Genomic DNA, 72,089 nt, shown 5'->3' with positions numbered 1-72,089 from the left:
GGCTCAATCCACCAGAGGTATGGCTACAACATAGGCATTGTTCAAAGGCATCTCTGTTCAAGAGATCTGTAATGCAGCATGTTGTGGTGATATACCTTCATGAGGTTCTACTGACTGGACATCACTACACATACGGTGAGTAGAGTGGGGACCTCTGAGGGATGATCCTGTCTAGACTTGGCATCGGAGAGTATATGAGCTCTATGGTAGTTGACTATATCCCCGAAGTGGAGTCATCTGCTATTAGCTGTTGCTTGACAGACGTTGTTTGATTGGATCTCCCTAGACTCCGCCCCTAACGAGGCTTATAATATCATAGAACAGGGGTTATGTTAGGTAACCTTAAGTTACATGTCCTACTATGCTAATTTCTCTGTATTAAATGGCCCATAACTTTAACACTAGCAGAGATCCTGAAACTAACATACCCTTAAAGTATATTATGTTCAACAATATATATAAAAAATCGAAACATTTATATTTTCAATATTTATATTTTCTATATTAATAAATTCATGTAAGAAATGTATGAATGAAATCAAAATACAAATCAAATCAAATTAAGTGTCGACCTTACAGTGGAATGCTTACTTACAAGCCCTTAACCAACAATGCAGTTTTAAGAAAAATAAGTGTTAAGTATAAAATACAAATAAATAATATTAAAGAGCAGCAGTAAAATAACAGTAGCGAGGCTGTATACAGGTATTACTGGTACAGAGTCAATGTGGAGGCTATACACAGGGGGTACCGGTACAGAGTCAATGTGGAGGCTATATACAGGTATTACCGGGACAGAGTCAATGTGGAGGCTGTATACAGGGGGTACCGGTACAGAGTCAATGTGGAGGCTGTATACAGGTATTACCGGTACAGTGTCAATGTGGAGGCTGTATACAGGAGGTACCGGTACACAGTCAATGTGGAGGCTGTATACAGGAGGTACCGGTACAGAGTCAACGTGCGGGGGCTGTATACAGGAGGTACCGGTACAGAGTCAATGTGGAGGCTATACACAGGAGGCACTGGTACAGAGTCAATGTGCGGGGACACAGGTGATTCGAGGAAAAATTCTACTCCTATTACAGAGCAAGTGGTAAAGCTTCATATGACACCCATTGTTGGAGGACTGTAGCATCTAATGATGAAACATGTAGCATCTCCACAGAGGAGCTCTGTCATGATTGTAGCAGGTTTACTAACGCGTTACTTATATTAGCAGTGTTGACTATGACGTTACTTTAGCTAATATGGCGACAACGAGGCGTGTGTAGCAGTTATGAAATGGTTTGGTTTGGAAAGTTTTTTTCTCCTGGTCACCTACAGCTGATGTGTTGTGCATTGACGTCCACAAGCGAAGGGAAAAGGTGAGCGAATTGACTTGAGAGGAAATACAACGTGGCAGTTGTGAAAGTGAACTGTGTTTACGCGTCATCAGGGGTGAATTCATTCAGCCGATTCTGTTGACAAACGTTTCTTAAACGGAACAAAACCGGGATAATCATACCTGAATTTGTCCAATAGAATCTCTATTTCAGCTAGATGCAGGCGAGACTGTGCAAGGCAGTATTGAAAATGTCTGTCCATGTGTCACTGTCTGTCACCTCAAATGTTTCTCTCGACCAGTGTGCACCTATATTCTAAACTTTCATTCATAGGCCAGGTTGTAGCAACCTTATGATGGGTATAGGGGAAATGTTAGTATCATCTAGTAGCCTAAACCTATCGCTGTTACATTGAACAGGGTGAATGGAATATGAATGACAGTCATCTAATATGCTGTAATAGAAATAAGGCCATAAATAAACAAATCGTCCTGCCTCATCTTAAACGGCACTGACCGCCACTGTTTGGATGGTGGACCATTTTTGGGAAACTGTTGAGCTGGAAAAACCCAGCAACTTTGCAGTTCTTGACACAAACCGATGAGCCTGGCACGTACTACCATACCCCGTTCAAAGACACTTAAATATGTTGTCTTCCCCATTCACCCTCTGAATGGCACACATGCACAATCCATGTCTCATGTCTCAAGGCTTAAAATTCCTTATTTAACCTGACTCCTCCCCTTCATCTACACTGATTGAAGTGGATTTAACTAGTGACATCAATAAGGGATCATAGCTTTAGCCTGGATTCACCTGGTCAGTCTAAGTCATGGAAGGAGCAGGTGTTCTTAATGTTTTGTATACTCAGTGTTTAGCACTACAGATAATCAAGTGCTATTTGCATGTGATGCATTTGCTCTATTGTTTACAGTATGATTTGTATCTTATACAGCGTGACTTTAAGGGAAAAGTAGCGTCACATCTAGATAAAAACGAATGTGAAAATAAACAGAGCAAATCTGTATTAAAACACTACCTATTCATAGATGTATTTATTCATCATCTACATATTCATATTAAGCTTCTACGTCTGTGTACAGGAACGTATTATTTGTAAGACGTAAGAGAAAATATAGCAGCTAATTGTTAAATTATTATGACGTTCTTTCCAATACAAAAGTGTAGTAACTATTGTTTCCAAACTGCGTTACCCACTCCAGCCAGCAGATGGCGATATGCATCTTTCAGGTGACGCTTCTTGCGTGACGTATAATGGACTGGACGGGACGCTTCTTCAGGAATAACAAGGCATCTACTTTTTCAACCACCTCGGTAGCTTGCTAGCCAACATAAAACTGAAAGATTGACGCGTTACACCGTGTTTGTGTACATTAGCTAATCTCAGTGTTTTAAACACATTTCTGTTGATTTATCAACTGATGACCTTTAGCCTAATTTGCTTGTTCAATTTGCAAACTTGTTTAAGATTGATACTGAGCCTAGCACTAGGCTAGTCGCTAATGCTAACTAACTAGCTAACATCCCCGACCATGAGTTCACTAAACTACTTATCCCCTGCTAAAGAAGAGGAGGTCTGCTGTATGGAGAAAGAAGCTCTGGGACTGAACAATGTCGTGGAAGATGAGGCTGTTACAGTGAAAGAAGAGGAGGCTGTTATAGTGAAAGAAGAGGAGGCTGTTATAGTGAACGAAGAGGAGGCTGTTATAGTGAAAGAAGAGGAGTCTGTTATAGTGAAAGAAGAGGAGGCTGTTACAGTGAAAGAAGAGAAGGCTGTTACAGTGAAAGAAGAGGAGGCTGTTATAGTGAAAGAAGAGGAGGCTGTTATAGTGAAAGAAGAGGAGGCTGTTATAGTGAAAGAAGAGGAGGCTGTTACAGTGAAAGAAGAGAAGGCTGTTACAGTGAAAGAAGAGGAGGCTGTTACAGTGAAAGAAGAGGAGGCTGTTATAGTGAAAGAAGAGGAGGCTGTTACAGTGAAAGAAGAGGAGGCTGTTACAGTGAAAGAAGAGGAGGGTGTTACAGTGAAAGAAGAGGAGGCTGTTACAGTGAAAGAAGAGGAGGGTGTTATAGTGAAAGAAGAGGAGGCTGTTACAGTGAAAGAAGAGGAGGCTGTTACAGTGAAAGAAGAGGAGGCTGTTACAGTGAAAGAAGAGGAGGCTGTTACAGTGAAAGAAGAGATAGAAACTTTTAGAGAGGAAGAGGATGCTATCTCAATAAAGGTGAAGGAGGAAGACGTTTTGGGAGTGAAAGAGGAGGAGACAGAATATCAGATTAACACCAGTGAGTACTGTCTTAAACAGGGGCACAAACTGTTGTTGAACTAATGTGTGGTTTTAAAGGGGCATTCTACTGAAGTTCTACACTTGAATATGTTGTTCTGTACTGTAGGAATTGTTTCAGGGGCCATCTGCTGTTGGTACATATATTTTTGGGACTTTTAAATTAGATTAATCGAATTCTCCATGTGGTCGACATTAAAGTGCACCTCATCTAATATAGCAGGCTTTTCAAATTCAATTGTTGTACCCTTTCACATTTGCAACACAAACATTATTTTATAAAATCATGATGAAGTGGCCATTTTAGGCCCTTTTTAGACATATTCATGCCTCTTGTAAGACCCTATGATTGCAATAGAAGATCATAAGTTTACAATCGGTTTGATGTTCTCGTTCACACAGGAGAGAGACGTGACTATCGTGGATCCTCTGGGGAGCCTCAACAACATCCTGATGCTGACGAGGCAGAGAAGAGTCTCTCCAGATCAGAACACCAGATGGTACAGCCTAGTCTGGTCTAGCATACAGCTTTCTGCATCTGGGCTGGGTTTCTGTAAAGCACTTCATAACAACAGTGACATCAGCATCCATAATGATGTTTCTGTGTCCCCTCTTTATGGTTACCAGGACAACGCTAGCCCTTCCTCCCTCCCGGAGTCCCCGTGTCATGCCTCTCCCGGTAGCACCTTACTGCTGGGTATGAAGAGGTTGTCTGTGCTGCTGGTGGACTGCAGGAAAACAACGGGGCTGAGTGGAACTGTGAGAGGAGGAGAAGAGAAGAAAGGATCAGATTTGACACATAAAAGTAAGTGCTGTAGTTTAGTTTGAACAAATACAATAGGTCTGCCCACTGGTATCTGTTACCAGGACAACCAGCAGAGTTCTGTTAGTTGACAGGAAGATGGACTGGTATCTGTTACCAGGACAACCAGCAGAGTTCTGTTAGTTGACAGGAAGATGGACTGGTATCTGTTACCAGGACAACCAGCAGAGGTCTGTTAGTTGACAGGAAGATAGACTGGTGGATATGGATGTTATGAATATCATAACACTGAAAAGGATTCTGCCAATTAAAAGAGAGAAACCAATAGACCATATAAAACCTTGATGAACGTTAGCTTTAGAGAGAAAGTTCTAAGATGATCCAATGTAAGGTGCTCGTTTTTCAAAAACATTTTCTCAAAACATTATGGATGTTACATTGTCTGTCCCAGTCAACCCCCCCTATCTTTACAAGACAGTAGAACAGGAAAACTAAACTCCAGACACTGGTCATTAATTAACTAATACTGGAGGAAAGCTGTGATCAGGCTGCCCACTCAAGAGAAAGCTTCAAACTTACCAGTGCCTACAACCTGGTTCAGGTTATCAATCAACCTACCAGGGTAGTTACAGACAGTAGAGGAATGAAATCATCAACATGTTTTGATCATATCTTTACTAATGCTGCAGAAATGTGTTTGAAAGCAGTATCCAGATCCATCAGATGTAGTGATCACAATATAGTAGCCATGTCTAGGAAAACCACAGTTCCAAAGGCTGGGCCTAATATAATAGAAACAAAGATAAATGACATGAAGAATGATTGTAAAAATCTTTGGAGCACCTTCAATTCAATTGTACCTTTATTTAACTAGGCAAGTCAGTTAAGAGCAAATTCTTATTTTCAATGACGGCCTAGGAACAGTGGGTTAACTGCCTTGTTCAGGGGCAGAACAACAGAGTTTTACCTTGTCAGCTCGGGGATTCGATCCAGCAACCTTTTGGTTACTGGCCTAGCGCTCTAACCACTAGGCTACCTGCCGCCCCAGAGCTACCTGTCTAACAGAACACAGAGAGTGTTCTTTAATGGAAGCCTGTACAACAAAATCAAGGTAGAATCAGGAATTCCCCAGGGCAGCTGTTTGGCACCTGCTTGTTTCAATCTTTAATCTTTACCAACAACATGCCAATGACATTTGAGTTAAGCCAGTGTGTCTATGTATGCGGATGACTCAACACTGTACACGTCAGCTACCACGGCAACTGAAATGACAGCAACACTGAACATAGAGCTGCAGTGAGTTTCAGAATGGGTGGCAAGGAATAGTTAGTTAGTCCTAAATATTTCAGATTACCTTAAATTACATGGCCTACTATGCTAATTCTGTAGCGGTATTGTTAGAGGGGGGTAAAGATAAAGATTTTGTTGGGGCGCCAGGCAGGTATTAACCCTAGTTATTAAAGTTAGTTATTACCTATTATAACATTATTATTATTATTAAATATTATTAAAACCAAAAGGATGAGAGTAGAATAGATAGAGTAGCGCTTCCAGACACATTCTAAACATGATGGCGTCTTAAAGGAGGACTGTAGCATCTAATGATGAAACATTATGGAGTCATAAAGGAGGACTGTAGCATCTAATGATGAAACATGATGGAGTCTTAAAGGAGGACTGTAGCATCTAATGATGAATTACTATGGAGTCTGATGCTTTAAAGGAGAAGTTTACCCAAAATCCAGAAACTCCTAAGTGATTCCATACTATGAAACTAGTCCAGTGGAGTTTGCCCTCTCCCCCTCTCTCTCCCTGTAGTGCTGTACTGAAACAGCTGCAAAAACGTGACTCGTGACGTTGCTGGATGCGGGCCTCGCTCTGCTGCTTTGCCAGTTAATTTGTTATTTTATTACAGCTTTGGCCTTTGTCTTTCACCTGGAGTTGTTCATTTATGTCTGAGAAAAAAACACTTTTCAACCCATAAAACATATACAAATCAACTCAGCAAAAAGATGTACGTATCTTTTTCAGGACCCTGTTTTACAAAGATTATTCATAAAAATACAAATAACGTCACAGATCTTCATTGTAAAGGGTTTAAACACTGTTTCCCATGCTTGTTCAATGAACCATGAACAATTAATGAACATGCACCTGTGGAACGGTCGTTAAGACACAAACAGCTTACAGACGGTAGGCAATTAAGGTCACAGTTATGAAAACTTAGGACTCGAAAGAGGCCTTTCTACTGACTCTGGAAAAACACAAAAAGAAAGATGCCCAGGGTCCCTGCTCATCTGCGTGAACGTGCCTTAGGCATGCTGCAAGGAGGCATGAGGTCTGCAGATGTGTCCAGGGCAATAAATTGCAATATCCGTACTGTGACACGCCTAAGACAGCGCTACAGGGAAACAGGTCGGACAGCTTATCGTCCTCGCAGTGGCAGACCACTTGTAACAACACCTGCACAGGATCGGTACATCCGAACATCACACCTACAGGTACCTACAGGATGGCAACAACAACTGCCCAAGTTACACCAGGAACGCACAATCCCTCCATCGGTGCTCAGACTGTCCACAATAGGCTGAGAGAGGCTGGACTGGTGGCTTGTAGGCCTGTTGAAAGGCAGGTCCTCACCAGACATCACCGGCAACAACGTCGCCTCTGGGCACAAACCCACCGTCACTGGACCAGACAAGACCGGCAAAAAGTGCTCTTCACTGACAAGTCGTGGTTTTGTCTCCAGGGGTGATGGTCGGATTCGCGTTTATCGTCGAAGGAATGAGTGTTACACCAAGGCCTGTACTCTGGAGCGGAATCGATTTGGAGGTGGAGGGGCCGTCATGGTCTGGGGCGGTGTGTCCCAGAATCATCTTACTGAGCTTGTTGTCATTGAAGGCAAACTCAACGCTGTGCATTACAGAGAAGACATCCTCCTCCCTGATGTGGTACCCTTCCTGCAGGCTCATCTTGACATGACCCTCCAGCATGATAATGCCACCAGCCATACTGCTCGTTCTGTGCATGATTTCCTGCAAGACAGGAATGTTAGTGTTCTGCCATGGCCAGCGAAGAGCCCGGATCTCAATCCCATTGAGCACGTCTGGGACCTGTTGGATCGGAGGGTGAGAGCTAGGGCCATTCCCCCCAGAAATGTCTGGGAACTTGCAGGTGCCTTGGTGGAAGAGTGGGGTAACATCTCATAGCAAAAACTGGCAAATCTGGTGTAGTCCATGAGGAGGAGATGCACTGCAGTACTTAATGCAGCTGGTGACCACACCAGATACTGACTGTTGATTTGGACCCCCCCCCCCCTTTGTTCAAGGACACATAATTCCATTTCTGTTAGTCACGTGTGTGGAACTTGTTCAGTTTATGTATGTTGTTGAATCTTGTTATGTTCATACAAATATTTACACATGTTAAGTTTGCTGAAAATAAACACAGTTGACAGTGAGAGGACGTTTCTTTTTTTTGCTGAGTTTAGATTGACAAGGGGGAAAAAACAATTTAATCAATTTTAGAATAATCCTGAAAAGTAACAACATTTGGAAAAGGACAAGGGGTCTGAATACTTAACGAATGCACTGTGTGTGTGTGTGTGTGTGTGTGTGTGTGTGTGTGTGTGTGTGTGTGTGTGTGTGTGTGCTGAACCAAAATATAAACAACAAAATATAAACAACAATTTCAACGATTTACAGTTCATATAAGTCAGTCATTGTAAATAAATAAATTAGGCCCTAATCTTTGGACTTCACATGACTGGGCAGGGGCGCAGCCATTGGTGGGCCCTGGAGGGCATACGCCCACCCATTGCGGAGCCAGGCCCAGCCAATCAGAATTTGTTTTTCCCCACAAAAGGGCTTCATTACAAAGAGAAATACAACTCGGGTGGCTGGTCTCAGACAATGTGGAGGTCCTGGGCTGGCGTCGTTATATGTGGTCTGTGGTTGTGAGGCCAGTTGGATGTACTGCCAAATTCTCTAAAATGACGTTGGAGGCGGCTTCTGGTAGAGATTTTAACATTCAATTATCTGATAACAGCTCCAGTGGATATTCCTGCAGTCAGCAAGGCAATTGCACGCTCCCTCAAAACTTGAGACATCTGTGGCATTGTGTTGTGTGACAAAACTGAACATTTTAATGGCCTTTTATTGTCCCCAGCACTAGGTGCACCTGTGTAATAATCATGCTGTTCAATCAGCTTCTTGATATGCCACACCTGTCAGGTGGATGGATTATCTTGGCAAAGAATAAATGTTAACTAACAGGGATGTAAAAAATTCTGCAATCTTTTTTTTCAGCTCATGAAACATCCAACACTTTACATGTTAAGTTTATATTTTTGTTTATTGTAGTTACTCTCAGTTTTAGGAACATCTACCCAAATATTTCACTTTATTTTTTTACTTTACCCAAAATATGACCTCAGCGATAGTCAAAATGTTGAAAATCTGTGAAGGTCTAAATAACAAATTGGTCCATTTAAACCGCATGTGTCGAACCCTTTCAACAACGGGGAGATTTTACTGATGTGCTTTGTGTCTTCGACGTAAAAACAAGTTTTAGACTTCCACACAAAATTACTTCTTTACTTATTTTATGTTTAAGGAAGTGTGTAGGTCGCATTCTGTATCATACAGCTATGAAAGTTATATTTTTAGAACCACCTGCTCGATTGGAATCCAGCGACGTCTGTGTTCTAGTGTCCTAGAACTGTTTAGTTTTTTGTGTTCTGACTTGTAAAATAAGTAATGTAAACATATCAGTAATTACCAGGATGCTCTACATTTATTTTAAAATCACACTAAGATTGTTAAAACTGGCCTCAGGTTATTGAGGGGTCTGATTAGGATTTGCCCTCATAGCAAGGTTGATTTATCATGTGGAGGTTTCATTCGGGTCTCTATTTTTAAAAACCACACTGTCTTTGGCAGGAGAAAGACCAGACTCAGAGGAACCAGAACCAGAGCCAGGGACGTCCAAACCAGCAAGAAGACACCACTGCTCCCAGTGTGGAAAGAGTTTTACCACCTTTCGTAACCTGAAAACACACGGGAGAATACACACAGGGGAGAAGCCTTACCACTGCTCCCAGTGTGGAAAGGGTTGTACCCGATTGTGCGAGCTGAAACAACACGAGAGTATACACACAGGGGAGAAGCCTTACCATTGCTCCCAGTGTGGAAATAGTTTTAACCACTTAAGAAACCTAACAAGACATGAGAGAATGCACACAGGGGAGAAGCCTTACCACTGCTCCCAGTGTGGAAAGGGTTTTAATCAGTCAGGGGACCTGGAACGACATGAGAGAATACACACAGGGGAGAAGCCTTACCACTGCTCCCAGTGTGGAAAGGGTTGTAGCCGATTATGCTGGCTGAAAGAACACGAGAGAATACACACAGGGGAGAAGCCTTACCACTGCCCCCGGTGTGAAAAGAGTTTTAGCTGTAAAAGCTCCCTGAAAAAACATGAGAGAATTCACACAGGGGAGAAGCCTTACCACTGCTCCCAGTGTGGAAAGAGGTTTAATCAGTCAGGGGACCTGGAACGACATGAGAGAATACATACAGGGGAGAAGCCTTACCACTGCTCCCAGTGTGGAAAGAGTTTTACCACCTTACGTAACCTGAAAACACACGGGAGAATACACACAGGGGAGAAGGCTTACCACTGCCCCCAGTGTGAAAAGAGTTTTAGCCGTAAAAGCTCCCTGAAAAAACATGAGAGAATTCACACAGGGGAGAAGCCTTAACACTGCTCCCAGTGTGGAAAGAGTTTTACCCAGTTAGGAAGTTTGAAAGAACACATGGGACTGCACACAGGGGAAAAGCCTTACAAATTCTCAAACTGTGGGAAGACATATGACTCATCACAGTCACTTAACCATCATGTGCGAATCCACACAGGAGAGAATAATTACTTCTCCTTGTGTGTATATTGCTATTTCACATCACATTAACTGACAATTCGTCATGGTCTTATAATGTTGACTGAGAATGTGTTTACTTGTTTATACCATATGAAATTTAATTGTACAAAGTATACTCAAACATATGTTTTTATTAAGAAACATGAATTGAATATTGAGTATGTTAGTTTGAATACATTTTTAAATCAGATTCTGTGTGTTTAAATTGTCATTTTTTAAAAACTCTGTGTGTGTTTATCTGGGTGTCATTCCTCCAGCACTACAGATAATCAAGTGATATTTGGATGTGATGCATTTGTTCCGTTGTTTACATTTGCATTGTTGGCCCACTGATGATTTAATGAAATGAAAATGTTCACAGACTCTGTAATGGAAAATGGTAATTGTATGTGTCCACATAACTGAGTATGTGACTAACCTTGTGAAACTGTCCTATTATAATCTCCTGTTCCTGGGAGTATCATCCAGTGTTGCAAACCAGCTGCACCTGTGCCCTTGTATGAATAAAGTCCCTCCCAGGAACAGGAAACTATAAAGATATGTGCTCATCACCCAATGCTTCAGGAATTCAGACTGTCTACACTGCGCTGTGTAATTCTGTTATTCTCTCTGAGCTCAGAAATAAAGAATCTTGGTTTGACTTGGACTCCAGCAGATCCTTATTTTATAATATCCACCACAACTCTCCCACGGATTGCTGTTTCATCATTGTCTCAATGAAGAGTTCCTCGTTCCACTTTCCTGGGGTCATTTACAAGCCTCCCACTGGTTGAATAAACGTTGTTTCCACGTCATTTCAACAAAACAAATCCATGTGATGTTAGATCAATGTGAAAAACGGATTGGATTTGTAAAAATCCATCATAAGGTATTTTCATGTTGAATTAACTTTAGTTGACGACTGAAAGACATGTAAATAGAAACTAGATGCTGAACTGACCAGTGGGCTGGCTTCCGGGATTAGCGTGCATTGTGTCAAGAAGCAGTGCGGCTTGGCTGGGTCGTGTTTCGGGCTCTCGACCTTCGCCTCTACCGAGTCTGTACGTGAGATGCAGCCATGGGACAAGACTGTAACTGCCAAAATAAACTTTTGCTGTTAAATTCCCACCGAATGAAAAATAGAAGTTAAATGGATTTCCATTACATGTTCAAATCTACTATGGTTTATTTTTTTAACATTATATAGAAAACTGCACTGTAGTCAGCAGCTCACAGATACAGTGCTGGTAGGCTACCTACATGATGAGATTATTATGGATAAGAGCAATATTATTTTATTTGTCAAATGGCAACCAAGCATCAATCATCATGTCACCAGAAGAAGACCATCAAAATGTATTGGAAAGGAGCATCAAGCTCATCACATGCAGTTTCACCACCCTGTGAAGTTCATAACTTATTTCATCTGTAGCCTAATAAACTGCATGGGTTCCCAAGTCGTAGAGGGAGGACCACACAACACATCATCACGTGACTCCAAGTTAACTAAGATGTGATGGTTATTATATAAATATTTGCGCATAAAGGAGTTTCCACCTCCATTTCTCATTTATACATTTTTACTGACACAAAAAGACCCCACCATGTCAAACGAACTAACAAATCGTCTGTCTGCATTAATGCAATTGTAAAGGCATATCCTGTTTCCGTCAGCCTGGTCATTACTCTTGAAATGGTTGGATCAATATCCACCTTCATGATATGGATGAAGCCTGATTTGGAATGTCTGAGTAGTTCTATCTGATGTCATAATACCCCTCTGATAATCAAGTGATATTTGGAATGTCTGAGTAGTTCTATCTGATGTCATAATACCCCTCTGATAATCAAGTGATATTTGGAATGTCTGAGTAGTTCTATATGATGTCATAATACACCCCTCTGATAGTGATGCATTTGCTCCATTGTTTCCGTTTCAGTTGGTTTCCCACTGATGATTTATATCTAACAGAGGGGCTTTAAAGGAATAGTATGGTGACATCTTAGGGTGGCTTTAATTAAATAAATAGGATTATTAATCATAAACTTCTACAGATACAATACCCTGCAGCTTTGACGTCAAGAAGAGAATGGTCTGATGGGTGGTGGTGCTACTCTATAGGTAAGGCTGTCCAATATGAATGTTCAATACACACAATAGGTTGATCAGTAGCCAGTTAGCTAGCTGCTCCATCTTAACACAGCTAGTAAGTCTGTACAGTCCAATGAATGTTCAATTCTCACAATAGGTTGACTATGGAGGTGATGTACCACAGTCAAAGTCCTGCAATAAAAGCTAAGACGCTAATATTTGTGTAAACTATACATAGTTGTGTTCTGTGGTTGTCACTGAGGTGGCTGATGCCCCTTTTCATGGGGTCACTCCATAGTTAAGGCTGAACAGTGTTCTGTGGTTGTCACTGAGTTGGCTGATATCCCATTTCATGGGGTCACTCCATAGTTAAAGCTGAACAGTGTTCTGTGGTTGTCACTGAGTTGGCTGATGTCCCATTTCATGGGGTCACTCCAGTTAAAGCTGAACAGTGACTATAGAACATCTACACGCCTTTTAACTTTTTGACACATTTTGCTCCTTAAAATTAAATCTATAAAGGGATTAAATTAGATTTAATAGAAAATGTTGAACAATTTTTTTGTTTACATCATAATTGGATAAGTCCGTCCCCCGTCCAAGTTAATACTTGGTGGAAGCCATTACAGTTTCATTAAGATTCCACCAACTTTGTGCAAAATACATCCATAGTTTTTGTTAAAACTGCTCATTGGTGGACAGCGATATTTAAACCAGATGGGTTTTTTCAGTACATTTAAGTCAGGACTGAGATCAGACCACTTAGGAACACTCAACAAGTCTCGCCATTCTGGTGTGTTTTTTGCATAAGAAATGGTGTAATTGCAGAAACATAAAGCCCTCCAGGCCTGGTGGTGGCAGCAGTGTAAACATATGTGTAATTGTCCTTCAGAAAAATTAAACAATGTGGCAGGGTTTCAGAAGACTGAGGTGGGTTTTAACTTTTTACCTGGGCTTTGCTCCTTTCATATTTATTTTGATCCTGACAAACTCCCCAGTCCCTGCCGGTGACAAGCATACCCATAACATGATGCTGCCACCACAATACTTATTGTGTGGTTAATGTGTGGTCTATCTCCAGATCATCAGACTGTTAAATAGTCACCTCTAGCCGGCCTCCGCCCAGTACCCTGTCCTGAACTTTAGTCACTGTTACTAGCCGTCTACCACCCAGTACTCCACCCTGTATTCTAGTCAAGTCTCATCCTATATAACTACTGCTGTACACACCTTTTCTATTCATATACAGTCCATAATATCTATACACACCATCATATACATTGTAAACTAACTGTATATATATTTATATTCCGGACTCTGACATTGCTCGTTCTACTATTTCTATATTTCTTCTTCCTTGAAATAAATTGTGGGGATTTGCATGTATTGTTTTGTATTGTTAGATATTACAGCACTGTTTCGATACAACAGGGATGACATCAGAGAAATATGTGTATGAGACCAATAACATTTGATTTGATCTGGTCAGAGGTGTGCAGACAACAGATGGTGTTTATGGTGCAGAGGACTGTGGACTCAGTGGAGGACATCCCAGCCACTTGGCAGTGTTGACACTGCTACTTCCTATCTGACTGGTAATAGGACTTCACTGCTACTTCCTACCTGACTGGTAATAGGACTTCACTGCTACTTCCTACCTGACTGGTAATAGGACTTCACTGCTACTTCCTACCTGACTGGTAATAGGACTTCACTTCTACTTCCTATCTGACTGAAGGCTGTAGGAATGAAGATATAAGATAGCATAACTTCCTGTAGGCAGTGTAGCATAACTTCTTGTGGGCAGTGTAGCATAGCTTCCTGTAGGCAGTGTAGCATAACTTCCTGTTGGCAGTGTAGCATAGCTTCCTGTAGGCAGTGTAGCAGAACTTCCTGTAGGCAGTGTAGCAGAACTTCCTGTGAAAGTAGTGAAATGAATGACATTGAATGAAAAGGTGTGGCATTTACTTCTGTGTATGTCCAATGTATATTGTGTGTTCAAAATCTACTATAGAAATTATAGTTCTCTTAGTTGACCATACTTCAATCAACATTCCCAGCATGAACAGCAGCCTCAGAACAATTCCGTATTTATAATGACAGCATAGCAAAATGCCTCCTATGGGGCAGTAAACACAGATCTGGTTACTTTGAAATTCTGCCCCTGAACAAGGCAGTTAACTTCTCTTGGGTAGGGGGAAGCATTCGGAATTTTGGATGAAAAGCATGCCCAAATTAAACTGCCAGCTACTCATCCCCAGAAGATAAGATATATTATGATATATTTGGATATAAAACACTCTGAAGTTTCTAAAACTGTTTGAATCATGTCTGTGAGTATAACAGAACTTATTTAGCAGGTGAAACCCCGAGGACAAACCATTCAGATTTTTTTTTTTGAGGTCACTCTCTTTTCAATTAGGTTTCATTGGGACACCAGATTTCTAAGGGACCTTCTTGCAGTTCATACCGCTTCCACTGGATGTCAACAGTCTTTAGAAATTGGTTGAGGTTATTCCTTTGTGTAATGAAGAAGTACGGCCATCTTGAAGGAGGGTCACTCGAAGTGTCCTGTTTGTTAGAAGCGCTTGACCAGAAAAGCTAGCTACAGTTGGTTTTAATCCTGTATTGAACACAGATCATCCCGTCTTCAATTTTATCGATTATTTACGTTAAAAAATACCAAAAGGTGTATTACAAAAGTAGTTTGACATTTTTTGCCAAAGTTTACAGGTAACCTTTGAGATATTTTGTAGTCACGTTTCACAAATTGGAACCGGTGTTTTTCTGGATCAAACGCGCCAAATAAATAGACATTTTGGATATATATCGACGGAATTAATCGAAAAAAAGGACCATTTGTGATGTTTATGGGACATATTGGAGTGCCAACAACAGAAGCTCGTCAAAGGTAAGGCATGAATTATATTTTTATTTCTGCGTTTTGTGTCGCGCCTGCAGGGTTGTAATATGCTTCTCTCTTTGTTTACAATGGTGCTATCCTCAGATAATAGCATTGTTTGCTTTCACCGAAAAGCCTATTTGAATTCTGACATGTTGGCTGGATTCACAACCAGTGTAGCTTTAATTTGGCATCTTTCATGTGTGATTTAATGAAAGTTAGATTTTTATAGTAAGCTCTGCATTTTCTCTGGCTTTTGGCCAAGTGAGACAGTAGCGTCCCGCCGAAACTCAGATTTTTGGATATAAATATGAACTTTACCGAACAAAACATACATGTATTGTGTAACATGAAGTCCTATGAGTGTCATCTGATGAAGATCATCAAAGGTTAGTGATTAAAACCTCTTAGAACTACTTCTTTCAATTTCCACCTGAAGACATACCCAAATCTAACTGTCTCTAGCTCAGGCCCAGGAGCAAGGATATTCATATTCTTGGTACCATTTGAAAGAAAACACTCTGAAGTTTGTGTAAATGTGAATTGAATGTAGGAGAATATAACACAATAGATCTGGTTTAGATAATACAATGAAAAAACAATATGTTTTTTCTTTTTAATTGTTGTATCATCATCTTTAAAATGAACAAGATAAAACAAACATTTAGATATGAATATGGGGACAATTTCAGTGGAAAACAGTACTTGTGCAAAGTTTCAGAATGATAACTTCCAAAATGAGTGTGCTACATGACATTTATCATGAAGTCACCCAGGTGTCCTACACATGTAGCCCAAATGTACCCAAGTGGCCAAATTGGTGAAGGTATACATTTTGAAACAAATAACTATATACAAAACACCAAAATGGTATTCTAACACCCCACCCCCCCCCAAAAAATGGGGGGGGAAATCATTGAAACAAAAAATTACAAAATAACATGGGTAACTATTTACACACTTTCAATATTTGGAAGACCCTCAGTCCTCTATTTACATTTACATTTAAGTCATTTAGCAGACGCTCTTATCTAGAGCGACTTACAAGTTGGTGCATTCACCTTATGATATCCAGTGGAACAACCACTTTACAATAGTGCATCTAACTCTTTTAAAGGGGGGGGGGGGTTAGAAGGATTACTTTATCCTATCCTAGGTATTCCTTAAAGAGGTGGTGTTTCAGGTGTTTCCGGAAGGTGGTGATTGACTCCGCTGACCTGGCGTCGTGGGGGAGTTTGTTCCACCATTGGGGTGCCAGAGCAGCGAACAGTTTTGACTGGGCTGAGCGGGAGCTGTACTTCCTCAGAGGTAGGGAGGCGAGCAGGCCAGAGGTGGATGAACGCAGTGCCCTTGTTTGGGTGTACGGCCTGATCAGAGCCTGAAGGTACGGAGGTGCCGTTCCCCTCACAGCTCCGTAGGCAAGCACCATGGTCTTGTAGCGGATGCGAGCTTCAACTGGAAGCCAGTGGAGAGAGCGGAGGAGCGGGGTGACGTGAGAGAACTTGGGAAGGTTGAACACCAGACGGGCTGCGGCGTTCTGGATGAGTTGTAGGGGTTTAATGGCACAGGCAGGGAGCCCAGCCAACAGCGAGTTGCAGTAATCCAGACGGGAGATGACAAGTGCCTGGATTAGGACCTGCGCCGCTTCCTGTGTGAGGCAGGGTCGTACTCTGCGAATGTTGTAGAGCATGAACCTACAGGAACGGGTCACCGCCTTGATGTTGGTTGAGAACGACAGGGTGTTGTCCAGGAACACGCCAAGGTTCTTAGCACTCTGGGAGGAGGACACAATGGAGTTGTCAACCGTGATGGCGAGATCATGGAACGGGCAGTCCTTCCCCGGGAGGAAGAGCAGCTCCGTCTTGCCGAGGTTCAGCTTGAGGTGGTGATCCGTCATCCACACTGATATGTCTGCCAGACATGCAGAGATGCGATTCGCCACCTGGTTATCAGAAGGGGGAAAGGAGAAGATTAATTGTGTGTCGTCTGCATAGCAATGATAGGAGAGACCATGTGAGGATATGACAGAGCCAAGTGACTTGGTGTATAGCGAGAATAGGAGAGGGCCTAGAACAGAGCCCTGGGGGACACCAGTGGTGAGAGCACGTGGCGCGGAGACAGATTCTCGCCACGCCACCTGGTAGGAGCGACCTGTCAGGTAGGACGCAATCCAAGCGTGGGCCGCGCCGGAGATGCCCAACTCGGAGAGGGTGGAGAGGAGGATCTGATGGTTCACAGTATCAAAGGCAGCCGATAAGTCTAGAAGGATGAGAGCAGAGGAGAGAGAGTTAGCTTTAGCAGTGCGGAGCGCCTCCGTGACACAGAGAAGAGCAGTCTCAGTTGAATGACTAGTCTTGAAACCTGACTGATTTGGATCAAGAAGGTCATTCTGAGAGAGATAGCAGGAGAGCTGGCCAAGGACGGCACGTTCAATAGTTTTGGAGAGAAAAGAAAGAAGGGATACTGGTCTGTAGTTGTTGACATCGGAGGGATCGAGTGTAGGTTTTTTCAGAAGGGGTGCAACTCTCGCTCTCTTGAAGGCGGAAGGGACGTAGCCAGCGGTCAAGGATGAGTTGATGAGCGAGGTGAGGTAAGGGAGAAGGTCTCCGGAAATGGTCTGGAGAAGAGAGGAGGGGATAGGGTCAAGCGGGCAGGTTGTTGGGCGGCCGGCCGTCACAAGACGCGAGATTTCATCTGGAGAGAGAGGGGAGAAAGAGGTCAAAGCACAGGGTAGGGCAGTGTGAGCAGAACCAGCAGTGTCGTTTGACTTAGCAAACGAGGATCGGATGTCGTCGACCTTCTTTTCAAAATGGTTGACGAAGTCATCCGCAGAGAGGGAGGAGGGGGGAGGAGGATTCAGGAGGGAGGAGAAGGTGGCAAAGAGCTTCCTAGGGTTAGAGGCAGATGCTTGGAATTTAGAGTGGTAGAAAGTGGCTTTAGCAGCAGAGACAGAAGAGGAGAATGTAGAGAGGAGGGAGTGAAAGGATGCCAGGTCCGCAGGGAGGCGAGTTTTCCTCCATTTCCGCTCGGCTGCCCGGAGCCCTGTTCTGTGAGCTCGCAATGAGTCGTCGAGCCACGGAGCGGGAGGGGAGGACCGAGCCGGCCTGGAGGATAGGGGACATAGAGAGTTAAAGGATGCAGAAAGGGAGGAGAGGAGGGTTGAGGAGGCAGAATCAGGAGATAGGTTGGCGAAGGTTTGAGCAGAGGGAAGAGATGATAGGATGGAAGAGGAGAGAGTAGCGGGGGAGAGAGAGCGAAGGTTGGGACGGCGCGATACCATCCGAGTAGGGGCAGTGTGGGAAGTGTTGGATGAGAGCGAGAGGGAAAAGGATACAAGGTAGTGGTCGGAGACTTGGAGGGGAGTTGCAATGAGATTAGTGGAAGAACAGCATCTAGTAAAGATGAGGTCAAGCGTATTGCCTGCCTTGTGAGTAGGGGGGGAAGGTGAGAGGGTGAGGTCAAAAGAGGAGAGGAGTGGAAAGAAGGAGGCAGAGAGGAATGAGTCAAAGGTAGACGTGGGGAGGTTAAAGTCACCCAGAACTGTGAGAGGTGAGCCATCCTCAGGAAAGGAACTTATCAAGGCGTCAAGCTCATTGATGAACTCTCCAAGGGAACCTGGGGGGCGATAAATGATAAGGATGTTAAGCTTGAAAGGGCTGGTAACTGTGACAGCATGGAATTCAAAGGAGGCGATAGACAGATGGGTCAGGGGAGAAAGAGAGAATGTCCACTTGGGAGAGATGAGGATCCCAGTGCCACCACCCCGCTGACCAGAAGCTCTCGGGGTGTGCGAGGACACATGGGCAGACGAGGAGAGAGCAGTAGGAGTAGCAGTGTTATCTGTGGTAATCCATGTTTCCGTCAGTGCCAAGAAGTCGAGGGACTGGAGGGAAGCATAGGCTGAGATGAACTCTGCCTTGTTGGCCGCAGATCGGCAGTTTCAGAGGCTGCCGGAGACCTGGAACTCCACGTGGGTCGTGCGCGCTGGGACCACCAGGTTGGAGTGGCGGCGGCCACGCGGTGTGAAGCGTTTGTATGGTCTGTGCAGAGAGGAGAGAAGAGGGATAGACAGACACATAGTTGACAGGCTACAGAAGAGGCTACGCTAATGCAAAGGAGATTGGAATGACAAGTGGACTACACGTCTCGAATGTTCAGAAAGTTAAGCTTACGTTGCAAAAAAATCTTATTGACTAAAATGATACAGTGCTGCTGAAGTAGGCTAGCTAGCAGTGGCTGCGTTGTTGACTTAGTATGAAAGTGTAGCTGGCTAGGTAGCCTCGGTAACTGGCTAGGTAACCTTGACAATTACTCTAAACTACACAATTATCTTGGATACAAAGACAGCAAAGACAACTATGTAGCTAGCTAACACTACACTGATCAAGTCGTTCCGTTGTAATGTAATAGTAGCTGCTAGCAGTGTTGACAACGTTGACTACGTTAGGACGAAAATAGCTGGCTAGCTCGGTAATTACGATAATTACTCTAAACTACACAATTATCTTTGAAACAAGACAGCAAAGACAACACTACACTAATCAAGTCGTTCCGTTGTAATGTAAAAATTTCTACAGTGCTGCTATTCGGTAGACGGTAGACGTTGGCTAGCAGCTAGCAGTGTTGACCACGTTGACTACGTTAGGGCGAAAATAGCTGGCTAGCTCGGTAATTACGATAATTACTCTAAACTACACAATTATCTTTGATACAAAGACGGCTATGTAGCTAGCTAAGATCAGACCGTTGTACTGTAATGAAATGTAATACTACCTGCGGAGCGAAATGCGACCACTCGCTATCAAATCAAATCTATTTACATAGCCCTTCATCAGCTAATATCTCAATGTGCTGTACAGAAACCCAGCCTAAAACCCCAAACAGCAAGCAATGCAGTGGTAGAAGCACGGTGGCTAGGAAAAACTCCCTAGAAAGGCAAAACCTAGGAAGAAACCTAGAGAGGAACCAGGCTATGAGGGGAGGCCAGTCCTCTTCTGGCTGTGCCGGGTGGAGATCACAGTGGTTGTAGAGGGTGCAACAGGACAGCACCTCAAGAGTAAAAATGAACAGTTTAGGGTTCCCATAGCCGCAGGCAGAACAGTTGAAACTGGAACAGCAGCAAGGCCGGGTGGACTGGGGACAGCAAGGAGTCATCATGCCAGGGGGTCCTGACGCATGGTCCTGGGGCTCAGGTCCTCAGAGAAAGAAGGAGAGAAAGGGAGAGCATACTTAAATTCACACAGGACACCGGATAAGACATGAAAAGTACTCCAGATATAACAAACTGACCCTAGCCCCCCGACACAAACTACTGCAGCATAAATACTGGAGGCAGAGACAGGAGGGGGTCATGAGACACTGTGGCCCCATCCGATGAGACCCCCGGACAGGGCCAAACAGGAAGGATATAACCCCACCCACTTTGCCAAAGCTCTACACAATATTCTGCTGCTGATGCCAGATGCCATAGCAGTCTCTTTCTGATGTAAAGCAGAGGGTCACCGAGCATGTGGTGCAGGTGATGGGGGACTTCATCTTGCAAACAACACAGCAACGCCTCCATGCTGTGCCCTTTTGGCCCTTAGGCACATCCATGCCTGCACAAATATATTTGGGCAGATGAACACTTGTGGCAGGAGCAGAAGGGACAGGGCGTGGTGCCGTGGTGCTGTAGCCAGCAAGCTCCTTGATGAGCTGCTCTCTGAAGGCTTTCTGTGAGAGGAAGGGCTTTCCACAGCTCTTAGCCATTTCCTTGTGTAGGATGAATGCATTCACCACAGCAATGTCGACGAAATGATAGAAGAAGGTCTTGTACCATTTCATTGTCTTATGCAGAACATTGTAATAGCCTATCAGCGCATCTGATAGGTCCACACCTCCCATGCTCTTGTTGTAGTCCTTTACTGCAGTTGGAATGGGGACATTTTTGGTGGTCCATACCCCGGCACCATCCTTGACACGTCTGACCACATGATCCCCACTGAAGGACTTGTGGATTGTTGTGCACATCACCACCTCTCTGGTATCCATCCACTTAACAAAAAGCAAGCCATCTTCACGGATCCATCGCATGGTCCCCCGCTCAGCCCGCTCAGGCATGTCGTTCACCTTCGTCTTCGGAAAGCCCACCCTGTTGGTACGAATGGTGCCACAAGCCCACACTTCCCGCTTCCTAAGGTCTGCAAACAGGGTAGGGCTTGTGTAGAAGTTATCCACAAACAGTTTGTAGCCCTTCCCTAGCAGTTGAAAATCCAATAACTCCATTACAGAGTCATAGCCAAGTCCCTTACCGGTAGCAAAACTGTTCCTCCCCTCATAGACAAAAAAATTGCATGTGTAGGCACACACAGAATCAGCCAACACAAACAGCTTGTAACCCCACTTGGTTGGTTTGTTTCGCATGTATTGTTTGAGGCCAATTCTGGCCTTTGAGGCTACCATCCTCTCATCGATTGACACGTTCTGGGCTGGCTGAAAGTACGTCTTGCAGGCCTCAACAATGCTGGAGTAGAGAGGTTTGATTTTGCACAGTCTATCAAACGTTGCTGTGCCTCTCTTCTTGTCATTCGCTTCATCAACCTTTGGGTCACTGATATGAAGCGCCTGTGAAAGAACCAGAAACCTTTTGCAGGACATAACAGTCATGGGGAAAGGCAGTTGGTAGAGTGATGACGTTTTCCAGTAGTCCGTCAGGCTTTTCAGCTTCACCATCCCCATGTAGATGACCAGTGAAAGGTAGCAGAAAAAGTCTGACATGGATATGGGCTTCCATGCTACCTTTTTGCCTGCCTGCTTCTTCTTCCCATACTTATTCGTGTTAGACACGAGCGAATCTACAACGGATTGTGTGAAAAACAACTGAAAAAGCTGAAGGGGGCTGTAAGTTGTGGTCGAGTTCACCTGAGGTCCTGGCTTCCTTTTCGGCCGAAAAGTTGGTTGGGGTGGCTCCACATCATCTTCTAGGACAGTGTGCCAACGCCCTTCTGTCCCTTTGTTAGCAGGTGGCACACTTCCCCTCTTCCGCTTCTTTGTCAGTGCCTTCACACCTGTAGATGGCCCAGAGACAGCAGGGGTCCAGCTGGATGAACAAGTTGGCGCTGGGGGCTCCCAGTCGGAATCAGTGCCACTGTGAATGAAAATGTTCAGTTAGAATAGTTTCACATATGAGCCCTGTATCAACAGGTATAATAAAAAGATATAAAGAGTACAGGGAACATAAAGTGCTGTTCCATTTCACTTTGGCCATTTTGTGGGCCTGCCTCAAATAGGCCATTTCATGTGGGGGTGGGGCGTAGCAACAGACACACGCGCCTCGGCCATGCTCCCTCTAACCTCTAACCGTAATATATAGCCTAATTAGAGAAAGCATGCTGGCTCTGTTGAGATGTATGGGTTTGCTGTTACATTCTACTCCATTCCATTTTTATATATATATATATACACACTGCTCAAAAAATAAAGGGAACACTAAAATAACACATCCTAGATCTGAATGAATGAAATATTCTTATTAAATACTTTTTTCTTTACATAGTTGAATGTGCTGACAACAAAATCACACAAAAATTATCAATGTAAATCAAATTTATCAACCCATGGAGGTCTGGATTTGGAGTCACACTTAAAATTAAAGTGGAAAACCACACTACAGGCTGATCCAACTTTGATGTAATGTCCTTAAAACAAGTCAAAAAATGAGGCTCAGTTGTGTGTGTGGCCTCCACGTGCCTGTATGACCTCCCTACAACGCCTGGGCATGCTCCTGATGAGGTGGCGGATGGTCTCCTGAGGGATCTCCTCCCAGACCTGGACTAAAGCATCCGCCAACTCCTGGACAGTCTGTGGTGCAACGTGGCGTTGGTGGATAGAGCGAGACATGATGTCCCAGATGTGCTCAATTGGATTCAGGTCTGGGGAACGGGCGGGCCAGTCCATAGCATCAATGCCTTCCTCTTGCAGGAACTGCTGACACACTCCAGCCACATGAGGTCTAGCATTGTCTTGCATTAGGAGGAACCCAGGGCCAACCGCACCAGCATATGGTCTCACAAGGGGTCTGAGGATCTCATCTCGGTACCTAATGGCAGTCAGGCTACCTCTGGCGAGCACATGGAGGGCTGTGCGGCCCCCCAAAGAAATGCCACCCCACACCATGACTGACCCACCGCCAAACCGGTCATGCTGGAGGATGTTGCAGGCAGCAGAACGTTCTCCACGGCGTCTCCAGACTCTGTCACATGTGCTCATGTGCTCACTGTGAACCTGCTTTCATCTGTGAAGAGCACAGGGCGCCAGTGGCGAATTTGCCAATCTTGGTGTTCTCTGGCAAATGCCAAACATCCTGCACGGTGTTGGGCTGTAAGCACAACCCCCACCTGTGGACGTCGGGCCCTCATACCACCCTCATGGAGTCTGTTTCTGACCGTTTGAGCAGACACATGCACATTTGTGGCCTGATGGAGGTCATTTTGCAGGGCTCTGGCAGTGCTCCACCTGCTCCTCCTTGCATAAAGGCGGAGGTAGCGGTCCTGCTGCTGGGTTGTTGCCCTCCTACGGCCTCCTCCACGTCTCCTGATGTACTAGCCTGTCTCCTGGTAGCGCCTCCATGCTCTGGACACTACGCTGACAGACACAGCAATGCTTCTTGGCACAGCTCGCATTGATGTGCCATCCTGGATGAGCTGCACTACCTGAGCCACTTGTGTGGGTTGTAGACTCCGTCTCATGCTACCACTAGAGTGAAAGCACCGCCAGCATTCAAAAGTGACCAAAACATCAGCCAGGAAGCAAAGGAACTGAGAAGTGGTCTGTGGTCACCACCTGCAGAACCACTCCTTTATTGGGGGTGTCTTGCTAATTGCCTATAATTTCCACCTTTTGTCTATTCCATTTGCACAACATCAAGTGAAATTCAATCAGTGTTGCTTCCTAAGTGGACAGTTTGATTTCACAGAAGTGTGATTGACTTGGAGTTACATTGTGTTGTTTAAGTGTTCCCTTTATTTTTTTGAGCAGTGTATATATATATATATATATATACACACAAACATAGGCTATGGGTCGTTCACATACATACAAATGTATCCTCACTCACAATGAATAGCCAACATGTACTTTACACATTTCATTACATTTTTATTGCAAATAAAACGTAAAAACAATCACAAATAATATTTTATATTATTAATTTCAAACAACGGCATTAGCGTGACAAGAACTTACCAGTCCAAAACAATGTCCTCTCCGTTCAAAAAATAGGCCTCAGTTTCAGAATCATAGGAGTGATCGCTAATGGAGTCTTCCTCAAAAAACAGTTCTGTATCACTTTCACGATCAATTTCCTCTAAAATGTTGTCTTCATTCGTATATCTAGTCTTAGATTTAGCTTTCCCTGACTTATTCGCCATGATGTTGGATAAATAAACAGCTGAAGATGCAAGTTGCCGAAATACTGCTGTGCGTAATAACTTTCCTTCCTTCCAGTTCTAAACGCAAAGGTAAAAGACACTCGTTACGCCTGCGTTTCATGTATGGGTTGGTCTTCAAACAAAGAACCATTTGATAGCCAATGAACAGAGGTAAATGGCACTATCTACCCAGCTAGATTTCAAGACGATGAGTGGTCATTGGGTTAAAATACAGTCAATCAACGAGACAGTGGTCATATAATTGGTGCACAATGAGCTCGTTACTCGTTGTCTTCCAATCGTTTTTTTCGGCTCAATACGTCCCGCGAAATGACCCATCAAGTTTGGTTGTTACAAACAAACAGTTGATTGCAAGGAAACCAAACATGACTGGATAATGTCAGGTTTAGTCAGGGTATTTAGGTCGAAAATTTTATGAAATGAAATTCAACGACATAAGCGTTCACAAAATGTTTCGTGTTAGGCTATAAAAAATTGATTTAACCAAACAAAAGACCATTCAGTGTGTAACAATGAGCCTTGGGATTGCAAACAGAGCAAAATCTTCAAAGGTAAACGATTTATTTTAACGCAATCTGTGATAATGTTACGCCTGTGCTGGTTGAAAAAGTAGTTTGTTATGGAGCGCTGAGCTCAGATAATCGCACCCTATTCTTTCGCAGTAAATCCTTTTTTAAATCTGACAACGCAGTTGGATTATCAAGATTCTAGGCTTTTGAAGCATGTGAGACACTTGTATTTTCAGGAATGTTTAATATGACTATTTGTGGCGATCACCGTATGTTGTCTATTTTCAAACCCGGATCCGGGATCGGTAGTTAAGAGAAGTTAATTTTACCTCTATTTCTGCTTTTTGTTACTCCTCTCTTTGGCTGGAAAAATGGCTGTATTTTTCTGTGACTTGGCTCTAACCTAACATAATCGTTTGGTGTGCTTTCGTCGTAAAACCTTTTTGAAATCGGACACTTTGGCTGGATTTACAACAGGTGTATCTTTAAAATGGTGTGAAATACTTGTATGTTTGAGGAATTAAAATTATGGGATTTCTGTTTTGAATTTGGCGCCCGGCAGTTTCACTGGCTGTTGACGAGGTGGGACGCTACTGTCCCACATACCCTAGTGAGGTTAACAAGAAATTTGTGGAGTGGTTGAAAAACGAGTTATAATGACTCCAACCTAAGTGTATGTAAACTTCGAATGTGTGTATAAATATATATATATATAAATCAAAAAAATATATAAAATGGATATGCAACCATTTAAACAACTGCATTAGCATGAGAAGCAAAAACCTATTTTACTTACTGGTCTAAAAGTGGATCTTTTCCTTCCAAAAACATTTCTTCCGCGCTGGAATCATAACTGTAGTCACTCACAGAGTCCTCATCCATTCCTTCTGTGTCACTCTCCTGGTGAATTTCTGCAATAATATCATCAAAATGTTTATACTTGGACTGAGATTTAGCTTTTCCACTCTTAGTAGCCATGTTTAACTTTTTCAGATTTGAGAAGTTTGTAGAAGAGAAGGAACTGCTGTGAAACGTAAACTACAGTGCGTCCTGTTTCCTTTCACCAGAGAATGAACTCTGTTGTGCACAGCTCTAGCATGATGGCTGTTTGTCCTACAAACGGCATTCACATACTGCTGGAAAGCCCAGCTCATTGGCTATCTAGCTAGGTTTCAAAACGATAGGTGGTCATTGGACCAAGACCCTTCATGGGCTAATTCAGGTGTTGTATAGCCAATACATAATGTAGAATGATGAAACAAGTTTGGTTGCCTTCTAGAGTGTCTGAAGATTGCACAGAAACCAAACTTGACCATGTTAAACAATGTTAGATTTCTAACAAAATTAGATTTCATAAAATTGTTTTGTTGCAAGTTGAGTCGGAATTCATGCAGAACGCTGTTTACAACATGGATGGTGTTAGGATATACAATACCATTCAAGAGTTCGGGGTCACTTAGAAATGTCCTTGTTTTTGAAAGAAAAGCAATTTTTTTGTCCATTTAAAATAACATAAAATTGATCATATACACAGTGTAGACATTGTTAATGTTGTAAATGACTATTGTAGCTGGAAATGGCTGATTATCTACATAGGCGTACAGAGGCCCATTATCAGCAACCATCACTCCTGTGTTCCAATGGCACGTTGTGTTACCTAATCCAAGTTTATCATTTTAAAAGGCTAATTGATCCATTTTGAGCCTGTAATCAAACCCACAAATGCTGATGCTCCAGACACTCAACTGGTCTAAAGAAGGCCAGTTTTATTGCTTCTTTAAATCAGCATAACAGTTTTCAGCTGTGCTAACATAATTGCAAAAGGGTTTTCTAATGATCAATTAGCCTTTTAAAATGATAAACTTGTATTAGGTAACACAAAGTGCCATTGGAACACAGGAGTGATGGTTGCTGATAATGGGCCTCTGTTTTATGGAATATCTACATGGGCGTACAATCTGCCATTTCCAGCTACAACAGTCATTTACAACATTAACAATGTTTACACTGTATTTCTGATCAATTTGATGTTATTTTATTGGACAAAAAATGTGCTTTTCTTTCAAAAACAAGGACATTTCTAATTGACCCCAAACTTTTCAACGGTAGTGTATATATAGAAATACACGTTTAAAATGTGTACTAATTGATTGGTCGAAAGAACAGGTGACTAAGTCAAACAAGATGTTTATTAGTCTGTGACAGCCCTACTAGTAACAGATACCAGTCCATCTTCATGTCAACTAACAGAACTCTGCTGGTTGTCCTGGTAACAGATACCAGTGGGCAGATCTATTGTATTTGTTCAAACTACAGCACTTACTTTGATGTGTCAAATCTGATCCTTTCTTCTCTTGTCCTCCTCTCACAGTTCCACTCAGCCCCGTTGTTTTCCTGCAGTCCACCAGCTGCACAGACAACCTCTTCATACCCAGCAGTAAGGCGCTACCGGGAGAGGCATGACATGGGGACTCCGGAAGGGTGGAAGGGCTAGCATTGTCCTGGTAACCATAAAGAGGGGACAGACACATATCATTATGCATGCTGATGTCACTGTTGACATAAAGTGCTTTACAGAAACCCAGCCCCAGATAGAGCAAGCTGTATACTAGACCAAACCAAGCTGTACCATCTGGTGTTGTGATCTGGAGAGACTCTTCTTTCACTCGTCAGCATCAGGATGTTGTTGAGGCTCCCCAGAGGATCCAAGATAGTCATGTCTCTCTCCTGTGTGAATGAGAACATCAAACAGACGGTAAACTTATGAACTTCAATTGCAATTACAGAGTGTTACAAGAGGCATGAATATATGTCTAAAAAGGGCCTAAATTAGCCACTTTAGTTATGCTTTTTTTTTGTGATCAGTGGTATAAAGTACTTAAGTAAAAAGTACTTTAAAGTACGATTTAAGTAGTTTCAGGGAATCTGTACTTTACTATTTTTGACTAATTTGACTTTTACTTCACTACATTCCTAAAGAAAATGATGTACTTTTTACTCCATACATTTTCCCAGACACCCAAAAGTACTCATTACATTTTGAAGGCTTAGCTGGACAGGAAAATGGTCCAATTCATGCACTAATCAAGAGAACATCCCTGGTAATCATCACTGCCTCTGATCTGGCAGACTCACTAAACACAAGTTTCAATTGTAGATTGTCAGAGAGTTGGAGTGTGTCCCTGGCTATCCGTAAATAAAAAAAGAAATTTAAAAAGAAATTGGCACCATCTGGTTTGCTTAATATAAGGAATTTGAAATGATTTATATACTTTTACTCAGGAAGTATTTTACTAGGTGACTCACTTTTTACTTGAGTAATTTTCTATTTAGGTATCTTTACTTTTAGTCAAGTATGACAATTGCGTACTTTTCCCACCACTGTGATGCAAATGTTAAAGGGCCGTTCCACAAAATGGGTGCATTTTGTGTCCCTTTGATATTTTAAGTAGAAATGATGCACTGTATATTATATTTTAAAACCCGGCTATACTAGAATAAGTGCACTTTAATTTAGACCACAGAGAATTCAATAAATCAAATGTTGAAGTTCCAAAAATATATGTACCAATGGCAGATTGCCCCTTTAACAATTCCTACAATACTGAACAACATATTAAAGTGCAGAACTTCAGTATAATGCCCCTTTAAAAGACACATTAGTTCAACAACTGCATAGTTTGTGCCCCTGTTTTTAAGACCGTACTCACTGGTGGTAATCGGATCTTCAGTCTCATTTTTCACTCCCAAAACGTATTCCTCTTTTATTGCGATATCCTCCTCTTTTACTCGAAAAGGTTCTTCCTCTTCTTTCAATGTTACGGCATCATCCTCCTTTTTGATTCTGAAAGCTTCTACCTCTTTTTCCACTTTGACAACCTCTTTCCCATCTTCCTCTTTCACTGTAATATCATCCTCTTGTTTCAATGTGATAGCCTCCTCTTCCTCCTTTTTCATCCTGAAAGCTTCTTTGCCTCCTTTCACCAGAGTTTTTCTCCGTCTAGATTAGTGAGTTTATGATCCGGGAGATTAGCCTAGTGCAGTATCAATGTAACACATTAGCTAATTTAACAAGCAAATTACGTTCAAATGAACCAGTGGTAAAAAGAATTATGTTCAAAACACTAAGACTAATATACACAAGATTGGTCAAAGGAGCTTCAATGTTTCGGTTTTAGGTTTCCTAGCAAAGCACAACGTGGTTAAATCAGAAGCCTTTTGTCGCTGTTGAAGAAGCTTCCTGTCCCGTCCACTAGTTTACACGTCACGCAAGAAGCATCACCTGAAAATCTCATATCGCCATCTGCTGACTGGAGTGGGTAACGCAGATTGGAAAAATATGATATACAATGTTCCGTCTGACAAGCAATGTCATAACATTTACATTTAAGTCATTTAGCAGACGCTCTTATCCAGAGCGACTTACAAGTACATACATTCATACTTTTTTGTACTGGCCCCCCGTGGGAAACGAACCCACAACCCTGGCGTTGCAAGCGCCATGCTCTACCAACTGAGCTACACGGGACTACGGGACTCATAAGAAGTAATTTAAAAACAACCAGATGTTATTTTCTCTCTTTCTCTCTCCAACCCAAAAGGGCACTTTAGAGACAGGAAGGGTAAAGGGGCATGTGGTCTACACAGGTAGAGTCCTATCTGTTCATGTTACCTTTTGCAAAGTCCATTATTATATATATATTAATATATATATATATTATATGTTATTATGTGTTGTTAGCGATGAGCTTTGGTCAATTTAGCTCGGAATATGCCACCCTCTTCAATCTGTCACCTAATCCTGCCTAATGGGCAGGTCAGCCCTGGAGGAAAGTATTGGCTGGAGGAGAAAACATAACATCTGGTTGTTTTTAAAATACTTCTCATGACATTGCTTGCCAGAATAAACATTGTAATTAATATTTTTCCAATCTGCGTTACCCACTCCAGTCAGCAGATGGCCATATGAGTTTTTCAGGTGATGCTTCTTGCGTGACGTATAATCTAGTGGACGGGACAGGAGGCTTCTTCAACAGCGACAAAAGGCTTCTGATTCAACCAACGTGGTGGTTTGCCACCGAACATTAAACCGAAACATTGCAGCGTTTAATCTTGTGTATAGCGTTTAATCCAGCGTTAAATCTTGTGTGTATTACACTTAGTGTTTTAAACACAATTCTGTTTACATATCTACTCGTTCATTGAAACGTAGATTGCTTGTTAAATTAGCTAATGTGGTAAATTGATATTGCACTAGGCTAATCGCCCGGAACATGAGCTCACTAAACTCGACGGAGAAAGAAGCTCTGGTGAAAGGAGAGGAAGAAGCTTTCAGGATGAAAAGGGAGGAAGAGGAGGCTATCACATTGAAAGAAGAAGAGGATGATATTACAGTAAAAGAGGAATATGGGAAAGACGTTGTCAAAGTGGAAGATGAGGTAGAAGCTTTCAGAATTAAAAAGGAGGAAGATGCCGTAATATTGAAAGAAGAGGAAGAACCTTTTGGAGTAAAAGAGGAAGAGGAGGCTATCTCAATTAAAGAGGAGGAGGAAGACGTTTTGGGAGTGAAAAAGGAGGCTGAAGAGTCGATTAAGACCAGTGAGTACTGACTTAAAAACGGGCACAAAATATGCATTTCTTGAACTAATGTGGGGTTTGAAAGGGGCATTCTACTGACGTTCTACACTTTAATATGTTGTTCAGTACTCAATAAATTGTTAAAGGTGCTATCCGTCATTGGTACATATATTTTTGTGACTTTTATATTAGATTTATTGAAATATCCATGTAGTCCACATTAAAGTGCACTTCATAAAACAGGCTTTTCAGAATTCAACATCTGGGAGCATAATTTCTAATACATTTTCAAAGGGACGCAAAAGGACCCCTTTTCTTGGAACGACCCTTTTACATTTGCAACACAAACAACATTTTAGGAAATCACGATGAAAGTGGCCATTATAGGCCCTTTTTTAGACATATTCATGCCTCTTGTAAGACTCTGTGATTGCAATCGATGGTCATAAGTTCACCATCTGTTTGATGTTCTCGTTCACACAGGAGAGAGACGTGACTATCGTGGATCCTCTGGGGAGCCTCAACAACATCCTGATGCTGACGAGGCAGAGAAGAGTCTCTCCAGATCAGACCACCAGATGGTACAGCTTGGTCTGGTCTAGCATACAGCTTGCTCTATCGGGATCTGGGTTTCTGTAAGGCACTTTATGACAACAGTGACATCAGCATCCATAATGATATGTGTCTGTGTCCCCTCTGTATGGTTACCAGGACAACGCTAGCCCTTCCTCACTCCCGGAGTCCCCATGTCGTGCCTCTCCCGGTAGCACCTTACTGCTGGGTATGAAGAGGTTGTCTGTGCTGCTGGTGGACTGCAGGAAAACAACGGGGCTGAGTGGAACTGTGAGAGGAGGAGAAGAGAAGAAAGGATCAGATTTGACACATCAAAGTAAGTAGTTTCGTTTGAACAAATACAATAGATCTGCCCACTGGTATCTGTTACCAGGACAACCAGCAGAATTCTGTTAGTTGACAGGAAGATGGACTGGTGGATATGGATGTTGTGAATATCATAACACTGAAAAAGAATTCTGCCAATGAAAAGAGAGAAACCAATAGACCATATAAAACCTTGATGAAAGTTAGATTTAGAGAGAAAGTTTCAAGATAATCTGATGTAAGGGGCTTGTTTTACAAAAACTTTTCCTTAAAACATTATGGATGTTACATTGTCTGTCCCAGTCAACCCCCCCTATCTTTACAAGACTGTTGAACAGGCAAACTAAACTCAAGACACTGTTAATTAATTAACTAATACTGGAGGAAAGCTGTGATCAGGCTGCCCACTCAAGAGAAAGCTTCAAACTGTAACCAGTGCTGGCAACCTGGTTCAGGTTATCAGTCAACCTACCAGGGTAGTTACAAACAGTACAGAAATTAAATCATCAACATATTTTGATCATATCTTTACCAATGCTGCAGAAATGTGTTTTAAAGCAGTATCCAGATCCATCAGTAGTAGTGATCACAATATAGTAGCCATGTCTAGGAAAACCACAGTTCCAAAGGCTGGGCCTATTATTGTGTATGAGAGGTCATACAATTTTTTGTAGTGATTCCTATGTTGTTGATGTAAATAATATTTGTTGGTCCTTGGTGTGTAATGATGAGCAACCAGACGCTGCCCTTGACACATTTGAAAATGCTTATCCCAGTTACTAATAAGAATGCACCCATTAAGAAAATGACTGTAAAAACTGTTAAATCCACGTGGATGGATGAGGAATCAAAAAATGGTATGATGAAGAGGGAGGCAAAAGAGATGGCAAATAGGTCTGGCTGTATAACTGATTGGCAAACGTATTGCAAATTGAGAAATCATGTGACTAAATAAAAAGAAGAAGAAACTACACTATGAAACAGATAAATGACATGAAGAATGATAGTAAAAATCTTTGGAGCATCTTCAATGACATTTTGGGCAAAAAAATCAACAATGACATGTCACCGGTGTCTGACAACATGGATGGAAAATTGAGGATAATAGCGGCCGATTTTGCCACTCCTATTTGCCTTGTCTTTAATGTAAGCCTACTAGAAAGTGTGTGCCCTCAGGCCTGGAGGGAAGCTAAAGACATTCCACTACCCAAGAATAGTAAAGCTCCCTTTACTGGCTTAAATAGCCGACCAATAAGCCTATTACCAACCCTTACATTTTTGGGAAAAAATAGTTTGGCTAGATACAATGCTATTTTACAGTTAACAAATTGAGACTTTCAGCTTATAGGGAAGGACATTCAATACGCACAGCACTTACAAATGACTGATTGGCTGAGAGAAGTTGATGATGATAAAAATATTGTTTGGGCTGTTTTGTTAGACTTCATTGCGGCTTTTGACATTATCGATCATAGTCTGCTGCTGAAAAAAACGTATGGCCTTACACCCCCTGCTATTTTGTGGATAAAGAGTTTTTAAAAAAGCTAACCTGTATTTAACTAGGGAAGTTGGTTAAGTACAAATTTTCATTTTCAATGACGGCCTAGGACTGCCTTGTTCAGGGGCAGAACGACAGAGTTTTACCTTGTCAGCTCGGGGATTCGATCCAGCAACCTTTTGGTTACTGGCCTAACGCTCTAACCACTAGGCTACCTGCCGCCCCAGAGCTACCTGTCTAACAGAACACAGAGAGTGTTCTTTAATGGAAGCCTGTACAACAAAATCAAGGTAGAATCAGGAATTCCACAGGGCAGCTGTTTGGCACCTACTTTTTTCAATCTTTACCAACGACATTTGAGTAAAGCCAGTGTGTCTATGTATGCGGATGACGCAACACTGTACACGTCAGCTACTACAGCGACTGAAATGACAGCAACACTTAACAAAGAGCTGCAGTGAGTTTCAGAATGGGTGGCAAGGAATAGTTAGTTAGTCCTAAATATTTCAGATGACCTTAAGTTACATGGCCTACTATGCTAATTCTGTAGCTGTATTGTTAGAGGGGGGTAAAGATAAAGATTTTGTTGGGGCGACAGGCAGGTATTAACCCTAGTTATTAAAGTTAGTTATTACGTATTATAACATTATTATTATTATTATTAAATATTATTAAAACCGAAAGGATGAGAGTAGGATAGATAGAGTAGCGCTTCCAGACACATTCTAAACATGATAGGGTCTTAAAGGAGGATTTTAGCATCTAATGATGAAACATGATGGAGTCTTAAAACTTCTTATGGCTGCAATCCCGGCAATGGGATGATATGACAACAGCCAGTGAAAGTGCAGGGCGCCAAATTAAAAAAACAGAAATCTCATAATTAAAATTCCTCAGACATTCATGTGTCTTATATCATTTTAAAGGTAATCTTGTTGTTAATCCCACCAAAGTGTCCGATTTCAAATAGGCTTTTCAGCGAAAGCACTACAAACGATTATGTTAGGTCACCACAAAACCACACTAATCACAGCCATTTTTTCCAGCTAAAGATAGCTTCACAAAAACCTGAATACAGATAAAATGAATCACTAACCTTCGATTAATTTCATCAGATGACACTCATAGGACTTCATGTCACACAATACATGCATGTTTTGTTTGATTAAATTCATATTTATATAAAAAAATCTGAGTTTACATTGAGGCGACTAGATTCACTAGTTGCAAAAACATCAAGTGACTTTGCATAGCCACATCGTTTCAACAGAAATACTCATCATAAATAGATGATAATACAAGTTATACACATGGAATTATAGATATACCTCTCCTTAATGCAACCGCTGTGTCAGATTTAAAAAAAACTTTACGGAAAAGAAACCACGCTATAATCTGAGACGGCGCTCAAAAGTAAAACACCAGAGCTGCAAAGATGGCGTCAACATAAACAAGAAAATATATGATAAATACTCCCTTACCTTTGATGATCTACATCAGAAAGCACACCAGGAATCCCAGGTCCACAATAAATGTTTGTTTTGTTTGAAAAAATCCGTTATTTATGTCCAAATACCTTCTTTTGTTAGCGCGTCTGGTTTACATATCCAAACACTAATTCTGGTCAGCGTTATATCGGACAAAAAGTGATATTACCGGTCGAAGAAACATTTCAAACTAAGTACACAATCAATCATTAGGATGTTTTTAACATATAGCTTCAATAAAGTTCCAACCGGAGTATTCTTTCTTGTCTTTGTGATAAATGGAACGCAAGTGACTCCCATGAGGAAAAAGCATGATCAGAAAATGGCTGCTTGATGGACACCTGACTGATTCTGCTCTCATTCTCTTCCACAACATCATAGAAGTCTCATTATAATTTATATTGATGGTTGACATCTAGTGGAACCCATAGGCAGTGCAAACTCATATCTCAAGGGAATTTCTTTAGGGACTCTGGTGAATACATACAAGCTCAGATTTCTGACTTCCTGTTTTGATTTCAACTCAGGATTTTGCCTGCCAATATGAGTTCTGTTAATCTCACAGACATAATTCAAACAGTTTTAGAAACTTTAGAGTGTTTTCTATCCAATACTAATAATAATATGCAAATATTAGCAACTATGACTGAGGAGCAGGCCGTTTGATATGGGCACCTTTCATCCAAGCTACTCAATACTACCCCTTCAGCCATAAGAAGTTAACTTCTTCGGGGCAGGGGCCAGCATTTTCACTTTCGGAAAAATAGCATGCAAACATTCAACTGCCTGCTACTCATCCCCAGAATATAAGATATGCATATAATTAATAGATTTGGATAGAAAACACTCTGAAGTTTCTAAAACTGTTTGAATCATATCTGTGAGAATAACATAACTTATTTAGCAGGCAAAACCCTGAGGACAAACCATTCAGAATATTTTTTTGGGGATGTCACTGTGTTTTGAATGAGTTATCTAAGAGAGACCAGATTTCTGATGGACTTGCTTGCAGTACCTACGGCTTCCACTGGATGTCACCAGTCCTTGGAAATTGGTTGAAGTTATTCCTCTGTGAACTGAAGAAGTAGGGCTGTCGTAAATGAGGGTCACCTGAAGTAAATTTTTGGAGCGAGTCATGTTATGAAAAAAGTTGCCTCAGTTTGGTTTCGTTTGGTATTGAACACAGATCATCCGGTCTTCAAATTGATCGATTATTAACGTTTAAAAATACCTAACGTTGTATTACAAAATGAGTTTGAAGTGTTTTGGTAAAGTTTACATGAAACTTTTGATATATTTTGTAGAGAAGTGGCGATAGTTGGAAGCTGTGTTTTTCTGGATGAAACGGTCCAAATAAATTGACATTTTGGATATATATCGACGGAATTAATAGAACAAAAGGACCATTTGTGATGTTTATGGGACATATTGGAGTGCCAACATAATAATTTCGTCAAAGGTAAGGAATGATATATGTTTTATTTCTGCGTTTTGTGTCGTGCTTGCAGTGATGAAATATGCTTCTCTCTTTGTATACTTTTGTGCTATCATCGGATAATAGCATCTTATGCTTTCGCCGAAAAGCTTTTTTGAAATCTGACATGTTGGCTGTATTCACAACGAGTGTAGCTTTAATTTGGTATCTTACATGTGTGATTTAATGAAAGTTAGATTTTTATATCATGTTATTTGAATATGGCGCTCTGTATTTTCCCTGGCTAATGGCCGAGAGAGGTTAAAGAAGGACTGTAGCATCTAATGATGAAACATTATGGAGTCTTAAAGGAGGACTGTAGCTTCTAATGATGAAACATGATGGAGTCTTAAAGGAGGACTGTAGCATCTAATGATGAAACATTATGGAGTCTAAAATCAAAAATATGTTTTAGAAATATGTAACTTTGATGCATTCACAAGTGCAATACACCAAATTAAAGCTTAACTTCTTGTTAATCTACCCATCGTGTCCGATTTCAAAAAAGCTTTACAGCGAAAGCACACCATATAATTATGTTAGGTCAGAGCCTAGTCACAAAAACACACACAGCCATTTTCCAGCCAAAGAGAGGAGTCACAAAAAGCAGAAATATAGATTCAATTAAATTTATCACTAACCTTTGATGATCTTCATCAGATGGCACTTTTAGGACTTCATGTTACACAATACATGTATGTTTTGTTCGATAAAGTGCATATTTATATCCAAAAATCTCAGTTTACATTGGCGCTTTATGGTCAGTAATGTTGTGCATCGAAAACATCCTGCAAATTTTCAGAGGCACATCAATTTACAGAAATACTCATAATAAACATATAAAAGTTGATACAAGTATTATGCACAGAATTATAGATATACTTCTCCTTAATGCAACCGCTGTGTCAGATTTCAAAAAAGCTTTACGGAAAAAGCAAACCATGCAATAATCCGAGTACGGCGCTCAGACACAAGCCATGCAGATACCCGCCATGTTGTTGAGTCAGAAATAGCGTTTTAAATATTCGCTTTGATGATCTTCATCAGAATGCACTCCCAGGAATCCTAGTTCAACAATAAATGTTTGTTTTGTTCGATAAAGTCCATCATTTATGTCCAAATACCTCCTTTTGTTAGCGCGTTTGGTAAACAAATCCAAACTCACGAGGCGCGGGCAAGTCCAGGCGAAAGTTCCGATGAAAAGTTCAAAAATGTATATTAAAGTTCGTAGAAAAATGTCAAACGATGTATAGAATCAATCTTTAGGATGTTTTTAACATAAATCTTCAATAATGTTTCAACCAGAGAATTCCTTTGTCTTTAGAAATGCAATGGAATGCTGGTCGCTCTCACTTGTAGGCGCGTGATCAGCTCATGCCACTCTGGCAGATCTCTGGTTGAAACAGCTCTCATTCCCCCCTCCTTCACAGTAGAAGCATCAAACAATGTTCTAAGACTGTTGACATCTAGTGGAAGCCTTAGGAAGTGCAATATGACCCCATAGACACTGTACATTCGATAGGCAATGAGTTGAAAACTACAAACCTCAGATTTCCCACTTCCTGGTTGGATTTTTCTCAGGTTTTCGCCTGCCATTTGAGTTTTGTTATACTCACAGACATAATTCAAACAGTTTTAGAAACTTCAGAGTGTTTTCTATCCAATATTACTAATAATATGCATATATTAGCTTCTGGGCCTGAGTAGCAGGAAGTTTGCTCTGGGCACGCTTTTCATCCGAACGTGAAAATGCTCCCCCCTTATCCCAAACAGGTTAAGTACTGCAGTGCATCTCCTCCTCATGGACTGCACCAGATTTGACAGTACTTGCTGTGAGATGTTACCCCACTCTTCCACTAAGGCACCTGCAAGTTCGCGGACATTTCTGGGGGGAATGGCCCTAGCTCTCACCCTCCGATCCAACAGGTCCCAGACGTGCGCAATGGGATTGAGATCCGGGCTCTTCGCTGGCCATGGCAGAACACTAACATTCCTGTCTTGCAGGAAATCATGCACAGAAGGAGCAGTATGGCTGGTGGCATTGTCATGCTGGAGGGTCATGTCAGGATGAGCCTGCAGGAAGGGTACCACATGAGGGAGGAGGATGTCTTCTCTGTAACGCACACCGTTGAGATTGACTGCAATGACAACAAGCTCAGTCTGATTATGCTGTGACACACCGCCCCCGACCATGACGGCCCCTCCACCTACAAATCGATCCCGCTCCAAAGTGCAGGCCTCGGTGTAACGCTCATTCCTTCAACGATAAACGCGAATCCGACGATAAACGTGAATCCGACCATCACCCCTAGAGACAGAACCGCGACTTGTTAGTGAAAATAACTTTTTGCCAGTCCTGTCTGGTCCAATGACGGTGGGTTTGTGCCCAGAGGCGACGTTGTTGCCGGTGATGTCTGGCGAGGACCTGCCTTTCAACAGACCTACAAGCCCTTATTCCAGCCTCTCTCATTCAATTGCGGACAGTCTGAGCTAGAGGTCGACCGATTAATCGGAATGGCCGATTAATTAGGGCCGATTTCAAGTTTTCATAATCGTAAATCGGTATTTTTGGGCGCCGATTTGCCCAATTTTTTTTTTTTTGTTACCTTTAATTAACTAGGCAAGTCAGTTAAGAACACATTCTTATTTTCAATGACGGCCTAGGAACGGTGCCTTGTTCAGGGGCAGAACGACAGATTTTCACCTTGTCAGCCCGGGGTTTCCAATCTTGCAACATTACAGTTAACTAGTCCAACGCAATAACGACCTGCCTCTATCTCGTTCCACTCCACAAGGAGACTGCCTGTTACGCAAATGCAGTAAGCCAAGGTAAGTTGCTAGCTAGCATTAAACTTATCTTATAAAAAACAATCAATCATAACCACTAGTTAACTACACATGGTTGATGATATTACTAGGTATTATCTAGCGTGTCCTGCGTTGCATATAATCTGACTGAGCATACAAGCATACAAGTATCTACGTTTCTGACTGAACGGTGGTAGGCAGAAGCAGACGCGTAAACATTCATTCAAAAAGCACTTTCGTGCGTTTTGCCAGCTGCTCTTTGTTGTGCGTCAAGCATTGCGCTGTTTATGACTTCAAGCCTATCAACTCCCGAGATGAGGCTGGTGTAACCGAAGAGAAATGGCTAGATAGTTAGCGCGCGCTAATAGCGTTTTAAACGTCACTCGCTATGAGCCTTCTAGTAGTTGTTCCCCTTGCTCTGCATGGGTAGCGCTGCTTCGATGGTGGCTGTTGTCGTTGTGTTGCTGGTTCGAGCCCAGGGAGGAGCGAGGAGAGGGACGGAAGCTATACTGTTACACTTGCAATACTAAAGTGCCTATAAGAACATCCAATAGTCAAAGGTTAATGAAATACAAATGGTATAGAGGGAAATATCTTTCATATGTTCTCATGTTCTGAGCAAGGAACTGAAACGTTAGCTTTCTTACATAGCACATATTGCACTTTTACTTTCTTCTCCAACACTTTGTTTTTGCATAATTTAAACCAAATTGAACACGTTTCATTATTTATAGATTTTATTGATGTATTATATTAAGTTAAAATAAGTGTTCATTCAGTATTGTTGTAATTTTCATTATTACAAATAAAATTAAAATAATCGGCCGATTAATCGGTATCGGCTTTTTTTGGTCCTCCAATAATCGGTATCGGCGTTGAAAAATCATAATCGGTCGACCTCTAGTCTGAGCACCAATGTAGGGATTGTGCGTTCCTGGTGTAACTTGGGCAGTTGTTGTTGCCATCCTGTACCTGTAGGTGTGATGTTCGGGATGTACCGATCCTGTGCGGGTGTTGTTACACGTGGTCTGCCACTGCGAGGACGATACGCTGTCCGTCCTGTCTCCCTGTAGCGCTGTCTTAGGCGTCTCACAGTACGGACATTGCAATTTATTGCCCTGGCCACATCTGCAGTCCTCATGCCTCCTTGCAGTATGCCTAAGGCACGTTCACGCAGATGAGCAGGGACCCTGGGCATCTTTCTTTTGGTGTTTTTCAGAGTCAGTAGAAAGGCCTCTTTAGAGTTCTAAGTTTTCATAACTGTAACCTTAAAACCTCTTCATCACCCTCCCGGATCCGGGATCCTCCTCATCAAAAAAGCTGACTAGCATAGCCTAGCCTAACGTGACAGGGATATCATATAATATAATTTTCATGAAATCACAAGTCCAATACAGCAAATGAAAGATACACTTCTTGTGAATCCAGCCATCATTTCCGATTTTTAAAATGTTTTACAGCGAAAACACAATATGTATTTCTATTAGCTAACCACAATAGCCAAACACACAACCGCATATTTTCACCATGTTTCCACCGCATAGGTAGCTTTCACAAAACCGACAAAATAGAGATAAAATTAATCACTAACCTTGAACAACTTCATCAGATGACAGTCTTATAACATGTTATACAATACATTTATGTTTTGTTCGAAAATGTGCATATTTGAGGTATAAATCATATTTTTACATTGCAGCCACCATCAAAAATAGCAGCAAAGCAGCCAGAATAATTACAGAGAGCAACGTGAAATACATAAATACTCATCATAAAACATTTATGAAAAATACATGGTGTACATCAAATGAAAGATAAACATCTTGTGAATCCAGCCAATATTTCCGTTTTTTCTGAAGTGTTTTACAGCGAAAACTCAATATAGCGTTATATTAGCTTACTACAATAGCTAACACACAACAGCATTGCTTCAAGGCAAACGGTACCGATAGCACAGTTCGACAGATATATGAAATAGCATCCCAAAATGGGTCCTACTTTTGGTGGTCTTCCATCAGAATGTTGTACAAGGAGTCCTTTGTCCAGAACCGTCGTTGTTTGGAATATGAACGACTTCTTTCCCTCTTGAATTAGCAAGCGCACTGGCCAAGTGGTGCTAAGCTCTCCTTCGTGAACAAAGTCAAACAACGCAACACGCCTAACGTCCTGAATAAATTTCAATAATCTAATAAACCTATATTAAAAAAACATACTTTACGATGATATTGTGACATGTATCAAATAAAATCAAAGCCGGAGATAGTATTCGCCTATAACGACGGTTTTCCAGAAGGCGATTCCAGGTTCAACTTCGCGCTTTCGAAAATACAGGAAACGGCGGACCAGTCATTCCAAGAGGATTTATTCCACTTCAGAGCAAGATAATCCACTCATTTCTTCTCTCACTTCCGCTTGACATCTAGGGGAAGGTGTATGACGTGTATGTATATCAATACGTGTCATGCCCATTTATAGGCAAGCTCTTGAACAGAGACCTCCGATTTCAGAAACTCACTTCCTGTCAGGAAGTGGGCTGCAGAAGGAGTTCTGTTTCACTCAGAGAAATAATTCAAACGGTTTTAGAAACTAGAGAGTGTTTTCTATCCAATAGTAATAATACTATGCATATTGTACGAGCAAGAATTGAGTACGAGGCCGTTTGAAATGGGCACATTTTTCCAAGTTAGTCAATACGCCCCCTGCAGCCATAAGAAGTTAAGCGACGTCTGTGTCTTGAGTGTCCAAGAACGGTTTAGTTTTTTGTGTTCTGACTTGTAAAGCAGAATGAATAAAAAAGTAATGTTAACATTATCAGTAATTACCAGGAAACTCTATAACATTTGTTTTAAAATCACACCAAGATTGTTAAAACTGGCCTTAGGTTATTGAGCGATCTGATTAGGATTTACCCTCATAGCAAGGCCTATTTATCATGTGGAGGTTTCATTCAGGTCTCTTTTTTTAAAAACACACTGTCTTTGGCAGGAGAAAGACCAGACTCAGAGGAACCAGAGCCAGGGACGTCCAAACCAACAAGAAGACACCAGTGTTCCCACTGTGTAAAGTGGTTTAACAAGTTAGGGAACCTGAAACAACATGAGAGAATACACACAGGGGGGAAGCCTTACCATTGCTCCCAATGTGGAATGAGTTTCAACCAGCCGGGGGAGCTGAAATGGCATGAGAGAATACACACAGGGGAGAAGCCTTACCATTGCTCCCAATGTGGAAAGTGTTTCAACCGGCCGGGGGAGCTGAAACGGCATGAGAGAATACACACAGGGGAGAAGCCTTACCACTGCTCCCAGTGCGGAAAGAGTTTTAGCGATATAGGGAACCTGAAAAAACATGAGAATGCACACAGGGGAGAAGCCTTACCATTGCTCCCAATGTGGAAAGTGTTTCAACCAGCCGGGGGAGCTGAAATGGCATGAGAGAATACACACAGGGGAGAAGCCTTACCATTGCTCCCAATGTGGAAAGTGTTTAAACCGGCCGGGGGTTCTGAAACGGCATGAGAGAATACACACAGGGGAGAAGCCTTACCACTGCTCCCAGTGTGGAAAGCATTTTAACCAGAAAGGACACCTGAACCTACACGAGAGAATACACACAGGAGAGAAGCCTTACCACTGCTCCCAATGTGGAAGGAGTTTCAACCATCCGGGGGAGCTGAAACGGCATGAGAGAATACACTCGGGGAGAAGCCTTACCACTGCTCCCAGTGTGGAAAGAGTTTTAACGATTTAGGGAACCTGAAAAAACATGAGAATACACACAGGGGACTTGCTGTCTTATATTGTTGACTGATAATGATTACCTGTTTTTACCATATGAACTTGAATTGTACAAAGTATACTAAAACATATATTTGTATGTTTTTATTAGAAAACATGAATTGAATATGGAGTATGTCAGTTTGAATATAGAGTAGGTCAGATTCCATGTGTTTAAATGGTCCTTTTTTAAACTCTGTGTTTGTGTTTATCTGGGTGTCTTTCCTCCAGCACTACAGATATAAAGTGATATTTGGATGTGATGCATTTGTTCCGTTGTTTACATTTGCAATGTTGGCCCACTGATGATTTAATGAAATGAAAATGTTCACAGACTCTGTAATGCAAAATGTTAATTGTATGTGTCCACATATCTGAGTATGTGACTTGTGGTGGATGAATCAGAATTAGTTGGGTAACATAGATAATTAAGATGTCTTATCTGCATAATATGCTGATGTGATATACTTGTTATTAGAATGTATCCATTCGGACTCTGGTGATGGCAGTTGCACTTCTTCCCTCAGCTGGGGCTCAGTCACCTGGGGCCCAGAGAGGGGAGAGGTAAAAGACAAGCCTGACATGTCCCTGGTGCTATGCAGAATATCAGGAAGGGAAGAGGACAGGGGGGAACATTGTCTTCATATGTGAATGTATCTGTTAAACTATGTGAAGGGATGGTGTGATTAATGGGGAACCAATTACTGGTTTCCACAATGTCTGTGCGCAAGTCACTCCCTCCTTTGGCATTGGGGGGAGGTGTATGGCAGTGTCTGGAACCATTGTATGTCCTCTCTGATGTTGCACTTATCCTGGGATAGTGTATGACCTAGAGGCTCACTCCCCTCAGTGAGCTTGTCCAGGAGTGGGGTCAAGAAGGGGTTTTACTTGAGATGGGAGTATCTAGAGTTGACAATTGATAGAGTTGACAATTGAGTTATGCCATTGGATGAGTTGGTGTTTTTGTGCTATGAAGTACCAGGAAAGAGATTAGAACCTCGTCTTAGGGACCAAACTGAATGATAAATTATAGCGAATGCTCTCTGGCTACGGGATACTCCTTTCTCATTATAAAGTCTCACTTTGTGAACTGTTCCTAATATCTGTGGTTTGTTATGTCGACTAGGGGGGTGGATCTTTGCTATAAAAGATCTCAGTAGCCATTGTGTTGCCACTCTCAACGGTTCATTAGAAATAGTGAATTGTTGAAAGTCATTGCAAAGATCTTATTATTAAAGATGTAGTTTAAGTATAACTCTGATTGGTGTGTGAAGTTTGTCTCTCCTCATTTGGTAATACAGAAATTAACCACCACAGACGAACCTTGTGAAACTGACCTATTATAATCTCCTGTTCCTGGGAGTATCATCCTGCGTAGCAAACCAGCTGCCCCTGCGTCTTTGTATGAATAAAGTCCCTCCCAGGAACAGGAAACTATAAAGATATGTGCTCATCACCTAATGCTTCAGGAATTCAAACTGTCTACACTGCGCTGTGTAACTGTTATTCTCTCTGAGCTCAGAAATAAAGAATCTTGGTTTGACTTGGACTCCAGCAGATCCTTATTTTATAATATCCACCACAACTCTCCCACGGATTGCTGTTTCATCATTGTCTCAAAGAAGAGTTCCTCGTTCCACTTTCCTGGGTGCAAGCTTCCACTGGTTGAATAAACGTTTCCACGTCATTTCAACAAAACACCTTTTGTTTCATGGACTTGCAACCTAAATCCAATGACAGGTGACATTTTATGTTGATTTCATGTTGAATTGACTTTAGTTGACGACTCAAAGAAATGTAAATAGAAACTAGATGTTGAACTGACGTCTGTGCTCAGTGGGCTGGTTTGAATAAGCGGCAGGTGTTGGATCAATATCCACCTTAGTAGCTAAGTTTCCATGTAATTTGCAACAGATGTTCATGTGAATATTCTAAAATCTGCATTACACAATATATGCATTTTTCCACAAGAAATGTTTTTATCAGACAGACTTATTGGTGATCAAAGGCTTTACGAGACCAAAAAATACTTTTGCTGTTGAATTCCCATGTGCCGAATGGAAAAATACAAGTTAAAACCTGTTTGGGATATGGGGGCGCTGTTTTCACTTTGTAAAAAATCGTTCCCAAATTAAACTGCCTCGTACTCAATTCTTGCTCGTACAATATGCATATTATTATTACTATTGGATAGAAAACACTCTCAGGTTTCTAAAACCGTTTGAATTATATCTGTGAGTAAAACAGAACTCATTTTGCAGCAAACTTCCTGTCAGAAAGTGAAAAATCTGAAATCGAGGCTCTGTTCCAGGGCCTCCCTATTCATTTGCTTGAAATCTATGGATAAACATGCACTTCATACGCCTTCCACTTGATGTCAATAGGCAGTGAGAGGTGAGATGGAGTGTCTAGCTTGATCTGAGGTCAAAAGAGAGCTCTTGGAATGACATGACCCCAATTTCCTTTGTTCAGGAAGGCGCTGGAAGGAACTCTGGATTGCCTTCTGAAAAGCTTTCGTTATAGACGGCTAATATCTCCGGCTTTGATTTTATTTGATAAATGTGATAATATCATCGTAAAGTATGTTTTTTCAATATAGTTTTATCAGATTATTGAAAGTTTATCGGGAGTTTTGGCGTGTTCCGTTCTCTGCGTTTGGTGACGATGGACAGCTTCGCACCACTTAGCTAGCTTTGGTTGCTAATTCGACAGACGAAGAGGACATTCTAAATCCAAACAACGATTATTCTGGACAAAGGACCCCTTGTACAAGATTCTGATGGAAGCTCAGCAAAAGTAGGACCCATTTATGATGTTATTTCGTATTTCTGTCAAATGTTTAGTATTATTTTCCTTCCTGATTTTGGGCGCTGTCTCGCTATAACGTAAGCTGTATGTCGTACTAAAGTTATTTTAGAATTCTAACACGGCGATTGCATTAAGAACTAGTGTATCTATCATTTGCTGTACAACATGTATTTTTTAGTAAAGTTTATGATGAGTTATTTGGTCAGAATAGGTGAGTGTAAGAAATATATCTATCATGTATCCTACTTGGCTGAAGCTTTGATCCAGTGGAAGAAGTATTGAGGAGCAGGGAGGTTAAAGGTCACTTCAGGATACAGCTGTTACTCTACACTATCCCTAGATAATCCAGTAATAAGAGAACATTTCTACATTATTTAGGGCTCTATAACATCTCTATCAATATATATATTTTTTTTTTACCCAATTCCATTTTCTCCGTTTAGGTTTTCCAGGTTTCTGATTTGTCCCTGTTTTTTGCTCTAAATCACACTGTTAATAGAAAACTACTGCATCATAAATACTGGAGGGGTCAGGAGACACTGTGGCCCCATCCGATGAGACCCCCGGACAGGGCCAAACAGGAAGGATATAACCCCACCCACTTTGCCAAAGCTCTACACAATATTCTGCTGCTGATGCCAGATGCCATAGCAGTCTCTTTCTGATGTAAAGCAGAGGGTCACCGAGCATGTGGTGCAGGTGATGGGGGACTTCATCTTGCAAACAACACAGCAACGCCTCCATGCTGTGCCCTTTTGGCCCTTAGGCACATCTATGCCTGCACAAATATATTTGGGCAGATGAACACTTGTGGCAGGAGCAGAAGGGACAGGGCGTGGTGCAGTGGTGCTGTAGCCAGCAAGCTTCTTGATGAGCTGCTCTCTGAAGGCCTTCTGTGAGAGGAAGGGCTTTCCACAGCTCTTAGCCATTTCCTTGTGTAGGATGAATGCATTCACCACAGCAATGTCGACAAAATGATAGAAGAAGGTCTTGTACCATTTCATTGTCTTATGCAGAACATTGTAATAGCCTATCAGGGCATCTGATAGGTCCACACCTCCCATGCTCTTGTTGTAGTCCTTTACTGCAGTTGGAATGGGGACATTTTTGGTGGTCCATACCCCGGCACCATCCTTGACACGTCTGACCACATGATCCCCACTGAAGGACTTGTGGATTGTTGTGCACATCACCACCTCTCTGGTATCCATCCACTTTACAAAAAGCAGGCCATCTTCACGGATCCATCGCATGGTCCCCCGCTCAGGCATGTCGTTCACCTTCGTCTTCGGAAAGCCCACCCTGTTGGTACGAATGGTGCCACAAGCCCACACTTCCCGCTTCCTAAGGTCTGCAAACAGGGTAGGGCTTGTGTAGAAGTTATCCACAAACAGTTTGTAGCCCTTCCCTAGCAGTTGAAAATCCAATAACTCCATTACAGAGTCATAGCCAAGTCCCTTACCGGTAGCAAAACTGTTCTTCCCCTCAAAGACAAAAAAAATGCATGTGTAGGCACACACAGAATCAGCCAACACAAACAGCTTGTAACCCCACTTGGTTGGTTTGTTTCGCATGTATTGTTTGAGGCCAATTCTGGCCTTTGAGGCTACCATCCTCTCATCGATTGACACTTTCTGGGCTGGCTGAAAGTACGTCTTGCAGGCCTCAACAATGCTGGAGTAGAGAGGTTTGATTTTGCACAGTCTATCAAACGTTGCTGTGCCTCTCTTCTTGTCATTCGCTTCATCAACCTTTGGGTCACTGATATGAAGCGCCTGTGAAAGAACCAGAAACCTTTTGCAGGACATAACAGTCACGGGGAAAAGCAGTTGGTAGAGTGATGACGTTTTCCAGTAGTCCGTCAGGCTTTTCAACTTCACCAGCCCCATGTAGATGACCAGTGAAAGGTAGCAGAAAAAGTCTGACATGGATATGGGCTTCCATGCTACCTTTTTGCCTGCCTGCTTCTTCTTCCCATACTTATTCGTGTTAGACACGAGCGAATCTACAACGGATTGTGTGAAAAACAACTGAAAAAGCTGAAGGGGGCTGTAAGTTGTGGTCGAGTTCACCTGAGGTCCTGGCTTCCTTTTCGGCCGAAAAGTTGGTTGGGGTGGCTCCACATCATCTTCTAGGACAGTGTGCCAACGCCCTTCTGTCCCTTTGTTAGCAGGTGGCACACTTCCCCTCTTCCGCTTCTTTGTCGGTGCCTTCACACCTGTAGATGGCCCAGAGACAGCAGGGGTCCAGCTGGATGAACCAGTTAGCGCTGGGGGCTCCCAGTCGGAATCAGTGCCACTGTGAATGAAAATGTTCAGTTAGAATAGTTTCACATATGAGCCCTGTATCAACAGGTATAATAAACATATATAGAGTACAGGGAACATAAAGTGCTGTTCCATTTCACTTTGGCCATTTTGTGGGCCTGCCTCAAATAGGCCATTTCATGTGGGGGTGGGGCGTAGCAACAGACACACGCGCCTCGGCCATGCTCCCTCTAACCTCTAACCGTAATATATAGCCTAATTAGAGAAAGCATGCTGGCTCTGTTGAGATGTATGGGTTTGCAGTTACATTCTACTCCATTCCATTTATATATATATATATATATATATATATATATATATATATATATATATATATATATATATATATATATATATATACACACACACAAACATAGGCTATGGGTCGTTCACATACATACAAATGTATCCTCACTCACAATGAATAGCCAACGTGTACTTTACACATTTCATTAAATTTTTATTGCAAATAAAACGTAAAAACAATCACAAATAATATTTGATATTATTAATTTCAAACAACGGCATTAGCGTGACAAGAACTTACCAGTCCAAAACAATGTCCTCTCCGTTCAAAAAATAGGCCTCAGTTTCAGAATCATAGGAGTGATCGCTAATGGAGTCTTCCTCAAAAAACAGTTCTGTATCACTTTCACAATCAATTTCCTCTAAAATGTTGTCTACATTCGTATATCTAGTCTTAGATTTAGCTTTCCCTGACTTATTCGCCATGATGTTGGATAAATAAACAGCTGAAGATGCAAGTTGCCGAAATACTGCTGTGCGTAATAACTTTCGTTCCTTCCAGTTCTAAACGCAAAGGTAAAAGACACTCGTTACGCCTGCGTTTCATGTATGGGTTGGTCTTCAAACAAAGAACCATTTGATAGCCAATGAACAGAGGTAAATGGCACTATCTACCCAGCTAGATTTCAAGACGATGAGTGGTCATTGGGTTAAAATACAGTCAATCAACGAGACAGTGGTCATATAATTGGTGCACAATGAGCTCGTTACTCGTTGTCTTCCAATCGTTTTTTTCGGCTCAATACGTCCCACGAAATCACCCATCAAGTTTGGTTGTGTTACAAACAAACAGTTGATTGCAAGGAAACCAAACATGACTGGATAACGTCAGGTTTAGTCAGTGTATTTAGGTCGGATGTTTCGTCGAAAATTTAATGAAATGAAATTCAACGACATAACAAAATGTCACAAAATGTTTCGTGTTAGGCTATAAAAAATGGATTTAACCGAACAAAAGACCATTCAGTGTGTAAAAATGAGCCTTGGGATTGCAAACAGAGCAAAATCTTCAAAGGTAAACGATTTATTTCAACGCAATCTGTGATAATGTTACGCTAGTGCTGGTTGAAAAAGTAGTTTGTTATGGAGCGCTGAGCTCAGATAATCGCATCCTATTCTTTCGCAGTAAATCCTTTTTTAAATCTGACAACGCAGTTGGATTAGCAAGATTCTAGGCTTTTGAAGCATGTGAGACACTTGTATTTTCAGGAATGTTTAATATGACTATTTGTGGCGATCACCGTATGTTGTCTATTTTCAAACCCGGATCCGGGATCGGTAGTTAAGAGAAGTTAATTTTACCTCTATTTCTGCTTTGGCTGGATTTACAACAGGTGTATCTTTAAAATGGTGTTTAATACTTGTATGTTTGAGGAATTTAAATTATGGGATTTCTGTTTTGAATTTGGCGCCCTGCAGTTTCACTGGCTGTTGACGAGGTGGGACGCTACCGTCCCACATACCCTAGTGAGGTTAACAAGAAATTTGTGGATTGGTTGAAAAACGAGTTATAACGACTCCAACCTAAGTGTATGTAAACTTCGACTGTGTGTATTGTAAGAAATTGTAATGGATACTGGTAACTTGTTTTAACCACTTCTCAACACAAGCTATACTTGGCACAACATGCACCCATCCCCACTATACCCCCACTACTTTGTACCCTTATAAATAACCATAGACCCACACACACACTCCCCTCCCCCATGAATAGGGCCCTGTGAAAACAAACGCACATGCATTCTGCTCAAGGATGAGACTAAGACAAAGAACTGTGTGAAGAGCCAATGGAACGTCGACATCAGGCCCGGACAGGACTACCCACGACCCAGATCGACCAATCGGAAGGCCAGACTACAAGATCAACCTACTTTGCTTGTTGCCTATATAATCTGTATGAACTGTTTAGAGCGGTCTCTTTTCCGACGATTCCATACGAGTCAGACAGAAGGAGCCGTGCTGCACGATTTGCCAGATATCTTCACACTGAATAAACTGCCTTATTATACAAATATCCACCTCGTCCTATGTCTCAACTTGATCTCCTGTCTCCAGTAAACGTTTTATCAACATTATAAATATATATATATATAAATAAATCCCCCAAAAATATCAAATGAATATGCGACCATTTAAACAACTGCATTAGCATGAGAAGCAAAAACCTATTTTACTTACTGGTCTAAAAGTGGATCTTTTCCTTCCAAAAACATTTCTTCCGCGCTGGAATCATGACTGTGGTCACTCAGAGTCCTCATCCATTCCTTCTGTGTCACTCTCCTGGTCAATTTCTGCAATAATATCATCAAAATGTTTATACTTGGACTGAGATTGAGCTTTTCCACTCTTAGTAGCCATGTTTAACTTTTTCAGATTTGAGAAGTTTGTAGAAGAGAACGAACTGCTGTGAAACGTAAACTACAGTGCGTCCTGTTTCCTTTCACCAGAGAATGAACTCTGTTGCGCACAGCTCTGGCATGATGGCTGTTTGTCCTACAAACGGTGTTCACATACTGCTGGAAAGCCCAGCTCATTGGCTATCTAGCTAGGTTTCAAAATGATAGGTGGTCATTGGACCAAGACCCTTTATGGGCTAATTCAGGTGTTGTATAGCCAATACGTAATGTAGAATGATGAAACGAGAGTCTGAGGATTGCACAAAAACATAACAAACAAAACATTTAGCCAATTAGATTTCATAAAATTGTTTTGTTGCAAGTTGAAAGAGTCGGAATTCATGCAGAATGCTGTTTCCAACATGGATCGTGTTAGGATATACACAACCGTTCAAAAGTTCGGGGTCACTTAGAAATGTATTTTTGTAATTTAAAATAACATTAAATTGATCGTAAATACAGTGTAGACATTGTTAATGTTGTAAATGACTATTGTAGCTGGAAATGGCTGATTATTTGTGGATTATAGAGGCCCATTATTATCTACAGAGGATCATTATCAGCAACCATCATTCCTGTGTTCCAATGGCACGTTGTGTTAGCTAATCCAAGTTTATAATTTAAAAGGCTAATTGACCACTAGAAAACCCTTTTGCAATTATGTTAGCACAGCTGAAAACTGTTGTTCTGATTAAAGAAGCAATAAAAATGGCCTTCTTTAGACTAGTTGAGTATCTGGAGCATCAGCATTTGTGGGTTCGATAACAAGCTCAAAACGGCAAGAATCAAAGACTTTCTTCTGAAACTTGTCATTCTATTCTGGTTCTGAGAAATGAAGGCTATTCCATGCGAGAAATTGCCAAGAAACTGAAGATCTCGTAAAAAGCTGTGTACTACTCCCTTCACACAGCAGCACAAACTGGCGCTAACCAGAATAGAAAAAGGAGTGGGAGGCCCCGGTGCACAACTGAGCAAGAGTACAAGTACATTAGAGTGTCTAGTTTGAGAAACAGACGCCTCACAAGTCCTCAACTTGCAGCTTCATTAAATAGTACCCACAAAACACCAGTCTCAACGTCCACAGTGAAGAGGCGACTCCGGGATGCTGGCCTTCTAGGGGTGCCTTTTGCATCCCTTTGATATAAGTATACATTATGCTCCAATATTGAATTTTAAAAGCCTGTTGTATTAGATGAGGGGAACTTTAATACAGACCACATGGAGAGTTCAATACATCTAATTGAAAAGTCCCAAAGATATATGTACCAATGGCAGATTGCCCCTTCAACAATTCCTACAGTACAGAACAACATATTCAAGTGTAGAACTTCAGTAGAATGCCCCTTTAAACCTCTTGACACTACAGGGGGTGCTGTTTCAACTTGGACATTTATCGTTCCCAAATTAAACTGCCTCGTACTCAATTCTTGCTCGTACAATATGCATATGATTATTACTATTGGATAGAAAACAATCTCTAGTTTCTAAAACCGTTTGAATTATGTCTGTGGGTGAACCAGAACTCTTTCTGCAGCGAAATCCATGACAGGAACTGCGAAGGTCTGAAAACGAGGCTCTGTTCTCAGATCAGTTTAAAGCTCTGTATGTATCCTATGGGTCGACATGAACTGCACCCGCCTTCCCCTGGATGTCAGTAACCAATGAGAAGTGGAATGGAGTCTCTACGTAGTTCTCAGAGCTTATAAAAGGCCAAGGAACGAAGGGAGCTCTCTTTTCGTCGTTCGTCATTGCGCAAAGCAAGACCTCAAGATGACATTTTGAAACGCTCAGTTATCGACCTTAGATATATCCGTCTGTAATTTAATTCGATATAGGTGTTAGAAACATCATAACGAAGTTATTTTAAACCGAGTTATATCAGTTTATGCGAGTATATTGCTATTTTCGGAATTTCCTTAGTATTGCATATTGGGGATTTGGGCATGTTGTGGCCACATAGCTATTGTTAGCTGCTAATTCCGAAGTTGAAGACGACGTTTTACAACCAAGCAACGATTCTTTTGGACAAAGGACACCTTGCCCAAGATTCTGATGGAAGCTCGTCCAAAAGTAAGAGCTATTTATGATGTTATTCCGTATTTATGTGGAAAAATGTAAACGGATTTGTCCGCCATTATTGCGGCACTAGTCTGGCTGTAACGCACACTGTATGTCTAGTAACGTTAATTTTAAAAATCTAACTCAGCGGTTGCATTAATAACTAATGCATCTTTCATTTGCTGTCCAACCTGTATTTTTTAGTCAATCTAATCGATAAATAATCGTAAACTTGCAGAATGCATGACCTGTTGCCGCTGATCACATTGTATAACCACGATTTGTGCTGCTAAATATGCACATTTTCGAACAAAACCTATATGCATTGTGTAATATGATGTTACAGGACTGTCATCTGATGAAGTATATCAAGGTTAGTCCAAAATTATATATCTTTTGCTGTATTGTTACGATCGCTAACCTGTGCTGCTGGTAAATTGCTTGTGTTTCTGGCTATTGTGCTAAGCTAATATAATGCTATATTGTGTTTTCGCTGTAAAACACTTAAAAAATCTGACATATTGGCTGGATTCACAAGATGTTGGGCTTTCATTTGCTGTACGCTGTGTATTTTTCAGAAATGTTTTAAGATGAGTAATTAGGTATTTGACGTTGGTCTCTGTAATTATTCTGGCAGCTTCGGCACTATTTCAGATTGCAGCTGCAATGTAGAACTGTGATTTATACCTGAAATATGCACATTTTTCTAAAAAAACATATGCTATACAATAAATATGTTATCAGACTGTCATCTTATGAAGTTGTTTCTTGGTTAGTGGCTATTTATATCTTTATTTGGTCGAATTAGTGATGGCTACTGATGGAGTAAAAAACTGGTGGAGTAAAAAAAGTGGTGTCTTTTGCTAACGTGGTTAGCTAATAGATTTACATATTGTGTCTTCCCTGTAAAACATTTTAAAAATCAGAAATGATGGCTGGATTCACAAGATGTGTATCTTTCATCTGGTGTCTTGGACTTGTGATTTAATGATATTTAGATGCTAGTATTTACTTGTGACGCTATGCTAGGCTATGCTAGTCAGCTTTTTTACTGTGGGGGGTGCTCCCGGATCCGGGTTTGGGAGGAATTAGAGGTTAACAAACACATTAGTTCAACAACGGCATAGTTTGTGCCCCTGTTTTTAAGACAATACTCACTGGTGTTAATCTGATATTCTGTCTCCCCCTTTTTCACTCCCAAAACGTCTTCCTTCTTCACCTTTATTGAAATAGCATCCTCTTCCTCTTTAAAAGGTTCTTCCTCTGTTTCCTCTATAACATCCTCTTCTTCTTTCACAACATTGTTCAGTCCCAGAGCTTTTTTCTGCATACAGCAGACCTCCTCTTCTTTAGCAGGGGAGGAGTAGTTTAGTGAACTCATGATCAGGGATGTTAGCTAGCTAGCTAGTTAGCATTAGCGACTAGCCTAGTGCTAGGCTCAGTATCAATATTTAACAAGTTTGCAAATTGAACAAGCAAATTAGGTTAAAGTTAACCAGTTGATACGTCAACTGAACTGCGTTTACAACACTGAGATTAGCAAATGTACATTAACATGGTCTAAAGCGTCAATCTTTCAGTTTTATGTTGGCTAGCAAGCTACCGAGGCGGTTGAAAGAGTAGCCGTGTTGTTGTTCCTGAAGAAGCGTCCCGTCCAGTCCATTATACGTCACGCAAGAAGCATCACATGAAAGACGCACTTCGCCATCTGCTGACTGGAGTGGGTAACGCAGTTTGGAAACAATAGTTACTACACTTTTTTGAATTGGAAAGAACGTCATAATAATTTAACAATAAGCTGATATATTTTCTCTTACGTCTTACAAATAAAACCGTCCTGTACACAGACGTAGAAGCTTAATATGAATATGTAGATGCTTAATAAATACTTATATGAATAGGTAGTGTTTTAATACACATTTGCTCTGTTCATTTTTCACATTAGTTTTTATCTAGATGTGACGGTACTTCTACCTTAAAGCCACGCTCTTTAAGATACAAATCATCCTGTAAACCAGGGGTGGGCAACTCCAGTCCTCGGGGGCCTGATTGGTGTCACACTTTTTCTCCCTCCCTAGCAAACACAGCTGATTAATCAAACTGCATTCTAAACTGAAGATCATGAATTGTTGATTATTGGAGTCAGGTGTGTTAGCTGGGGCTGGGGCAAAACTGTGACACCATTCAGACCCTGGAGGACTGGAATTGCCCACCCCTGCATGAAAACAATAGAGCAAATGCATCACATTCAAATAGCACTTGATTATCTGTAGTGCTATACACTGAGTATGCAAAACATTAAGAACACCTGCTCTTTCCATGACATAAACTGACCAGGTGAATACAGGTGAAAGCTATGATCCCAAGTTAAATCCACTTCAATCAGTGTAGATGAAGGGGGGAGACAGGTTAAATAAGGATTTTTAAGCCTTGAGACAAATGAGACATGGATTGTGTATGTGTGCTATTCAGTGGGTGAATGGGCAAGACAGAATATTTAAGTGTCTTTGAACAGGGGATGGTAGTAGGTGCCAGGTGCACCGGTTTGTGTCAAGAACTGCAAAGTTGCTGGGTTTTTCAGCTCAACAGTTTCCCATGTGTACCAAGAATGGTCCACCACCCAAACAGTGGTGGTCAGTGCCGTTTAAGATGAGGCAGGACGATTTGTTTTTTCATGAGCATGGCCTTAATTTTATTACACCATATTAGATGACTGTCATTCATATTCCATTCACCCTGTTCAATGTAACGCAATAGATTTAGGCTACTACATGATACTAACATTTCCCCTATACCCATCTTGAGATTGCTACAACATAGCCTATAAATTAAAGTTTTCAATGTAGGTGCACACAGGTCGAGAGCAAATTTGAGGTGACAGACAGTGAAACATGGACAGACAGTGACACATTCAATACCGCCTTGCACACTCTTGCCTGCATCTAGCTGATCTAGGTTTCTCCAACAGTTGCAAACGAGAGTTTCTATTGGACAAATTCAGGTATGTTTATCTCCGTTTTGTTCCGTTTAAGAAATGTTTTTCAACAACAATCGGAGGAATGTGTGGTCTGTCATGAAGTTTAAGTAGCCTATATTTGATGTGATATATTCCTTTCGAGACAGGATTGTGTCACGGATCTGGGGAAGTGGACCAAAGCATTTCTGCAGCATTGCAGGTCCCAAAAAACACAAGGGCCTTGATCATTCTTAAAAGGAAGTAGTTTGGAACCACCAAGACCCACCAAGACTCTTCGGAGGAGAAGGGCCTTGGTCAGGGAGGTGACTAAGAACCCGATGGTCACTGACAGAGCACCAGAGTTCCTCTGTGGAGATGGGAGAACCTTCCAGAAGGACAACCATCTCTGCAGCACTCCACCAATCAGGCCTTTATGGTAAAGTAGCCAGATGGAAGCCGCTCCTCAGTAAAAGGCACATGACAGCCCACTTGTAGTTTGCCAAAAGGCACCCAAAGGACTCTCAGACCATGAGAAACAAGATTCTTTAGTCTGATGAAACCAAGATTGAACTTTTTGGCCTGAATTCCAAGCGTCACGTCTGGAGGAAACCTGGCATCATTCCTACGGTGAAGCAAAGTGGTGGCAGCATCATGCTGTGGGGATGTTATTCAGCGGCAGGGACTGGGAGACTCGTCAGGATCGAGGGAAAGATGAACGGAGCAAAGTACAGAGAGATCCTTGATGAAAACCTGCACCAGAGCGCTCAGGACCTCAGACTGGGACAAAGGTTCACCTTCCAACAGGACAACAACCCTAAGCACACAGCCAAGACAAAGCTGAAGTGGCTTCGGGACAAGTCTAGGAATGTCCTTGAGTGGCCCAGACAAAGCCCGGACTTGAACCTGATCGAACATCTCTGGAGAGACCTGAAAATAGGTGTGCAGCAATGCTCCCAATCCAACCTGACAGAGCTTGAGAGGATCTGCAGAGAATGAGAGAAACTCCCCAAATACAGGTGTGCCAAGCTTGTAGCGTCATACCCAAGAAGACTCGAGGCTGAAAATTAGGAAAATAATTAGGCTGTATATAGCTCGATTAAACACGTTTCCATTCAAAGTTTTTATGTGAATAAAGTCATAACGTATAAAACTTCTCACGACAGACGTGATGGAAACAGGTTTTCAGAAGACGATGATAAGTCTTGGAAAGGCATTCTGGTGTGTCTTAAACATTTGTGTGATTGTCCCTCAGAAAAATAAAACCCTGTTCCATAAAACCTGAACTTTAGTCACTGTTACTAGCCATCTACCACCCAGTACTCCACCCTGTATTCTAGTCAAGGCTCATCCTATATTACTTCTGCTGTTCACACCTTTTATATTCATATACGCTCCATAATGTCTATACACAACATCATATTTTTTTTTATTTCACCTTGATTTAACCAGGTAGGCAAGTTGAGAACAAGTTCTCATTTACAATTGAGACCTGGCCAAGATAAAGCAAAGCAGTTCGACACATACAACAACACAGAGTTACACATGGAGTAAAACAAACATACAGTCAATAATACAGTAGAAAAATAAGTCTATATACAATGTGAGCAAGTGAGGTGAGATAAGGGAGGTGAAGGCAAAACAAAAAAAATGCAATAAATATACATTGTAAACAAACGGTATATATTTATATTCCGGACTCTGACATGATGTCATAATGTCTATACACACCATCATATATATTGTAAACAAACGGTATATATTTATATTCCAGACTCTGACATGATGTCATAATGTCTATACACACCATCATATATATTTGAACCAAACGGTATATATTTATATTCCAGACTCTGACACTCTGACACTCTCTGCTCGTTCTACTATTTCTATATTTCTAAATCCTTAAAATACATTGTGGGGATTTGCATGTATTGTTTTGTTAGATATTACTGCACTATTTCACTACACCTGCGATGTGTATGAGACCAATAACATTTAATTTGATCTGTGGTCAGAGGTGTGCAGACAACAGATGGTGTTTATGGTGAAGAGGACTGTGGACTCAGTGGAGGACATCCCAGCCACTTGGCAGTGTTGACATAACAACAATACAAGGGACGAGAACCGTAACGACAATACACGGGACGAGACCCGTAATGACAATACACGGCACAAGACCCGTAATGACAATACACGGGACGAGACCCGTTACGACAATACACGGGACGAGACCCGTATTCGTTCCAAGATGGCTTAGCAGTTCAGACGTCATTTTTGTCCTCGTACTGTCTTGTCCTGTATATATATATATATATTTACACCTTCTTCGCATATCTTTTATATATTTTATTATCCAAGAACTCAACTACAAAAGCTTTCCTGCAAAAGCTTTCCTGCAACCCGCCTCACCAATTAAAAAAAAAAAAGTATTATTTACCTCAAATCTGAAAATCCACAGTGGAAGCTAGCCAGGGGCTAATCAGAAGCTAGCCAGAAAGCTAACCAGAAGCTAGCCGAAAGCTAATCTGAAGCTGCCCAGAAGTTAGCCGGTTTGCTGGCTAGCGTTGGTGTTTCAGCTGCCCACGTTTTGTGGTCATCAGCTATTCCTTTAGCTCGATAATCTACCAGCACTTTTGTGCAACGCGACTCGGACCGGAGCATACCGGGCCTTTTTTTTTCTCTCTCAGTTTCCCCGGATTTCAGCCGCAGGCTCTGGACATTTGCACCTTGATTTCGCAGCTAGCTAGCTGCAAACCGTGTGACTATTGGCTTACGTCGATCCCGGAGCAAACTTAAATTATTCCGGAGCTAGCCAGCTGAGGAGTTCCATCAGCCATTCCTGGGCTACAGTCACCTATCCGGACCCGTTTTTTTTGTTTGTTTTTTTTTGCTGCAGATACGGAGCCCCACCGGGCCTTCACGACTGACTGCCGACGTTATCTGCCCGAGGGAGTTATCCAACTGGCACCTCCGTCGCGACGTTACCTGAACGCTCATCTGGGGCCCGCTAATCGTTAGCTGTCTTATCGGCTGCTATCTGAATAAGTATATCGGACAATTTTTTTTCTTGGGTCACTATATCTATTTTGCCAATTGGATTGATCCCCTCTACCACACGGAACCCCACTAATCTACCGACGGAAACCCACGAGGTGTCTAAAAATAGACCTCCATCCTATGCTATCTTGCTACCGATAGCCATCTACCCGGCCAGCTGTCTGGATCGCCGTGACCCCAACCAACCTCTACTCACTGGACCCTTATTGATCACTCGATTAAGCATGCCTCTCCTTAATGTAAATATGCCTTGTCCATTGCTGTTCTGGTTAGTGTTTATTGGCTTATTTCACTGTAGGGCCTCTAGCCCTGCTCACTATACCATATCCAACATTTCAGTTCCACCACCCACATATGCGATGACATCACCTGGTTTCAATGATGTTTCTAGAGACAATATCTCTCTCATCATCACTCAATACCTAGGTTTACCTCCACTGTATTCACATCCTACCATACCTTTGTCTGTACATTATTCCTTGAAGCTATTTTATCGCCCCCAGAAACGTCCTTTTACTCTCTGTTCTAGACGTTCTAGACGACCAATTCTCATAGCTTTTAGCCGTACCCTTATCCTACTCCTCCTCTGTTCCTCTGGTGATGTAGAGGTGAATCCAGGCCCTGCAGTACCTAGCTCCACTCCTATTCCCCAGGCGCTCTCTTTTGATGACTTCTGTAACCGTAATAGCCTTGGTTTCATGCATGTTAACATTAGAAGCCTCCTCCCTAAGTTTGTTTTGTTCACTGCTTTAGCACACTCTGCCAACCCGGATGTTTTAGCCGTGTCTGAATCCTGGCTTAGAAAGACCACCAAAAATTCTGACATTTTCATCCCCAACTACAAGATTTTCAGACAAGATAGAACGGCCAAAGGGGGCGGTGTTGCAATCTACTGCAAAGATTGCCTGCAGAGTTCTGTTTTACTATCCAGGTCTGTTCCCAAACAATTTGAACTTCTACTTTTAAAAATCCACCTCTCTAAAAACAAGTCTCTCACCGTTGCCGCCTGCTATAGACCACCCTCTGCCCCCAGCTGTGCTCTGGACACCATATGTGAACTGATTGCCCCCCATCTATCCTCAGAGCTCGTGCTGCTAGGCGACCTAAATTGGAACATGCTTAACACCCCAGCCATCCTACAATCTAAGCTTGATGCCCTCAATCTCACACAAATTATCAATGAACCTACCAGGTACCACCCCAATTCCGTAAACACGGGTACCCTCATTGATATCATCCTAACCAACTTGCCCTCCAAATACACCTCTGCTGTTTTCAACCAAGATCTCAGCGATCACTGCCTCATTGCCTGCATCCGTAATGGGTCAGCGGTCAAACGACCTCCACTCATCACTGTCAAACGCTCCCTGAAACACTTCAGCGAGCAGGCCTTTCTAATCGACCTGGCCGAGGTATCCTGGAAGGATATTGATCTCATCCCGTCAGTAGAGGATGTCTGGATATTTTTTTTAAATGCCTTCCTCACCATCTTGAATAAGCATGCCCCATTCAAGAAATGTAGAACCAGGAACAGATATAGCCCTTGGTTCTCTCCTGACCTGACTGCCCTTAACCAACAGAAAAACATCCTATGGCGTTCTGCATTAGCATCGAACAGCCCCCGTGATATGCAACTTTTCAGGGAAGCTAGAAACCAATATACACAGGCAGTTAGAAAAGCCAAGGCTAGCTTTTTCAAGCAGAAATTTGCTTCCTGCAACACAAATTCAAAAAAGTTCTGGGACACTGTAAAGTCCATGGAGAATAAGAACACCTCCTCCCAGCTTCCAACTGCACTGAAGATAGGAAACACTGTCACCACCGACAAATCCACTATAATTGAGAATTTCAATAAGCATTTTTCTACGGCTGGCCATGCTTTCCACCTGGCTACCCCTACCCCGGTCAACAGCACTGCCCTCCCCTCTGCTACTCGCCCAAGCCTTCCCCATTTCTCTTTCTCCCAAATACAGTCAGCTGATGTTCTGAAAGAGCTGCAAAATCTGGACCCTTACAAATCAGCCGGGCTAGATAATCTGGACCCTTTCTTTCTAAAACTATCTGCTGAAATTGTTGCCACCCCTATTACTAGCCTTTTCAACCTCTCTTTCGTGTCGTCTGAGATTCCCAAAGATTGGAAAGCAGCTGCGGTTATCCCCCTCTTCAAAGGGGGGGACACTCTTGACCCTAACAGCTACAGACCTATATCTATCCTACCCTGCCTTTCTAAGGTCTTCGAAAGCCAAGTCAACAAACAGATTACCGACCATTTCGAATCCCACCATACCTTCTCCGCTATGCAATCTGGTTTCAGAGCTGGTCATGGGTGCACCTCAGCCACGCTCAAGGTCATAAACGATATCTTAACTGCCATCGATAGGAAACAATACTGTGCAGCCGTATTCATTGACCTGGCCAAGGCTTTTGACTCTGTCAATCACCACATCCTCATCGGCAGACTCGACAGCCTTGGTTTCTCTAATGATTGCCTCGCCTGGTTCACCAACTACTTCTCTGATCGAGTTCAGTGTGTCAAATCGGAGGGTCTGTTGTCCGGGCCTCTGGCAGTCTCTATGGGGGTGCCACAGGGTTCAATTCTTGGACCGACTCTCTTCTCTGTATACATCAATGATGTCGCTCTTGCTGCTGGTGATTCTCTGATCCATCTCTACGCAGACGACACTATTCTGTATACTTCTGGCCCTTCTTTTGACACTGTGTTAACAACCCTCCAGGCGAGCTTCAATGCCATACAACTCTCCTTCCGTGGCCTCCATTTGCTCTTAAATACAAGTAAAACTAAATGCATGCTCTTCAACCGATCGCTGCCTGCACCTGCCCGCCTGTCCAACATCACTACTCTGGACGGCTCTGACTTAGAATATGTGGACAACTACAAATACCTAGGTGTCTGGTTAGACTGTAAACTCTCCTTCCAGACTCACATCAAACATCTCCAATCCAAAGTTAAATCTAGAATTGGCTTCCTATTCCGCAACAAAGTATCCTTCACTCATGCTGCCAAACATACCCTTGTAAAACTGACCATCCTACCAATCCTCGACTTCGGTGATGTCATTTACAAAATAGCCTCCAAAACCCTACTCAATAAATTGGATGCAGTCTATCACAGTGCCATCCGTTTTGTCACCAAAGCCCCATATACTATCCACCACTGCGACCTGTACACTCTCGTTGGCTGGCCCTCGCTTCATACTCGTCGCCAAACCCACTGGCTCCAGGTCATCTACAAGACCCTGCTAGGTAAAGTCCCCCCTTATCTCAGCTCGCTGGTCACCATAGCAGCACCTACCTGTAGCACGCGCTCCAGCAGGTATATCTCTCTGGTCACCCCCAAAACCAATTCTTCCTTTGGCCGCCTCTCCTTCCAGTTCTCTGCTGCCAATGACTGGAACGAACTACAAAAATCTCTGAAACTGGAAACACTTATCTCCCTCACTAGCTTTAAGCACCAGCTGTCAGAGCAGCTCATAGATTACTGCACCTGTACATAGCCCATCTATAATTTAGCCCAAACAACTACCTCTTTACCTATTGTATTTATTTATTTATTTTGCTCCTTTGCACCCCATTATTTCTATCTCTACTTTTTCTATCTCTACTATACTTTATTTTCTTACTTGCTATATTGTATTTACTTCGCCACCATGGCCTTTTTATATTTTTATTTATATATATATATTTTGTTTGCCTTCACCTCCCTTATCTCACCTCACTTGCTCATATTGTATATAGACTTATTTTTCACTGTATTATTGACTGTATGTTTGTTTTACTCCATGTGTAACTATGTGTTGTTGTATGTGTCGAACTGCTTTGCTTTATCTTGGCCAGGTCGCAATTGTAAATGAGAACGTGTTCTCAATTTGCCTACCTGGTTAAATAAAGGTTAAATAAAAGAAAATAAAAAATAAAAACACAAAGTGCCATTGGAACACAGGAGTGATGGTTGCTGATAATGGGCCTCTGTACGCCCATGTAGATATTCCATAAAACAATCTGCCATTTCCAGCTACAACAGTCATTTACAACATTAACAATGTTTACACTGTATTTCTGATCAATTTGATGTTATTTTATTGGACAAAAAATTTGCTTTTCTTTCAAAAACAAGGACATTTCTAATTGACCCCAAACTTTTCAACGGTAGTGTATATATAGAAATACACGTTTAAAATGTGTACCAATTGATTGGTCGAAAGAACAGGTGACTAAGTCTAATAAACGAATAAAGGTGAAATAAAAAAAATAAAAAAAGACAATACACGGGACGAGACCCGTAACGACAAAACACGGGACGAGACCCGTAACGACAAAACACGGGACGAGACCCGTAACGACAAAACACGGGACGAGACCCGTAACGACAAAACACGGGACGAGACCCGTAATGACAAAACACGGGACGAGACCCGTAATGACAAAACACGGGACGAGACCCGTAATGACAAAACACGGGACGAGACCCGTAATGACAAAACACGGGACGAGACCCGTAATGACGAAACACGGGACGAGACCCGTAATGACGAAACACGGGACGAGACCCGTAATGACGAAACACGGGACGAGACCCGTAATGACGAAACACGGGACGAGACCCGTAATGACAAAACACGGGACGAGACCCGTAATGACAAAACACGGGACGAGACCCGTAATGACAAAACACGGGACGAGACCCGTAATGACAAAACACGGGACGAGACCCGTAATGACAAAACACGGGACGAGACCCGTAATGACAAAACACGGGACGAGACCCGTAATGACAAAACACGGGACGAGACCCGTAATGACAAAACACGGGGCGAGACCCGTAATGACAAAACACGGGACGAGACCCGTTACAACAATACACGGGACAAGACCCGGTACAACAATACAAAAAAACTAAGTATATGTTGTTTTCTAGATTGCACAAAAATAATTCTAATGATTGAAGTGTATGTACCTTGTATGGTGTATCTGATGTTAAGCTGTCTTTTAAAAACATATTGATGAGTTAGTTAATTAAGATGCTGAGTATGAAAAGGGTCTTCTTCTATAGAAATAGGTCAGGCCTCTTGCTTAAGTCTGACTCTGGCGTTCCGCTAGCGGAACTCCTCCCACATTCCACTGAAAAGGCAGAGCGCGAAATTCAAAATATATTTTTTAGAAATATTTAACTTTCACACATTAACAAGTCCAATACAGCAAATGAAAGATACCTCTTGTGAATCCAGTCAACATGTCCGATTTTTAAAATGTTTTACAGCGAAAACAGCACGTATATTTATGTTAGCTCACCACCAAATACAAAGAAAGACAGACATTTTTCACAGCACAGGTAGCATGCACAAAGCCAACCTAACTAACCAAGAACCAACCAAACTAACCAAGAAACAACTTCATCAGATGACAGTCTTATAACATGTTACACAATAAATCTATGTTTTGTTCAAAAAATGTGCATATTTGAGGTATAAATCAGTTTTACATTGCAGCTACCATCAGAGCTACCATCAAAAATAGCACTGAAGCAGCCAGAGCAATTATAGAGACCAACGTGTATTACCTAATTACTCATCATAAAACAAAATACACAGCGTACAGCAATTGAAAGACACAGATCTTGTGAATCCAGACAATATTTCAGATGTTCTAAGTGTTTTACAGCGAAAACACAACATAGGGTTATATTAGCTTAGCACAATAGCAAATATCACAATAGCTCACAATAGCATTGATTCAAGCCAAACATAGCCATTACGTATAAACCACCAAAAGATATTAATTTTTTCACTAACCTTCTCAGAATTCTTCAGATGACAGTCCTGTAACATCATATTACAACATACATATAGAGTTTGTTCGAAAATGTGCATATTTAGCAGCACAAATCGTGTTATACAATGAGAAAAGTAGCAAAGCTGCCAGGAAAATGGCAGGAGAAATCTTTGAAGAGGCGCCTAATCTAATCAGTAACTATTCCAAAACTTGACAAAAAAATACAGGTTGGACAGCAATTGAAAGACAAATTAGTTCTTAATGCAATCGCTGAATTACATTTTTAAAATTATCGTTACTGCGCAATACAGGCTGCGATAACGCAATGCTATACTGCAAGAAATGGTGTCTCATGCATTTTACTTTTAACAACAGAACAATTAATTAAAAGCATAAAGACTGCTTACTATTAGCTGAGCTTCAATCAGACTCTTGGGCAAGGTGTCCTTTCTTCAAAACAATCGTCTTTTGGCTGAAAGATGTCCTCTTGTCTAGTCGAATTAGCCGCTAAACGTTAGCCACCCACTGGAGAGGTGCCCAACAAATGGAAGCGCATGGCATTGAAAATCCAGAAAATCGCAATAAACTGCTATAAACTGCTATAAGTCGGTTTAAATTAACTACCTTAAGATGTCTTTAACACCTATAACGAATAAAAACATGACCGGAAATATATAACTACTAAAACGAAAGCTTTTGCAGGACGCCATTGTGATGTCTTCATGCATCGAGCGCACTGCTGCAAAGAACGGTCCTTCTGCTCCAGGGTCTATATATAGAGCCCAGATTGCGCAATCCACTCCATTCAAAATCTCCCCGCTTACTGACATCTAGAGGAAGACGTTTGCAGTGCATGTACCCTCATAGCTTGCATGGGGACTTATAAACTGATCTCAGAACAGGGACATCGATTTCTGAAATCTCACTCCCTCACAGGAAATGTGCTCTAACTCGAGTTCTGTTTCACTCAGAGACATAATTCAAACTGTTTTAGAAACTAGAGAGTGTTTTCTATCCAATAATAATAATAATATGCATATTGTACGAGCAAGAATTGAGTACGAGGCAGTTTAATTTGGGAACACATTTTTCCAAAGTCGAAATAGCACCCCCCCTGGGCTAAAGAGGTTTTAATAGTACAAAGCAGATCATTCAATCGATGTTCTTACTGGTCCTAGACTATGGTGACATCATCTATATGAATGCAGCTGCCACTTCATTAAAGCCATTAGATGCATTTGACCATAATGCACTTTGTTTTATTATGGGTACAGGTTCAGTACACATCCCTGTATTCTCCATCAGGAAGTAGGCTGACCCGATTTGTGGTCACGTAGGTCCATTCATTGCTCTCTTTGCATTTATAATTCTCTTTGATAGTAACTCACTCTGTAGCTAACATCTACAATAACCATTAGAGGTAAGAGTTGGTGTTATCATACACAGTCTCAGGGATGGCTAGCTCTGGGAATTGCTTTGGTCTGTACAGAGTTAGGTAAATCAGCTCTTTGCACCTTACTTGTGGAATAATCTCCAAATTTCTCTAAACGTTTGTTTTGGTGCCTCTGGGTTAATTCAAACTTCTGAATGAGGACCTGTTACAATTTACTTACAAAACCTTTAAAGGAGTTCATGAAACCATTCAGTCATGGATGTATGTAAACATATTTATCAGGTATTGCTTGTTACAGAAGACTACTGTTGTACATTGAATAGCCATTCTGTCACGTTCCTGACCTGTTTTCTGTTGTTTTTGTATGTGTTAGTCGGTCAGGGCGTGAGTGTGGGTGGGCATTCTATGTTATGTGTTTCTATGTTGGTTAATGGGTGACCTGATATGGTTCTCAATTAGAGGCAGGTGGTTTTCATCTCCTCTGATTGAGAACCATATTAAGGTAGGTGGTTTCACATTGTTTGTTGTGGGTGGTTGTCTCCTGTGTCTGTGTTTGTAGCGCCACACGGGACTGTTTCGGTTTGTTTGTAGTCTGTACCTGTTCGTGCGTTCTTCGTGTATATGTAAGTTCTTATGTTCAGGTCGGTCTGCGTCGTTTGTTGTTTTGTAGTTTGTTTAAGAGTTTTTCGTCTTCGTCTGTTTTTTTGAAATAAATATCATGTCTAATTACCACGCTGCATTTTGGTCATCTGATCCTTCTCTCCTCTCCTCGTCTGAGGAGGAGGACGAAGTAGAGGAGCGTTACAGAACCACCCACCAAACCCGGACCAAGCAGCGGGACTACGAACAGTGGTCCACTACACGGGAATTCTGGACATGGGAGGAAGTAATGGAGGGAAAAGGACACTGGGCTCACATTGGGGAATATCGCCGCGTTCGTGAGGAGATGGAGGCAGCGAGAGCCCAAGATCGGAGGTATGAAGGTACGCGGCTAGCACGGAAGCCCGTGAAGAAACCCCCAAAATGTCTTGGGGGGGGGGGGGCTAAGAGGTAGTGGGCTGAGGGCACGTAGGAGACCTGCGCCCACTTCCCAGGCTAACCGTGGAGAGCGGGAGTACGGGCAGACACCGTGTTACGCAGTAGAGCGCACGGTGTCTCCTGTACGTGTTCATAGCCCGGTGCGGGTTATTCCACCTCCCCGCACTGGTAGGGCTAGATTGGGCATTGAGCCAGGTGCCATGAAGCCGGCTCAACGCGTTTGGTCTCCAGTGCGTCTCCTCGGGCCGGCATACATGGCACCAGCCTTACGCATGGTGTCCCCGGTTCGCCTACATAGCCCGGTGCGGGTTATTCCACCTCCCCGCACTGGGCGGGCGACGGGGAGCATTCAACCAGGTAAGGTTGGGCAGGCTCGGTGCTCAAGGGAGCCAGTACGCCCGCACGGTCCGGTATATCCGGCGCCACCTTCCCGCCCCAGCCCAGTACCACCAGTGCCTACTCCACGCACCAGGCTTCCAGTGCGTTTCCAGAGCCCTGTTCCTCCTCCACGCACTCTCCCTATGGTGCGTGTCTCCAGCCCGGTGCCTCCTGTTCCGACACCACGCACCAAGCCACAGGTGCGTCTCCAGAGCCCTGTACACATTGTTCCTTCTCCCCGTACTCGTCCTGATGTGCGTGCCCTCAGCCCGGTACCACCAGTGCCGGTACCACGCACCAGGCCCATAGTACGCTTTGAGAGTTCAGTGTGCCCTGTCCCTGCTCCCCGCACTAGCCTGAAGGTGCGTGTCCTTAGCCCGGTGCCTCCAGTTCCGGCACCACGCACCAGGCCTACAGTGCGCCTCATCCGGCCAGAGCTGCCCGTCTGCCAAGCGCCATCTGAGCCACCCGTCTGCCAAGCGCCATCTGAGCCACCCGTGCCTCCTGTTCCGACACCACGCACCAAGCCACAGGTGCGTCTCCAGAGCCCTGTACACATTGTTCCTTCTCCCCGTACTCGTCCTGATGTGCGTGCCCTCAGCCCGGTACCACCAGTGCCGGTACCACGCACCTGTGTGTGCCCTGTCCCTGCTCCCCGCACTAGCCTGAAGGTGCGTGTCCTTAGCCCGGTGCCTCCAGTTCCGGCACCACGCACCAGGCCTACAGTGCGCCTCATCCGGCCAGAGCTGCCCGTCTGCCAAGCGCCATCTGAGCCACCCGTCTGCCAAGCGCCATCTGAGCCACCCGTCTGCCAAGCGCCATCTGAGCCATCCGTCTACCCAGCGCCATCTGAGCCATCCGTCTACCCAGCGCCATCTGAGCCATCCGTCTGCCCAGTGCCATCTGAGCCATCCGTCTACCCAGCGCCATCTGAGCCATCCGTCTACCCAGCGCCATCTGAGCCATCCGTCTGCCCCGAGCCATTAGAGCCGCCCGTCTGTCCCGAGCCGTCAGAGCCGTTCGTCAGTCAGGAGCCGCTAGAGCCATTCGTCAGTCAGGATCTGCCAGAGCCGCCAACCAGACAGGATCTGCCAGAGCCGCCAACCAGACAGGATCTGCCAGAGCCGCCAACCAGACAGGATCTGCCAGAGCCGCCAACCAGACAGGATCTGCCAGAGCCGCCAACCAGACAGGATCTGCCAGAGCCGCCAACCAGACAGGATCTGCCAGAGCCGCCAACCAGACAGGATCTGCCAGAGCCGCCAGTCAGCCAGGATCTGCCAGAGCCGCCAGTCAGCCAGGATCTGTCAGAGCCGCCAGTGAGCCATGAGCAGCCAGAGCCGCCAGCGAGCCATGAGCAGACAGAGCCGTCAGCGAGCCATGAGCAGACAGAGCCGTCAGCGAGCCATGAGCAGCCAGAGCCGTCAGCGAGCCATGAGCAGTCAGAGCCAGTCAGCCAGGAGCTGCCAGCCAGCCAGGATCCGCCAGTGACAGCCAGCCAGGATCCGCCCCTCAGTCCGGAGCTGCAGTCCTTCAGTCCGGAGCTGCCCCTTATCCCGGTGCTGCCCCTTATCCCGGTTCTGCCCCTTATCTCGGTGTTGCCCCTTATCCCGGTTCTGCCCCTTATCTCGGTGTTGCCCCTTAAATTAGGTGGGTGGAATAGGAGGGTGGTCATTCGGAGGGGGATACGTAAGCTGGGATTGACTATGGTGGGGTGGGGACCTCGCCCAGAGCCTGAACCACCACCGTGGTCAGATGCCCACCCAGACCCTCCCCTAGACTTTTGGTGGTGCGTCCGGAGTACGCACCTTGAGGGGGGGGTTATGTCACGTTCCTGACCTGTTTTCTGTTGTTTTTGTATGTGTTAGTCGGTCAGGGCGTGAGTGTGGGTGGGCATTCTATGTTATGTGTTTCTATGTTGGTTAATGGGTGACCTGATATGGTTCTCAATTAGAGGCAGGTGGTTTTCATCTCCTCTGATTGAGAACCATATTAAGGTAGGTGGTTTCACATTGTTTGTTGTGGGTGGTTGTCTCCTGTGTCTGTGTTTGTAGCGCCACACGGGACTGTTTCGGTTCGTTTGTAGTCTGTACCTGTTCGTGCGTTCTTCGTGTATATGTAAGTTCTTATGTTCAGGTCGGTCTGCGTCGTTTGTTGTTTTGTAGTTTGTTTAAGAGTTTTTCGTCTTCGTCTGTTTTTTTGAAATAAATATCATGTCTAATTACCACGCTGCATTTTGGTCATCTGATCCTTCTCTCCTCTCCTCGTCTGAGGAGGAGGACGAAGTAGAGGAGCGTTACACATTCATCACTGTTACACCTCCTTGACGTGATGGTTTTCTATGTCTGTACATAGTGTGAATAGTGGTTTCCAAAACGTTATTTCTCCCTAAACCAGAATGTTAAATGACCTTTATGATCTGTTGTACCACTACTACTTTGGGGTTGTAATCCCCCCCTGTCAACATCCACACTGTGAACACATCTTTAACATTCATGAACCTTCACTATCTTCATCCCTAAACTAGCAACAATAACTATTGTCTATTGTTATTCTCAATGACCTTCCTGGCCATATGAAAGCCAAGCTAAATACAATGTTGGCACCAGTTTTTTATGTCTTTGATTATGCAAACATTTGTTTATTATATTATATTTTCTCATTAAGAATAATGTTGTTTTAATTCTATATGGGTCACGCCTTGCTTTGGTCAGGTGTTCTCTTATGGGTCAATCATTTCAATTAGAATATAGCAATGATGGTCTCTCCTCAATCACTTCCAGTGCCTTTGGAAAGTATTCAGACCCCTTGACTTTGTCCACATTTTGTTATGATACAGTCTTATTCTAAAATGGATTAAATGAAACTATTTCCTCAGAAATCTACACACAATACCCCATAATGATAAAGCGATAAAGCGATGTGACATTTAGACATTTTAGCAAATTTATTAAAAACAAAAAACATACATATTAATTACATAAGTTTTCAGACCCTTTGCTCTGATACTCGGAATTGAGCTCAGATGCATGTTTCCATTGATCATCCTTGAGATATTTCTACAACTTGATTGGAGTCCACCTGTGGTAAATTTAATTATTATTGGGTATTGTGTGTCGATTGATGAGGAAAAATTTAAAGTAATACATTTTAGAATAAGCTGTAATGTAACAAAATGTGGAAAAAGTCAAGGGGTCTGAATACTTTCCGAATGCACTGTACAAACATCACATTGAATATTCACCTCACTTTCAAAAAGCTCCATGGGGAAGAAAGGATTCCCAGATTGTCTTTTAGATGTTCTGTCTTCAGGATGTTCTGGATTGATGGCTGTTGGAGAGGGGAGGGGCAGTTGAGTGAGCCTCTGCCTTTTATTGCCCTGCCCCTGGGAGCCTCTCAGCTTGTGACATGATGAGAGAGAGTGAGAGATGGCCTACCTGTAAGATATTTTGTGCTATTAACGTACTTCTATTTGAAGAGGTTTTTGACCATTCAGGGACCTAATCTTTAATTTATATTCTACGTTTAGTTTTTCAAGGTTTCTGATTGTCGCTGTTTTTCTGGTTTTCGCTTCCAAAATCACACTGTTAATAGAAAAACAACAACATTGGATGTTCTAAGTCCACAACAATAATTAAACCACATCAGGAGACCACTTTTGAAGTCTGAGAAAAATATTTGAGATATCTGAGAAGATATTTTCATTTTTTGGGTGTAGATAACGACAACTTGCAGGCAGTAGGTTCAGAATAACTATGGCAAAAATGAATACAAATTATACCACCAGATGAGCCTTGGTCAATTTAGCTCGGAATATGCCACCCTCTTCAATCTGTCACCTAATCCTGCCTATTGGGCAGACCAGCCCTGGAGGAAAGTATTGGCTGTAAGAAGGAAGAGAAAACATAACATCTGGTTGTTTTTAAATTACTTCTTATGACATTCTTTGCCAGAATAAACATTGTAATGGGGATTTTTTTTCCCCAGTCTGCGTTACCTACTCCAGGCAGCAGACGGCGATATGAGTCTTTCAGTTGATGGTTCTTGTGTGACGTATAATATAGTGGACGGGACGGGAGGCCTCTTCAACAGCGACAAAAGGCTTCTGATTCAACCACCGCGGTGGTTTGCTAGCGAACATAAAACCGAAACATTTAAGATCTTTAGACCAATCTTGTGTATATTAATCTTAGTTTTTAGAACATCATTCTGTTTACGTATCTACTTGTTCATTTAAACGCAATTTGCTTATTACATTAGCAAATGTGTTACATTGGTACTGCACTAGGCTAATCTCCCTGAGCATTTTTTACTTTTATTTATTTCACCTTTATTTAACCAAGTCGACTAGTTGAGAACAAGTTCTCATTTACAACTGTGACCTGGCATGAGCTCACTAAACTAGACGGAGAAAGAAGCTCTGATGAAAGGAGAGGAAGAAGCTTTCAGAATGATAAAGGAGGAAGAGGAGGCGATCACATTGAAAGAAGAGGATGATATTACAGTGAAAGAGGAAGATGGGAGAGAGGTTGTCAGAGTGGAAGAGGAGGAGGTAGAAGCTTTCAGAATCAGAAAGGAGGAAGATGCCGTAACAATACAAGAAGAGAATGTAGTGAAAGAAGAGGAAGAACCTTTTAGAGTAAAAGAGGAAGAGGAGGCTATCTCAATAAAAGAGGAGGAAGACGTTTTGGGAGTGAAAAAGGAGGAGACAGAATATCAGATTAACACCAGTGAGTACTGTCTTAAAAACAGGGGCACAAGCTATGCAGTTGTTGAACTAATGTGTGGTTTTAAAGGGGCATTCTACTTCTGTTCTACACTTGACTATGTTGTTCAGTACTGTAGGAATTGTTTAATGTGTAATCTGC

General features: G+C 42.4%; 1 protein-coding gene across 1 annotated transcript; it reads right to left on the bottom strand.

The window, feature by feature from the left end:
* Window positions 1–20,732: 20,732 nt before the first annotated feature.
* On the bottom strand, window positions 20,733–46,472 carry LOC120036463. The gene is made up of 4 exons (XM_038982902.1): window positions 46,352–46,472; window positions 26,033–26,147; window positions 21,462–22,425; window positions 20,733–21,011 (listed from the first exon to the last, which is right to left on the bottom strand). Exons 1-4 carry the CDS (start codon window positions 46,470–46,472, stop codon window positions 20,733–20,735), a joined length of 1,479 nt encoding a protein of 492 aa, XP_038838830.1.
* Between the last annotated feature and the right edge of the window lie 25,617 nt (window positions 46,473–72,089).

The sequence above is a fragment of the Salvelinus namaycush genome, unplaced genomic scaffold, assembly GCF_016432855.1.
Source record: "Salvelinus namaycush isolate Seneca unplaced genomic scaffold, SaNama_1.0 Scaffold134, whole genome shotgun sequence".
NCBI classification, from domain to species: Eukaryota; Metazoa; Chordata; class Actinopteri; order Salmoniformes; family Salmonidae; genus Salvelinus; species Salvelinus namaycush.
This window is presented reverse-complemented; position numbering and strand designations above follow the sequence as displayed.

Excerpts from the sequence above, each read along its gene's own strand:
- LOC120036463 (XM_038982902.1), bottom strand. The coding sequence starts at position 46,472 with ATGGCTAAGAGCTGTGGAAAGCCCTTCCTCTCACAGAAGGCCTTCAGA. Across the intron at positions 26,148-46,351 it reads CCCTTCTGCTCCTGCCACAA|AAATTCACCAGGAGAGTGAC; the intron begins GTGTTCATCTGC and ends ATATTATTGCAG. Across the intron at positions 22,426-26,032 it reads AAAGATCCACTTTTAGACCA|TGGCACTGATTCCGACTGGG; the intron begins GTAAGTAAAATA and ends TTTCATTCACAG.